This window comes from Podarcis raffonei, chromosome 1, assembly GCF_027172205.1.
Source record: "Podarcis raffonei isolate rPodRaf1 chromosome 1, rPodRaf1.pri, whole genome shotgun sequence".
In the NCBI taxonomy this organism is placed as follows: Eukaryota; Metazoa; Chordata; class Lepidosauria; order Squamata; family Lacertidae; genus Podarcis; species Podarcis raffonei.
This window is the reverse complement of record NC_070602.1, coordinates 42,568,443-42,625,417: the sequence shown is the minus strand read 5'-3', so window position 1 is coordinate 42,625,417 and position 56,975 is coordinate 42,568,443. Positions and strand designations below refer to the sequence as shown.

General features: G+C 44.3%; 3 protein-coding genes across 6 annotated transcripts; 1 reads left to right on the top strand and 2 right to left on the bottom strand.

Moving 5' to 3' along the window:
• Positions 1-3,699: 3,699 nt before the first annotated feature.
• On the bottom strand, positions 3,700-8,475 carry RPUSD2 (RNA pseudouridine synthase domain containing 2). The gene is made up of 3 exons (XM_053382492.1): positions 7,920-8,475; positions 5,565-5,861; positions 3,700-4,827 (listed from the first exon to the last, which is right to left on the bottom strand). The coding sequence occupies exons 1-3, from the start codon at positions 8,436-8,438 to the stop codon at positions 4,078-4,080; spliced, it is 1,566 nt and encodes a 521-aa protein (XP_053238467.1). The 5' UTR covers positions 8,439-8,475; the 3' UTR covers positions 3,700-4,077.
• A 1,492-nt stretch (positions 8,476-9,967) lies between these two features.
• On the bottom strand, positions 9,968-22,173 carry LOC128410882 (protein-L-isoaspartate(D-aspartate) O-methyltransferase-like). 4 transcript variants are annotated; one of them, XM_053382678.1, is made up of 10 exons: positions 22,149-22,163; positions 21,725-21,926; positions 19,904-20,045; positions 17,040-17,144; positions 15,977-16,008; positions 15,020-15,124; positions 14,214-14,334; positions 12,722-12,807; positions 12,079-12,248; positions 9,968-10,483 (listed from the first exon to the last, which is right to left on the bottom strand). In XM_053382678.1, the coding sequence occupies exons 3-10, from the start codon at positions 20,013-20,015 to the stop codon at positions 10,471-10,473; spliced, it is 744 nt and encodes a 247-aa protein (XP_053238653.1). In that variant the 5' UTR covers positions 20,016-20,045; positions 21,725-21,926; positions 22,149-22,163; the 3' UTR covers positions 9,968-10,470. The 4 variants fall into 4 exon arrangements, with proteins under 4 accessions (XP_053238653.1, XP_053238643.1, XP_053238663.1 ...); XM_053382668.1 differs by having other exon boundaries at positions 21,725-22,173; XM_053382688.1 differs by lacking the exons at positions 21,725-21,926; positions 22,149-22,163 and adding an exon at positions 21,290-21,689.
• Positions 22,174-22,272: 99 nt separating this feature from the next.
• Positions 22,273-31,615, top strand: CCDC32 (coiled-coil domain containing 32). The gene is made up of 4 exons (XM_053382725.1): positions 22,273-22,418; positions 26,057-26,312; positions 28,174-28,330; positions 29,459-31,615. Exons 2-4 carry the CDS (start codon positions 26,069-26,071, stop codon positions 29,598-29,600), a joined length of 543 nt encoding a protein of 180 aa, XP_053238700.1. The 5' UTR covers positions 22,273-22,418; positions 26,057-26,068; the 3' UTR covers positions 29,601-31,615.
• The last annotated feature ends 25,360 nt before the right edge of the window (positions 31,616-56,975 follow it).

Genomic DNA, 56,975 nt, shown 5'->3' with positions numbered 1-56,975 from the left:
TTAATGCTGTATTGTTTTTAACACTCGATTGGGAGCCGCCCAGAGTGGCTGGGGAAACTCAGCCAGATGGGCGAGGTATAAATTATTGTTATTATTATTAATAATCCCACCATAGGAACCAGCCAGGGGCTGAGGTCCCTTCTGCCCCACAATAAAACATTTGAGGGGGCTGGACTCCCCCCCAAGTTGAGGGAAATTCCCAAATGGTGGGCAGAGCTCCCCCCCCCAATATTTTATTCAAGTTGGCACCCCTGAATCCCAGGAAACCTGGAATGCACTGTGTTGGATGTCCCAGATTTAATCACTCAGCATTCCCTAATATACAGTTCCTGCCCCTGCTATGCCCATAAACTTTCTCTCAAACCTTGTAAAGGGGTGATGGTGCATTTCTCCAATAGGTAGGTAGTCCAGTCTACTCTAACTTCCTCATCACCATACACCAATGACCACACTGTGCACTTTGATGGATGAGAGTGTCTTGCACAGAATTCAGGAAAATACAGAAGGTAGGGTTGGGGGCAGTGGAAATTGTAGAAGCACATCCAAGCAGAACGCTTCTGTAGTCCTATACAGTGGTACCTCTGGTTGCGAACCGGATCCGTTCCGGAGCCCCGTTCACATGAGCAGAACGCAATCTGCATCTGCGCATCGCTATTCGCCGCTTCTGTGCATGACGTCTTTTTGTGCATCTGCGAAAGTACCCTTTCCAGTACTTCTGGGTCGCCACGGGACGCAACCTGAAAATGCACAACCTGAAGCAAACATAACAAGAGGTATGACTGTAATCTGAATTTAGGGGCAGAGCACATGCTTTGTTTGCAAAAGGTCTCAAGGTTCAGCCCCTGGCATTTCAATTAGGGCTGGGAAAGACTTCCCTGAAACAGTGGTGTCACTCACAGTCAGATATAAAATAAATCTAAAAAATCAAGATAGTTCATTTACCTTTTACCTACCTAGTTCTAAAATACAGGCCAATGTTTGCCTCAGATAAAGGCAGCTTCCTAGGTTCCTGCTGTAGAATGCTTAAACATGCAATCACCTTGGGCCAAATCTTCCTGAGGAAAGATTTCCTAATGTAGAAATTCACACCCATTTTTCTTCAGCCATGTTTGTCCTCGTGTTCACATCATTATGTTTGCTTTCACTCTTAAACTAGGGTTTTGGGACTGTGTCTAGACCCTTGAACTCCCTCCTAAGGAAGGCACAATGCAACCTCTTTTGTTAATGGTCTTCCAGAAATTAATCTAAACTTTCCTGCTTTTAAGATTTCCACATTGTAGTCTGTGGTTTTACTGTATTTATTTTAATTTGCCAAATTGCTGGTGTGGGTGAACTAGTGCTTTTTAAAAAAATGTTGGAATATTTCTGCAATAACAGGTCTATTAAATTGCTAAATTCTGTTACCCGTTGAGCCTTTTCTTTTTTTAAGGTGGGGCAAAATAAAGGTTTTAAATAAAAAAATACCTCCCTAACAATATAGCCTCTATGTGACCTTTGACAGTACCATAGGACTCAACTCCTAGGGGCTGAGGTCTCTTCAGTCCCCCAAATAAATATTTGAGGGGTTCCCCCCCCCAACTTGATGGGCACTGCCATTCAAATGGTGTGTGTGCTGCATCTTGTGTGGCTTACCTGCTCCCCCAAAATACTTTGGCACCTCTGGACAGTGCTGTTTCTTGAGGTGAGAAAATCCAAATTCAACAAGCATAGGCAGGGGCTATAATGCAGGCACTTTCAAGCATACTGACCTTGTCCCAAAAATTACAAAGAGAAGTTTAATGTGTGTATTTTATTAGAAATGGTTCGCTTCCTCCTGATTTTATAACCACAGATGAATGCTTTGAAGAGGCCAGAATGAGCTCTAATCATTACAGAGATTTTTTCAAGCAATGCAGTAGGTGGTGAAGGGCTCCCTCAAGGCAATTCTGCTCCTCAGGTTAACTATCTTTGTAACTGTTTAATGAGCCTCCTTGTACAGTTAATTTATTGGAATGGTTAACACAGAACCATTAAGGAACAGATTAGCTGAATGGCAGCCAGCCACAGGAAAACTGAGCATGGAGTATAGAAACATGCATCGTGGAAAAACTGCCAAACCGTGACAGCCAGACCTTACAATCTGTACTTACCTCAATGGTGCAAGTCCACTGCATGCTTGAATGAATCAATTTTAAAGACTACCATGGGCAAATAAAATGTGGCTTATTACAATATATAGTGGCTGCCTTAAGTACAGGGTTGGGCTCGTCAATATTTAAATGAGTTGCTCTGCAGTAATAGCAATTTTAAACTTTTTTTTTTAAAAAAATGGGTAAGCAAAATTTACAAAGAATTGTGCTTTCTTGCAGTCACTGCACTCCCAGTGAACTACAAATTATAACGTATTTACTATTTATAGTGTTTCATATTCCAGACCCCGCAGAATGGTAACAGGGCTGACACCTGGACCTTAGAGGTGTACCATAGCAGGTGCAAAACTCCTGCTCAACCCAGCAGTAAGCTAGAAAAACTGATGACAGGATCACCAAAGGGAAGGGGATGGGTGGGCAGAGTTCTGAGTGCACTGGAAGCTGTGACTGTACACATGCAGTTCAATGGTAAAACTATTTTCTTGTAATCTCTACAATTAAGCTTTGTATAGGAAAGAAGCCACCTAGATAGGACCCTCCTTTATTTTTGTCATATTGGTTGCTCCGAAATCTTAAAATAGGGCCACTAGATATTAAAATATATTACTACTGTCTTAGGTAGATAATCATGACTGCAGTTCATGAGCAAGAACCAGACAGTGTTTAGGAAAATGTGAGTAAAAGTCCTCTATTCTCAGAGAGGGAGGGGAACACTTGGTCCTAGACAAGGCGAAGCATTCCCACCTCCCACGCAATGAATACATTTCCATTGTCTCTCAAGCCCAAGGGTAAGAAGGCTCAAAAGTTTCGTAGACAGGAATATAATAAACTGTTCTCATATAAATACCCTGCTTCAACCCTACACAGATGTACATCTGATTAGTAGTTGCAACCATCTGAAAGGCTCTGTCATCACATTCCTTCTTATAAAACAGAGCTGAACCTTTTTTTCTGCAGGATGCATTCCATCAGGGGCAACATTTACAGAGCTGTATGCCAGGGGCTACTGTTGGTCAATTCACCCCATTCACACACACCCCTCACCCGCATCCATTTAGAAACCCAAAACCAAGCTGCTGCTTCAAAGCACTCTCTCTGCAACTTTTCACAGACCTAATGATGCTTGATAAGGTTTCAGCAATTATAAGGTGCAGCTGTGTCTGCAAGAAAGCTGAAGTGCTAGTTGCTGATGCAAACCTAAGCACTACGCGGCCCAACTGACCACACACAGAGAGATAGACAATCTGAGCTATTCCTCCTTAGACAACCTGCTTGGCTTCTGTGCTGGGCAAGGAGAACATGGAAATGTGGCAGAGGCAGCCATGGACTGAATACACTATGGGTCATATTTGGCCTCTTGATATAAAGGCAGTTGCTTCAAGCACTGCAGTGTACTCTCATTCAAACCCATTGGCTCATTCATGGAAAAGGAACCAGGATTAGCAATGAAGTCACTGGCCACAGAGAAGAGATCTTAAAAAGGAAGCCTATTTAAAAGCATCTTCACACATTCCACCCCCCATATACTTAGGACAGAATGGATAAACATGGACACAGCTTTTTCTTTTCCTTTTTAAGTGGGACTGTTCTCTCCTCTTCCAATACTGTTTGGCACTTTCAGCATGGTTTCTTACAGTTGCCTGTTATAGCTGAAGCAGAAAACATGTTCAAGGTTGGATTACTAACCATGATTTCAGGTCCTGGGTAGTAAACCCACAGTTCCCTACTTCAGATGTAATGGGAAACTGGTTTAAAGAAACCACAAGGGAACAGGGAGCATGTAGGTCTGACCCTTGTTCCCAGCTTAATAAATCATCTACTAAGCCAGGATTATTACATATGAACTGACCAATTCAGTGTGCATCTAAATATGTAAAATGTGAATGCAAGTTTCCATTTCTTTCTCTCACACACTAACAAACAGTCTTTACAGAGTATTTTAAAAGTCTCAGGTCTCTTCCCAGTCATCATGTGCCCAGGCTGGCATCTTAGAGCAATATTCAAATTCTGCTCCCTTGTAGCGCAAAGCATGGAGATACATCACTAGATCTTTGGGTGATGGGTCCGGCCTCACTATCTTGCATTCTCCACAGAGAGGGTCCTTTTCGTCCCAGGACTCATTTGAGCAAGTTTCTCCACTTTCCGTCTTGTGCAGCTCTGCCTGAGGAACAGAATTCCGAGAACATGCCAATATCCTGCTCTTTTCTCCACCTGCAGATTCCCCACGAGTGCCAGAACTGACATTTACAGCGGTGTCCAACACAGCCTCCTGCACTCTGTCTCCTACAATGGGTTTCAAATCTTCCTCAGCAACGTCCAGGATACCCAAGCTCTGTTTTGAAAGATGCTCCTCCACCAAAGCCCGAAGCAGCTCATCATCCGTCTTATTAATATGGCCACCTTTGCCCTTTTTGGGACCCCAGGCATCGGTGTTGTAGATGGGGTCATTAACAATAGGGTGTCCCAAAAACTGGAGATGGACACGGATCTGATGGGTGCGGCCAGTGTAAGGAAAACACTTCACCACACTAGTCTTGCCATTGTAGCTGAGTCTCTGGAAGACCGTTTTACAGACTTTACCCTTGGGGTCCACTCGACACACCCCAACTTTGTAAGAGACAACCAGGATGGGTTCTTCACACGTCACCTCATTTTCTGGGAATTCTCCAAGTACACGGCACACATACTCCTTCTCCAGCTATTGCGAGGTATGGGGAAGTGGGGTGAAGGAAACAAAAATAAGAATCTGTTTAAGTTCTAGAATGCAGAAGCCCCACAAAGACCACTGCATGGTATCTGGCAAGGGTCTGAACCAGTACCTATGCCTATCTGAGTGCTTTATGCAAGGGTAATGTCCACCAAATCCCTTCATTTCACTGTGAATTTTTCTATAGACAACAATAATGTGTCATAGTGGTTGGAGTGTTGGGCCTGCTTCTACCATGAAGCCAGTTTTAGAAACTCAAATATATAAGCTAGGTGCCAAATGACTCCTTAAACCAGGGCTACAGTTGCCAATGCCTAGTTGTCATTTTGAGGCCAGATGGCTTGAAAGTCAATATAACTTTTGGGTTCCTGAAATTCATTCTGATTGTGCTGATAAAATATAACAGATAGAATTCTACAGGATGTGTTGCTAGTGTGTGAAAACAGTCAAAATCCAAGGATCCCCAGGCATGCACCTCCAGATGGAGGAGAGACATCAGGTGCCATCCTGGCACCCGGGCATCTTCATTTGGTTGCAAGTGGCCGATAGCCAGGTGCAAATGCGCCTGGTGAATTTCAAACGCTGCATGAACTCTATGGGTGTCACTCTAGCCTACTTTACAGGGTTGCTGTGAGGACAACAGGAGAGTATAACTCCACCTTTGTATGTCTCCCTGAGTTGGAGGAAGGGTGGGTTATAAATGTGAACAAAAACCTTTGGGGCTTCACCTGTCGCTGTCGCACTTGCTCATCGATCCTCTTGGACACTTCTGCAGACTTTGCGAACATGAGGACACCTGACGTCAGGCGATCCAACCGATGAATAGTGTGCAACTCCTTCAGGTTGTGCTCTTTACCCAAAATAAAAATGACAGTGTTGTGCCGAAATCTGCCACATGGATGGACAGGCAAGGATGAAGGTTTGTCTACAACCACAACCTCATCATTTTCTTCCAGGAACTCAATAGCCTGTGCTGTGACTGGAGGTTCATGGCGGTGTACGGTGTTCTGGATGAAGTCATTATTCTGAAAGCAAAACAATTACTGTACGTTAGCAGGAGCAGGAAACTTCCTAGAATAGCCTGTTTGTGAAGAATTATGGTTATTAGCTCCATTTACTAAAAAATAAATAAAAATGGGAAAAATAATAAAAGGGAATATTATTATTGTCAGAGGCTCAGGAGCAGAAGCACAGGGGAGAGAGCAAATAGAGAGCGGAGGAGAGGAATCCGAGGGGAGTGTAGGGGAATATGACAGTGACCCGAGAGATTCCATGAGCTTCTCCAGCGAATCAGAAGATTCCCAGAAGGGGACGTCTATGGTAAGGGCAAGGGGGGTCCCAGGGGGGACGCACCAGAAGCAAGGGGCCAGCGGGGACTCCCAAGGGAGCAGCGGAGGATCAGGACCAGCTCCCCCACCAGAGCGCAGTGGGGGGGAAGAGTCGCATGAGTCAGGACCAGCCTCTCCTCCAGCGGGGAGAGAAGATGAGTCAGGGATGACCACGCCCCCATCGGAAAGTGGGGAAACGGAGGGAAGGTCAGGTCCAGCTAGCCTCCCCGAAGGAGGGAGCAGTGACACAAGTGTAACGGTCAGAAGGAAAGTGGGAGGCTGCGCGCGCGCGCCAAGTTCAAATGTGCAGGAGCGCGGGACAGCAGAAAACCCGGATTGGGAGCCAGGTCCTAAAGCCCGAAGGAGGGAGGGGGAAGAGTCAGGGGACTCAGCGTCAGAGGAGTCTAGGAAGGGTGAGACCCCGACTAGCAGGCGGACCCAGAGAAGGAAGGAACAGAGGAAGAGGTGGAGTAAGGCTAGAATCTTAAACTGGTGTCAGGGGGGAGGAGATTCAGATGGAGCTTTGGCGGTCTAAGGTTACAGACGTAGCGTTGCACGCTGCGCGTGTGGAAGTGAAACTGAACTTCAATAAAGACTTTTATACTAAAGAACGAAGCAGCGTTGGTCTTGTGTGAGCTGGGACCTTGGGCAGCGCTGACAATTATCTATTGGTTATATATCCCCCAAGGATGCGCAAGGTGGGTAACATTATATATAGCAGTGTAATTTATATATAAAACTCTAGCACTTAGCTAAGACTGCAATCCTAGCCTTACTTCCTGGGAATAGGCCACTATGAATGCAATATGATTTACTTCTTAGTAGAGATGGTTAGGCTTGCATCCTAACTAAAACATTGAAAATATTTTGTTGTATCTAAAATACATTATCCTATGTCAGGTAAAGGCCTTCATATTATGTCAATTTCTATGATGTCTTGTTCCAACAACAACAGGGAGCAAAGTGAATTCTAATTTACATCTTTACAAACTAAAACAAAAATGCTTTCTGCCATTAATGTACATAATGACATGCTCCCATGAAATAGTAAGAATATTAGCAAAAACAATGAAGAGTCTTAGGGCACCTTACAGACTAACACATTTATTATGGTATAAACTTTTGCATGTAGACTACAGTCTACTTTGTCAGATGCAGGAAATGATGGTCCAGACTTGCAGGCAAATATATTCATGACTTTGAAGTGTGTGTGTTTGGGGGTGGGGGGAGAGAATTGAATATAGTGAGATCAGATGGAAATGATAAGCAGGTAAGTACAGAGAGTGGTAATTAGCTTATTAACAGTGACAATTCACAGATATGTTTTCATCACTTTAAACAGGAAAATTTTCACTGTCTACTTGCATGCCATTTCCTCCTGACCATACTATTTATAACTCCCCTCCCTCCGGGCATCAACCATGTATGTAGGTTTCTGCAACTTGTTCGACAGGCAAGGAGGTAAAACTGTTCCTGGATGGGGAAACCCAGCCAGGTGGGCAGGATATAAATAATAAAATTATTATTACCACTTAGGTGTGCATGTCAACTCCAAAACAGAAAGCAAGGTCACTGATCCACCTATACTACTTTCCTGTGGGTGGTTCCCCACTTCCCCATCGCCTGTTTTGGGGGGATACGAACATGCCATCTCCACGCCTGCAAACTGCCAAGCAGGAGGGTCGCGCCGTCGTTTCCCCGAATCGCCCGCCACTCGGACCCCGGCGCCACATCCTCCCTCCGTCCCGGCCTCACCTTGAGGATGACGCCCAGGTCCCGCACGGGCTGCTCGTTGAGCCGGAGGCGGCCCGCTTGGGCCGCGGCCCGGTAGTACTCGAGGGGCTGGGCGCGGAACTCGGTGCTGAAGACGTGCAGGAGGCTCTCGCCCACCCAGCGGCCCTTGCAGTAGGTCTGGAAGTCGAAGTAGTAGGGCCGCACTTTGCGGAGGCCGCCCTCGAAGTAGTAGCTGGTCTCGGCGAAGTGGCTCTGGCCGAAGCTGACGCCGGGGTTGCGCTTCTTGGGAGGCGGCACGTAGCGCTTCTCGCCTTCCTCGGCCAGCCCGGGCCGCTTCCCTTTCGCCTTCCCCTTCCCGGTCCACAGCCGGAGCCTCTTCACAGGCGGAGGAGAGCTCCCCTGCTCGCCGCCCGCCTGGCTCTCCTCCATGCTTCTGCCGGGCAAGAGCGAGGCCGCGGCGGCTGCCAACCCGCGCCGGGCACCAGGCTCGGCTAAGAGCGACCGCGAGCACCGCTCCCAGCGCAGCACAGTCAGCCGCATGATCCGCGCGTCGCAGCGACACGGCTCCTCGGCGCTGCCCGGTGACGCCTCGTCGCTTAAACCAATCGCTCGCTCGCTCGCTCTCGGTGACGGATAAGTCGCCCGACAAGACAGACCTGACAAGCGACTGCTCAGTCTGCCAGAAGTTCGCTTATATGTAAAGCAAGCCCTTCAGGGGAAACGGCTCCGATAAGCTTACGCGGACATTATAGCCAGCTAGCTCTATTTTTTTTTTGAATTAAATTTTATTAAATATAAAATAAATAAAAGAATATCAAATAAGAAAAGAAATAAAGAAACAAATTTCATACATATACACATGAACATAATTATTTATACATCTGTAAAGCAATATTCAAAAAGAAGGGGAAAAAAGAGAATAAAAGAAGAAAGAAAAGTTAAAAATAGAAATTTAGAGAATAGAAAAGTGTTCACCATAAACAACAATTTCAGATCTATACTTCCATACAATTTTATGCTCCATTTTATTTTGCGCATCCACACCGCGACATTCGCAGGGAAACCAAAATGCTGGTTTGCAAAGCTATTGTACTACCAACTTTATTGTACGCTTGTGAAACATGGACCACTTATAAACGCCATCAGAATAACCGGGGACTACAATTTTTTTTACACATCACGTGGGAAGACAGGCGAACTAATGCCAGTGTACTGGAAGCAGCAAAGATCGCCCGTAGCGAAGCAATGATTTTTACACATCAACTTCGCTGGACTGGTCATGTTGTGCAGATGCCTGATTATCTTCCAAAGCAACTACTTGATTGCAAACTTAAAAATGGAAAGTGTAATGCAGGTAGTCAACAAGCGAGGTTTAAAGACTCTCTCTCGAGGCAAATATAAAAAGATGTAGTATAAACACTGACAACTGGGAAACACTGGCCTGCAAGCGCTCCAATTGGAGAACAGCCTTTATCAAAGGTGTCATGGACTCTGAAGAAGCACAAACTCAGGGCGAAAAGGAGAAACGAGCTAAGAGGAAGGCACGCTTGGCAAACACGCACCGTGATCAACTCCCGCCTGGAAACCTATGTCCGACACTGTGGAAGGACTTGTGGATCCAGAATTGGTCTCCAAAGTCATTTATGGACTCACTGTTCATGGAAGACAATCTTACTCGGCTATGAGTGATTGCCAAAGAAGAAGAAGAAATACACACACACCCCATTCTGTATTGAGTCATACATTTCTGGCACAGCACAAGATGCCGAAATGCTGCCCACTGCTATCCAGTATTAAATAGCAAGAAGATTCAACCTTACAGATGACAATATGTACAAGCTGCAGGGTGACAGTATTAGCTTGGTGGGTAGCAGTATTCCCTCCCCCATGAGTAGAGACAGTAAACCTTCAGATACCAAATGGTAAGAACAAACAGGTATCCTGACTTACATTTGAGATTTTAAACAGATGGGTGGCTACTGATGAAAACAGATGCTTGAGGAGAGTCCTCATCCAGCAGGACAAATTGTATTATGAGTGTAACAGTAAAAACAAAGAAGAAAAGCAAGTTCCAAGTTCATTAGTTTATTAGACTGAAATGTTACAATTGCGGTCTATTTTCAGTTATGTCCCTTTTCAGAAGTAGAAGACCAATTAAATTATTCTCCCAACAGCAGACGGCCACATAAGCATTGCTTCCTTGCATAATAAAAAGGCATATTGTGCACAAACACCCACCTCAACTTTTTCTTTTGCTTCTGCATGCAGGATTTTTTTTGTATCCTATGAAACAGCTGGACTGATGCTAGTTATCAGTCTTGAGCCTATCACTCTGCTTTGCCTTCCAATTCCAAGAGTCCTTGGAGTTAACAGAAAATGAATCTGTTAGCCTGGTGGAAGGACTGATCCTAGCTTCCCTCACATTACAAGAGTTGTTATCTTTAATAGTATTAAAGAAGTCCATTTAAGAAGCAGTGCCTTATGCATTTATCTGCACAGCATAAGAATGCCTATTATTTCCAAACATAGTTCACAGGTTTTCCAAAGATCCTTTAAAGGTGATTTAAGATCTTTAAAGTTCACCCCTAAAGAAAGAGAGACAATTGACAATTAATATAAACATACATGAATATATTTTCGCAAAAATCAAGTGTTCGCACTTAGCTGGAAAGATGAAAATATTGCCCAAAGTGAAATGGTATTCCTTGCCTTGAGTTTTCTCAAAGATAATATATACAGCTAAGTGCTAGAGACCGTAATATAAGCAGTTAATGAAATCACAGATAAAAAGGGAAATGCCATTAGGTTAACATGCAAATATCTATGATGACTTGATCACTCCAGGAAAATGATGGCTCTGCAATTCATTTGATTCAGGAGTTTTACTCTTCATTTAGAAAATGTTGGGAAGTGACATGAATATTGGAAAAGGGCAATGTAGATTTTCTAAACTTCAGATATAAAAACATTTTTTTACATATAGAAGCGGGAATAAATAGCCATTTGTGGGTGTTGTCTCTGCATGCAAGCAAAGCATCCACAGAGGGAAGGATCATGCCAATAGCATCATTTGTATTAAATGCCCCCAGCAGATGCTGGATCTTCTTGGGCCAAATATTATGGACCTGTTTCAAGGTTTTGACCTTCAAAATTGATGTTTGTGGGCCTTTTAAATATACATTCTGACTGATTTTTTAAACATAGATTCTACCTATTCATCTGTGTTTACAAGAGGCAATAGAGTTTTCCTTATCCCATGTATCATGAGGCACAGTACAATCACTACTTGGTCTTATATTTTCCCTGTGAACAAGGGCTAATGGAAACACTGGCTTTCTCTTGCCCAATAACAGTTTAACTATAATAACCTGGTTTGGAAACTCAGCTCTTGGCTTGCCATTGTTCAGTGTCCCGTCCTTCCCACTTCACTGACATTTACATCCTGCTTTAATTAAACCACAATTAGCCATTATGTCTGACTGCAGTTGAATATCATTTTTTAAACGCTCAGTCTAACCTGCCTCACAGGGTTGCTATGGAGATTAAAGACCACCTTGAGCTCCTTGAAGAAAAAGGTGGGTGGTAAATGCAATAAACAAACAAACAAATCCACTTAAAAAGAGCCTGCTGAATCAGGTCAGTGGCCCATCTAGTCTGGAATCATGTTCTCACAACCAGATGTCTGTGAGAAGCCTACAAACTTACTGAAAAATAAGCTTACTTTGTTCAATTGGGCTTTCTTGCAAAAGTGCCTGGAATCCCAGCGTTACATAGCCTTAAAAAGAACATTAAGTTACCTCTGTATTGGGGTGGGGAAACTTTTTGGTTTGACTGATGGTTCTGATCTGGAAAAAATGGACTTATGAGACAAACGGACCCAGGCCAGGCCACATTTGGTCCATGGGACAAAGGTTCCCACTTCCTGTATGTTTCCCAAGACATTTACTCTCTGTTTTAAGAGAATACACAGTTTTTAAAAAAATGGTTTCACTACGAAGTTGCTCACAGCATGTTAAGTATCTTTGCCTAATAAAACACACCCTGTGATAGGGATTCTCTTTTTAGTAGTGTTGTAACTGTGGGGATTCTCTTTTTAGTAGTGCTGTAACTGTGGGGAAAGTGAACTTTTATCCAGCAATGCGTTGGAACACAAGGGGGTAGGATCTTATTAATAATTTACCGAGGCCACTGTTTCTCTTTGTCTGTCAGAGGGACATATATCACACCCATCAGCTGCTTTTCCACAATCTGCCCGTCTTTGGTTTTGTCATACTGCATCAAAACCTGGTTTCCACCCTCTGGCCCTACGGGCAGAATTAGTCGTCCTCCAGGTTTCAGCTCATTCAGCAACTAGTAGTAAGAATCAATGAGAGCAAAGGCAAAACAGAAACAAAACGGAGAAATTCAGTTTCCACGTACACACAAAAGGGAAGAAAGACAAACTGAACACTGTTCTCTGGCTCTTGAAGTAGTCCATGAAAAGCAGCCATTTCCAAAATAAAAATTAAAAATGGCAACACATTTGCTACTCATTTATACCTAAACACTCTCTGTGTGATGTGCTGAGAAATGCCAAGAGTGAACCATTTTTCTTACACCTCATGTCAATAGAAACGTGGTCAAATCTCCAGGCCATCAGAGATTTCAGAATGTAAAATATTGTCTCTGTTCTATTCAATTTTAGTTCTCTTTCCTTATGATAACAGCTGAAACATATTGCGACACTTTTTTCACAACAGTCTTTTAAACTTAGTAAATTAACCGCTTCAAAAAGGTTCCAAGCCAGAGCTGAGAGGAAAGAGACAGGCAACTTTCTCTCTTACCTCCTTTGGCACTGTGGGTGCAGCTGCTCCAACATGGATGGCATCGTAAGGGGCTTCTTCAGGGTACCCCTTTCTGCCATCCCCAACTGTGGAGAGAGAAAGAGAATGTGCAGTGAAGGTTCTTGTTCAGATGGCAGCTTCTCCTATACACTTCTCCTTTGCCTTTCCTTTCACTTGGCATCTGCGTGCAAGGAAGACTTGTATGCAGATTATGTTGGCACTGGGGGTATCAAAATGAAGTATAATAACCATAGTGAGAGACCTAAAAAAGAGAACTGTGCTCTTTGATATTACCAAGGTTAGGTGGAATTGGGAAAGCAGAGCTAAAGAGACGTGGGTGGCGCTGTGGTCTAAACCACTGAGCCTCTTGGGCTTGCCAATCAGAAGGTTGGTGGTTCGAATCCATGTGACGTTGGTGAGGTTCCATTGCTCTGTCCCAGCTTCTGCCAACCTAGCAGTTCAAAAGCACACCAGTGCAAGTAGATAAATAGGTACCACTAAGGCAAGAAGGTAAATGGCATTTCCATGCACTCTGGCACCCGTCACGGTTTCCCATTGTGCCAGAAGTGGTTTAGTCATGCTGACCACATGACCCGGAAAAGCTAGCTATGGACAAATACTGGCTCCTGCACCGCAACCCCATAGTAGCCTTTGACTGGACTTAACCGTCCAGGAGTCCTTTACCATTACTTTTTAGATGCTCAGAAATCATTACTCTCGCTTCCCCCAACCTGTTGCTCTCCAGATGTTTCAGACCATAATCCTCGTTATCCCTGACCAATGGTCGTGTGACCGGGACCAATGGGAGTTGTAGTCTTGAGGGCTTCAGGCTGGGAAGACTGCATTACAAAAATATACTTCTACATTGCAATCCTGTGTGTGGTTACTTGGAAGTAAGAATTGCGCTCAATAGTGCTTATTCCCATGTAAGTGTGCTTAAGACTGCAGGCTCGGAAAACTAGCTCTAAATGTGCAATCCTCTGCAGTAGCTTGTTCATTTATTTTCATGAAACAAATCTTAGGGTTATTGCTAGGCTGAAACCGTTCCTGCTAAGTAAATTTTTCACAAGTGTGAAGGGGTTCTAGCTTTGTTGTTGTTGTTGTTGTTGTTTAGTCATGTCCGACTCTTCGTGACCCCATGGACCAGAGCACGCCAGGCACTCCTGTCTTCCACTGCCTCCCGCAGTTTGGTCAGACTCATGCTGGTAGCTTCGAGAACACTGTCCAGCCATCTCGTCCTCTGTCGCCCCCTTCTCCTTTTGCCCTCCATCTTTCCCAGCATCAGGGTCTTTTCCAGGGAGTCTTCTCTTCTCATGAGGTGGCCAAAGTATTGGAGCCTCAGCTTCACGATCTGTCCTTCCAGTGAGCACTCAGGGCTGATTTCCTTAAGAATGGAGAGGTTTGATCTTCTTGCAGTCCATGGGACTCTCAAGAGTCTCCTCCAGCACCATAATTCAAAAGCATCAAATTTGCAAAGGATACCGATGCTCACCTAGAAGTTTCACTCGGCCAGAACTCAACAAAGAGGGATCATCTTCTCTGAGGTTTTTGATGGACTCATGAACCAGCTGTTCAATGTGTTCGATTCCCACTGCCTTCCCTGTGGGACCCACCTGTCAAGAGATGCCACATGTGCTTCAAATCTGTGTTACTACTACAAACAAAATTATCTGAGAGAGCAGAGAGGTTCCCTTTTTTGCAATGCCTGATAATTTTTATCCAATTATTTCTCCATCCAGTTTTAGAATGACAGAAGGATAGTTCCAATGACTGGTTACCTTGAAAATGAACAGTCCCTTTGCAGTTATTCCTACAATTTTACCTGTCCCGCATTCCACATGATCATTTAATATACTAATTGGCCAATTCCAATGGAAGAAAATCTTATAGTACAATTCTATACATTCTTGCTCAGAACTACCGTAAGTCCTGTTGAATTAATGAGACATACTCCCAAGTAGCTGTGTATAGGACTGCAGCCTCATTCTATTCCCCCCCCCAGTGCTAGGCAATTTACTTGGCAGGACAGTGGAGGAATAGTTTCAGAATTCTTTATGTAGAGAGGCGTTTCTTGTTGCTTTTTTAAAAATTGTGTTAAAACTAAAATTCACTTCAGCAGACCCCTTGCAATTTATCCAAATTCAATAATTTTCAGCTATCAAATGCTTCTCTAAAGAGAAGCAACACCAAACATATGCATAAGATCATCTGTTCTTTAAGAAGGTAAGCTTTACAAGTAGACGTTTTTAGCCAAACAGGGGGAAAAAAGGATTTCCTCTCAATTTCCATTCTGCTTACCATCCTTGCAAAGCAAGCTGTGAGGTATCCACTTCCTGATCCGACATCTAACGCCTTTGCTCCTTCCACTAGCTGGTCCTTCAGTAACTCAAGGGCATGAGCATGCTGTGGGAGAAAGCAACTATATTTCACTCTTCCCACACCGGCATCTTTCACGATCCCCTTGCCAAAAGGCAACAAGAAGCAGGATGGTTAAGATACACAGTCTTACTAAAGATTTTGAGGTTGCTTCTGCTAAGTTGACGCCCACAGATATTTCAGCTGAGGAATTTCTCCGAGGCATGTTAAAGTTTGCAATAGGGGCACACACAAGGTGTGGAGAAGAAACGACTAGACTGCCTGCTCCCAAGGAGCCTCAATGATATGCAAGGGGTGGGGTGAGACTGAGAGGGCCTGCAAGTTTTCCAGCTCCTCCTGGTGGCTTCAAAGTCTCAGTAGCAGTCATGGAAAGGGAGGGGAAGGGCCTGTGACTGAAGAAGGCAGATGCTGTCTCTTGAGACAGGATAAAGGAGGTGATGTCAAGCAGTAGGCCAAGATACCTACTTCTGCCCCATGATGAGCAGGACATTTCTGACCTGGTAGCCAGCCAGCAGCGAGTGCAACCTGTATTCCTGAATGAAGCAAGGAACAGCTGTCCTAAGCTCTGAGGGGTTTGGGACCACCCCAAAACCAGTGGGCTTGTTTACATGCATTTCCAGCACACAGGATTGTTCAGCCAATGCCTAGCAGAAAGAATTCGCCATCGTCACCAATTCAGGGGATCTCAGGCAACAGGACCACAGATTGCCTAAAACCAGCACCATTGCTAGCCAGAGAAAGCAGCGCTCGGCCAAATGAACCAATGAATTGACTCTGCATAAGGCAGCTGCGATGGTTCATGGCCTTTGTGCTTCCTCAACCACTGAATGCTATTAATGCATATACTGTATATTATTGGATGTATAAGTTATGTCTTACCATGTGAGGAGCACTGATGGTTGCCTTGTACCCTGAAAGAAAGCTGTGGATAAGTTTGTTTTCATGTTATAACTACAACAATTGGAGTATTTTCTAGCGATTTGTACGTTTCTCACCACAAATCCGCCCTTTCGGTTTTCCTAGACAACTCAAAGACCTAAGGATTTCCAGCTTTCAGTTTGACATACTATCTGTAGAATATTTTGTCCACTTTGCTAGTTTTCAGAGCTTACTATTGCAGCCCATGCACAAAGGACAACTCTCAGTCTTACAGAATTAAGACGTCAAACGATCTTGGGCTGCTAGAACACTGGGCTGAAACTAACACGATGGAATTTGACAGAGATAAAGGCGAAGTCCTGCATTTAGGTTCAAAACACACAAATGAAGGTGCAAGGATAGAGCGGAGGAGACCTGGCTTGGCACAAGCTGAATGAGTTAGTAGTGTGGTGCAGCTGCTAAAAAGCCAATGCCTGAACAGAAGCCATAGTGTCCTGATGAGAAGAAATAATGGTTTCACTTGCTTTCTAAACTGGCCAGGCTGCATCTGAGGTAGAGTCCTGTTCTGGATGCCACATTTTAAGGAAGACATTGAGAAACTAGGGGGGTGTCCAGAGCAGGGTGACCAGGATCATTAAGAGATCTGGAAACTATGCCCTATGAAGAATGCTTGAAAGAGCCGAGTACGTTTAGCCTAGAGAAGAATAAGTGGAGACCTGACAGCCACCTTCAGATATCTGAAGGGCCGTCATGTAGAAGAAGGAGTAGATTTGTTCACAGGGATTTGCTCCAGAGAACAGGACTAGAATCAGCAGGGAAGCAGATGCTGGAAAAGGGTTAGGAAAGCTGCTTAATGGCTCAAGGGTGGAACAGTCCTGCCTTGGGAGGTAGCGAGCTGGAGATATCTAAGCAGAAGCTGGGCTAGATGCCTTCTGAGATCCCTCCCAACTTTAGATTCTAGGATTTGGAGAGTTCTCAAAAGACAATGCTATGGGCAATATGGTCTCTAAAATATGCAGTATTTCCTTTAAGTGACATTGCAATCTATAGCAACATTTCTTACCGATTGACTGAGGAGAGTCCATATATGGAAAATACTTGATATAGTGGGATCTGTCTGTTGCCAACAACACTTTAAGGACTTGCTGAGACTTAATCACACCATTTTCTACAGAAAAACACGAGAGAGGATAATAAGGCTGACAGCAGAATACTTTTTATTACTATTTATATTTAGTATCACTTTTAGGTTGTTCAGTACTGAATTTTACTGCACTGTGATCCAAAGACAGGTACTCAATTTACACTGTTGTTTTTTTAAAAATAATTATTTATTGCATTTCTATCCCACTTTTTCCTCCAAGGAGCTCAAGGTGGCATACATGGGTTTCTCCCTCCTCATTTAATCCCCACAACAGCCCTGTGAGGTAGGTTAGGCTGAGACAGTGACCAGCCTAAGGTCACCCAGTGAGCTTCATGGCCAAGTGGGGATTTGAACCCTGGTCTCCCAGGTCCAAGGGACGCAGGTGGAACTGTGGGTTAAACCACAGAGCCTAGGACTTGCCGATCAGAAGGTTGGCAGTTCGAATCCCTGTGACGGGGTGAGCTCCCATTGCTCGGTCCCTGCTCCTGCCAACCTAGCAGTTCAAAAGCACGTCAAAGTGCAAGTAGATAAATAGGAACCGCTCCTGCGGGAAGGTAAACGGCGTTTCCATGCGCTGCTCTGGTTCGCCAGAAGCGGCTTAGTCATGCTGGCCACATGACCCAGAAGCTGTACGCCGGCTCCCTCAGCCAATAAAGCGAGATGAGCGCCGCAACCCCAGAGTCGGTCACGACTGGACCTAATAGTCAGGGGTCCCTTTACCTTTACTCCCAGGTCCTAGTCCAACACTTTAACCACCACACCACACAGGCTCTCATTGTATCCACTATCTATCCAAACACATGCATGCAACACACCAGGGAGAGGGAAAGGGGGTTATTGCTCTAGACTCCAAATTCAGCAAATAAACCTTTGATGCCACATTGCTCAGCTCCAGTTCATGCAAATAAGTCCACATATGCAGACCACCCTGCTACTGCCTGTGAAAAGCTGGTACAGGTTTGCAATCCTAACCCTCTGGTGTTAAGTGGTGGGCAGTTTAGGATGCATCACGTCTTTGCTTGCGGTGTGGCTCCATTACATAACAAGCCCAAGCTCCACCCGAGATGGTGGGACACTATTGCCAGTGGGTCTCCTGCCAGAGGCAGCCAGTAGAAACGCCCCCCCCCCCAAATAAGGGCATTATAGGAGTAAGGCAACAGAGGTTTCAGACCCAAAGCCCACAAATTCCCCAGGGGGCCCAAGGAACTGGCGCAGCAAAAATGGACCACCCTCCCTACCTTCCATCCTAAGCAGCAATAGCAAGCTGGGATTTGGATGCAGGGGAGGTTCTGCTCGTCCTTGGCCCCGAATATAATTGGTCCCTCTGTTCCCATGAGCCGCAAAATAGAAATCAGCTCATTTGGACAATTTGGGAACAGGCTCACATTCAGGTCTCTGGCTACACTTCATGTAAAATAAGAGAAAAAGCAATTGCTCTCAATAGCTTTGTGTAAAAGTAAACCCTGATCAGTCCTGTTCCATATGAAGGCTTTACAGAAAAATACCAAACACAAAGAGATCTGTTCTCAGAGACAGTGCTTTAAGCTGGGTTTGACGTTCAATAAAACAGCTTGGGAAAGTGTGACTGGGGAAATGAACTTGACTTAAGATTTCACCTGTAGAACTGGACAGATTATGCTGTGCTCTCTTAGGATGTCATTTACACATTATCATCCATTCCACAGAAAAGATCCACACAATTGGCCTAACATTGCAGTTGTGCCCTGGGTGGGCCCAAGGAAAAGCAGGTGCAATGGCAGGGCTGTAACTTGCAAAATATACCGTATTTCTTGCCCTATAGGGCGCACCGGCCCATAGGACGCACCTAGTTTTTTTTAATAAAGAAAAAAAAATATTTCCCCCCCAGCCGCGGGGCTGGGGCGGGGGAAGCCCAAGCTTCCCCCGACCCCAGCCCCCAGAACAGGCTGCTTTCCGCAAGCCTTGGGAGCCCGGTGGGAAGTCGCGCCAGGCTCCCAAGGTTTGCGGAGAGCTGCCCAAAGCCCGGGGTGCGCTCCGTTGTGCTCCCCGGGTTTCGGGCTGCAGGCTGCTGTCCGCAAGCCTTGGGAGCCCGGTGGGAAGTCGCGCCGGGCTCCCAAGGCTTGGGGAGAGCTGCCCGAAGCCTGCATTTGCCCCATAGGACACACACACATTTCCCCTTCATTTTTGGAGGGGGAAAAGTGTGTCCTATAGGGTGAAAAATACGGTACTCATTTTCTTTAAAATAAAAAATAAAAAATCGTTGGATGGACAAATACAGAAAGGTTCCCAGTTAATTGTTTTGCTTTTTTCTGGCCATCCTAGCCACTGGCAGATTGACTCTCCTGGTTTCTGTACTGTTTGAGTAAGCTCCCATCTAAGACAGGCAGCCTGAGGAGGATGACAATTATGGATTATTGCATTCCCAAAGAAACTCATTAGAAGAAATGGCTACCTGCCTCAGCTGTAGGGGAGCTGAGCCTCTGCATGCTCTGAATAACCTTTCTTAAATTAGATGCTTAGAATGGATTTCTCTATTGTATCACTTGTGGCTGCTTGTATAGCTGAATACACAGGCAGAGCAGACAGGCACGAGCCCAGAATCTTAAAGCTCATATGCAGGTAGAATTTTAAAACAGGTTTCCACACTGACATCCACTCCATGAAATAGGTGTCAAGTCAACAATGCTAAAAATAAGTGAGGATTTTGGACAGTATCCAAACATTTCATCAGCTGTTTTAGAGGCGAGCCCTGAACGTCAGGCTGCTGCCGGTCCTTGGTTCTGTTTGCTCTGTATTGTACTTACTGTAAAGATTGTTGATCAGTTCCGCATGTGTCTTTCCTGTCGAGGTCCAGGCCATGGTTCTTGTCAGCAGGAGTCCCATGAGCAAGGTAGCAAAAGGCAGCGTACAGCTCATCCCATAAAAATGTGCAGGGGATTCCCAAGCCTGACCAGCCAGTCACAATGAACCAAAGAGAGAAAGTTTTTTTATATTTAGAGCAAGATCATGTAACGCCTCATAGAAACCAAATCCTCCATACGCAGAAGGAGCCAAGATTAAGAACAGATGATGCACAGACGCAATACAGGGAAATCTGGAGAACACATTTGCCGTCTAAGTCAAATAATAACAGACTGTTGGATGTCAATAAAAGTACTGCTAATAAGTTTTTTTTAAAATAAAATAAAAAACCAAACACCAGTCCAAGAAGTTAGAAGAGAGATAGAGTATTAGACTAGGTTCTGGGAAAGTCAGGTTCAAATCCCCACTGTGTTATGAAACTCACTGAGTATGTAGATAAAGAAGGGTCTACACCACCTTGAGCTCCTTGGAAAGAAAGGTGGAATACAAATGTATTAATAAATAAATAAAATTTGTCATCACAATGACAAAAATAAATATAAACTAAGGACATTGATAAACGTAAGGAGTTGGCCAAGATATTTTACTGTCTGAGGCCAAGTGGCACATAGCAGTGCATGGCATGTCCTCCTCGCTACAATCAGAGCGTATTGCAGCCAATGGCAATCAAAGCTATTTTGGCATGTGAGGCAGAAAATCCTACAAACACCTCCTTCCTGGCAGTAAGACTACAATAATAATTGTAACATTATAAAATAAAAGTATAAAATATAACAACAGCCACTTTGCTGCCTATTAATGGGACTCAAGATGTGTTGTCCAAGGCAGCCGCCTCACACGGCCAAGACTGTAGGTGTGGGCAGGGGGGCCCAGTAAAGGGGAGCGGGCAGGTTAAGCTAACAAGTGAAATAATTTGCAATAGTGCTCATCTATTCTTTTTTGTAGAGACTGGGCTGTGACCGTAATTGTCTGCAAAGCTATATCACTGACTTACAGTACACCAACTTGTAGAACAAATGGGAAAACTGATTTTTAAAATACTACGTGTATAAAATATTACATGCATTACCAACCCGTTTGTATGGGTTGCCAACCTTCTTGTGTGCGTGGTCACACAAATAACATAAATAACAATTATCTCACTTGGCGTTTTTTGTTTTTTGCATTGCATTTCCCTCTGACCACACTGATTGCAATTTCCACCCACATAAATATCTACCTGTAACTTAGGACAACACTTCATGTATATGAGGGAAATGGACTGCCGCCCACAAAACCCGATGCCATAATAAATGGGCCAGCCTTTAATGGTATCACAGTGTTATTACCACCGTCAAACATACATATTTGTTCCTCAAAGCATGTGTGTCTCAGAGCAAAAACAAGGCATTGGATGAGGGGCAGTATACGAATTTGATAAATAATAATAAAAGGAAAGGTCCGCCCCACTAAAAGATGAGCATAGAAAGAGGCACTTCAACTGAAGAGTCAACGCCCTCCCCTCTTGGTGTCTTATGATGGGGAAGGGAAGAGCCCACATGCAAGGCTCCTTAGTGGGAAGAAGAGGTTGTCTGGGCTGGGCTCCGACTCCTCTTCTGAGGGTCTTCTGACGCCTCCCTCCCAAGCGCCAGAAGAAGAGAGAGCAGACTGCTGTCCCCCAAAAGGCAGCTCAGTCTCGAGCAGCCCTCCCGCTCCCCAGAGAGAACCAAGACCCAGGACCCCGTCCCCAGGATCCCACCCCTCCCACAAAAAGGCGGACTCACCTGCGCAGCCGCACTAAGTCCTCCGCACTCGCATTCTCGCCCTCCTAGCTCCTCCTCTTTCAGCAGCAGCTGCTTATTACGGCATTTGAGAGTAACTGGGGGAGTTGAGGCCTGCTGTTGTTTACGCTGTTACGTAAGTGGGAGAGAGAAGCCGCCGATCAGAAACTTCCGCCCGGCTTTAAGATGTCGCGCGCGACGGTTCCTAAAGAGATCGGATAAAATGAAGATATTATCACTTCCGGTTTTTTCTTAGGCACTTCCATGCTCAGGGGCCTGAGGGGTGGGGGGGCATGTCCGTGCAAAATTGTCAGTGACGTAGCGATAAAGCTGACAGGTCCTCCTGGTTCCTCTGCTGTGAAATAATCACGCCCGCCGCGCCCTGCCTCCAGAGGTTATTTCTCCTTGATTTCTCCACCGTTCTTACCCCGCACCTCCCGAGTTTGTCAAGGGGAACCGGAAGTCTTGTTTGCGAACCATTCAGCCTTCTCCTTTGCTACTTGCCAAACTTCGGTGGTGATTGGTATCCCTCCGCAGCCTATGGGAGCGGGAAAGCTGTGTTCTGTTCCCTGATTGGCCAGTTTGGGACAACAGTGGGTTCCTCGCTCCCCGCCCCGCCCTTCCTGGCTCCCGAGACTTCTGCCCTTTGTGGACTCTGAAAGCGACGGAGGGGGCAGAGCAGCTTCAGCCGCCTCAGGTAGGCGATCAGGAGGGGCGCAGGAGGGGACGCCGGCACTGGGGGGGGGGGGATACGGGTGCATGGGAGCCCATAGGCCCCGGGGGAGGCAGGGGACCACCTGGAAAAGCCACCGTGAGAGGCCTCTCCCGCCAGGCGCGCTTGGTCTCCTGACCTTAATGCCAAGAGCTGCTCTCAGGATTGCTCCGAATGTCATCGCCGCCACAAACACACATAATAAATAATAATTTTTTTAAAATTTATATCCCGCCCTCCCCAGCCGAAGCCGGACTCAGAGCGGCTAACAGCAGTAAAAAAATAACACATTTAACATAAAATCATAATCATTTAATTGAAATACTGTGCATTCTAAAATCAATTCATTCTAGAATCAATTCAGACTCAGGAGGTGTGTCCTGGCGCCCAATTTATGGTTGCAAAAGCGCTCACTTTTTCTTGATGGTGGGGAAATACGATTTTATCCCCTTGCCTTATTGTCCCTGGTGTCCTATTGCTTTTATCTCGTGCGCAGCCAGATCCCAGGTCTGTGGACTTGGACGGTCGTGTGTCTGAAGTCCAGTGGCAGAAGCCTGGCCTGGTCCCAGCGACCAGGGGAGGTGGCTGCTGTGGCTTTTCTCCGAGCCCCCCTCCCCCCGACGCCTTACTCCCAACCTACTACTTCATATCATTGGAAAGAGCCGGTCGCTTAGCAGTTGACTATTTTGACTGTAGCTGTAAGATGTACATGTGAAACGCAAGTAGTGAAAGCATTCACACACACGAATGATACACCACACGTAGACGGGCTCGATCGTCCTTTAGAAATACCGGCAGCAGATGTCCTGTTCTGCGTTAATTCTGGTTTCCCAGTACATGCTGCGATACAAGAGCAAAACTCTGAAGACTGCAGCAGTGTGTGGAATACCAATCAGGGTGCTTGCCACCCTCCTTTTCAGGATAATCCATTCTGCTAGTTTTCTATTTGTCCTTCCCACTCCTGTGGTATTAAGTGTGCCTACTGAGCATGATCAGTCTTCGTTGGGCTTTCTTTGGTTTCCCTGTTGCAAGAAGTACAAGCAGCGACTTCAAGACATTTCTGCTTTGCACATACCTAGTTTGCCCCTTCTGCATATGTGTAGACTTATCACTTCTGCTAACTGCCCAGAATGTGGCAGTTACACTTGCTGAGGGCTATGCTTGAAATATACTCGAAGTCGAGAGTGGATTTCATGCACTTTATTCAGCTCATAGTGATGAGGAGGAATGGAAGTTCCCCCAGAATGTCTGCTTTATATACATTATTTACACAATGGGCCCCATATGATTGGCTAATTCCAGGATTCTCCTGTAGGCCAATCAGGTTGCGGATTCACTTCCACCTGGAGCTGGATTGGGTGGCTCTTGTGGACCAATCAGACTGCTGTATTCTGGATCCTATTGTTTTAGGACCAATCAGACTGCTGCATTCTGGATCCTATTGTTCTAGGACCAATCAGACTGCTGCATTCTGAATCCTATTGTTCTAGGACCAATCGGACTGCTGCATTTTGGATCTTATTCAACTCAGTACATAACAATGCTAAATAAAGCCTCTTCTGTTATTCCCACCCTTTAGATTTTTTTCCTACATATTTTTGGTATGGCTGCACACCTTGAAGTTTCCTCCAAGCCTGCTGATACCTTCCTTCTTTTGCCTACCTAAAGATTCATACTTGGGAGAGTGATTTTTCTATTGATATGTAGGATGGATTGGTTTGCCAAATCGGATGGCCTGCCTATGGAATACCCCCTATTTCCTAGATGCTTATGTGAACTGGCCCTGAACCTTGTGGTTGGTTGGTTGGCCGGCCAGACATTTAAACCATGTGGTTAATTTAGAAGGGTCCGAGTTTTTATGCTCCCTTATTGTAGTCCTTTTTCTAGCAATCATGGGCTCTAATGATAGAATTGTCCTGGATATTTTTTACACGTCCGTGCCGGTTTTATGTTTCAATATGGTGAAACAGACACTGGCAATTTTCTCAGTGACTTCCCACCTTGCTGACACCCCCACCCCAATCCTGTGCTTTCACCACCATCACTCTTGCTGTAACTTCCTACATTAAAGAACAAACAGCTTCCTGTCATCTTGTTGGTAGGTAGCTATAAGACAATAAAGGTTAGCAAACTGGGTTTCTTCACAACCCCCACTACACAATATTAAAATACAAATCACTAATAAAATCTATCACAGCAACATGAACCGTGGGATTCAAACGCATAAAAATACATGGTGAAATACGTGTACTTTTCTCTGTACAAACTATTCCTCTGTCTAAATGTTGGGAGAGTTTGAATGATCGTATCTTGGCTTGATAAACCAATATATAAACAAGCCTTATGCCCTTCCACTCAGCTCTTCCATTGCTTCCTATGTTCCTTCATGGTATGAAGTTGGTTTAATATCCTGGCTTGACAACCATCTAGGCTGTTACATTAAGTGTTCTTTAGCATAACCCCATTCTTTTCCTATACCCCAGCTTTAATCTTGTTTTTTACTTCCTCCCTCCCCTACAAACTGATGCTTCTCAACTGATATCCAAACCCACCCCAAGTCTCTAAACGCTTTTATTTATTTATTTAAACCATTTATATGCCTCTTAAGACATTTCCAACACTGTGTGCAAGACTGTTGTGGTGCTTTTGAGATTCAGGTGAAAGATTCTAAGTTATTTCCTAATCACTTAACTTACAGCCTTAACTGAGAGAATTAGAATCATAGTACTGTTGAGTTGGAAGGGACCCCAATCTAGCCAACCCCCTGCAGTGCGTTAGAATATTCATTATATCTCAACAATTTAAGCAACCACAGCAGTTCATTAATACATATTTTAAAGCATCCCACAGTTTATTTTGTTTCAGTCTGTGACACATACCAGATCAGCTATGTCTGCTCAGATCCACCCTCCAAATTCGTAACATTTTCCCTAGACATGGCATATTTGGAACTGATGAAGATTGGACCTGAAGAGGCTATTACCTGGGACACAGGTCTTGTTTTAGATTTTTAAAAGTTTTAAAGATTTTAAAAGGAAAGGTGAACAGGGACAACCTCTGTGCAGGACATTGCGGCATAGCAATAGTAATTTTACTAAACCGAGGCAAGTTCACTTATAGTGCAATCCTACACATGTCTACCCATAGCTATGTATCATTGACTTTCTTGAGCCTAACTCCCAAGTAAGTGGGTATGGGATTGCAGCTTCAGAAAAGTACTTCAAGCTGTAACTTTAAGTGTGAGATTTAAAATATAAGCATGATGCCTTAACAGTTCCCCAAAAAAATCCACTCTGTACGGCCTAATCCTTTACATGGAAACAGGAATGTGTAAAATATGCAAAAATTTAGTCACCAGCTGGGCACTCTAGGAGCTAGAGGAGATGAAGCTGACCTCTGTAGAGGGTGCCACTGGTTAGCCCAAAATGTTTAGGTGCCTGGATTTTTACAAGCACTCAGTAGTCTTTCAGCAGTTTGACTTCTGGTTTTTGTTTGCTTTGTTTTAAATGAGAACTGAAAATCCCTAGGCTTCTCATCTTTATAGAATAGAAGAGGGAGGAAATATATAGATGTATGTAATGTATTATGCAGTTCATAAAGTACATATTTCCCCCCCCCCCCAGGATTTCCTCATCATGATAATGATTGAAAGTATTGATTCCATAGTCACGATTTCCAGCCAGGACCTCTGGGCTGAAATCTGTTCATCCCTGCCACATCCAGACAAGAGTGATGAGTCAAGCAATGCATTTGCAGATTCGTTCACAGACGCTCACGTTCATGTGGAAAGTCAGAACGAAGTCATGAACACCACTTTCCAAGAAAGCATGAAGCCCTGGGCACCACTGAAGGATTCAGATGCCTATTTGGCATCTTTAGGTCAGTATATTGGGAGCTGCTGAGTTGGAGAATTTGTTGCAGTCAATACCTAACCTTTGAGAGTAGTAATTATTAATTGTAATTATTATTACTGTAACATGGCCGGCGGGGGGTTTCATCTGTATGCATTTAATCCCAAACAGCAAGTATTAGTGTTTTGATCAGCTGAAAATCAAGGCTTTTGGACTAAAAATCCATTCAGTCCAAAATTATATGTTAAAGACCAGGCATAGGCAAACTCGGCCCTCCAGATGTTTTGGGACTACAACTCCCATGATCCCTAGCTAACAGGACCAGTGGTCAGGGATGGTGGGAATTGTAGTCCCAAAACATCTGGAGGGCCGAGTTTGCCTATGCCTGTTAAAGACAATGGCGCTGTTCCACAATAGGTGGACATGGCCTGAAAATCTGTGACCATTGTTACTTTTTGTGTAAATCATTGATTTCAGTCTCTCCTGTACATTTCTGGATCTTCTCGGGACTTCAGAAAGGTTCTACAATTTATTTTTAAGAGCACTGGAATGACAAGATAATTGTCACTACAGAAGTAGGCAATGTGTGAGAGAAAACCTTTGACCAATTTCGTCTAATTTATTCCTGCATAAAACTCTGAAGAGTATATTAGATTGTTCTTTCCAATAACTTTTGTGCAGCGAGAGAGGAATATAATCCATCTAGCGTTCTGCTGGGAGAAGAAAAGAATTTGCTGCAGCTAAATTTCCAGAACAAGAAGTTGAAGACTTCCATTAAACTTCTTGCTTGTGTGCTCTGCACACAATAATTTCAATTGAGTCTCTCCTTTCAAATATTTCTAGGCAGATGGGTGAGCAGTGATCCTTAACCTAGAATGAAATGTACTTCCATTGTTTATTTTAGTGTAGATACAGATTTAAGGCAGAACCATTTCTGATTTCCATTTTTATTATGGGTTTGGGAATGAGAACATGAGTGGGCAGTGGAGGAAAAAGTAGTTTAGCGAGGCATTGCATGCTAGTTCTTTTTTACCGAATCTCTGACAAAATTAAAATGAGCAAAAGTCAGGACATGGAAGAGAAATATCTAATATAGTGCTGCGGTAAAGTGGATACTTTCAATCAGAGGTGCCCAACCTCGGGCTGGGCAATACCTGGTTTTCAACATTGTGCTATATCACCAGCGAAACATCGCAATATACCAATATATCACGATGTCTGAAATAAAGATGGAAGTATGTAGAGGCAATGGCTGGCTTCTTCCCTCATCATGCTTTTTGCATAGTGCACGCGCACACCCACCCACCATGATTTGCGATATATATTGCCAGGTCAAAAATTATGAAACCGATAATAGGGTTGCCATATCTTGAAGAGCAAAAAAGAGAACAGCCTGAGCCTTAGAAAGAGGCATGCAGGCATGGGGCCGCCGCCACCCTCTCACGCCCGAGCCTGGGCTGCCCAAGCCAAAGCCCAGAAAAACAAAAAAAACCCTTGACATTTCCTTTAAAATGTAAAAATCTGCCCAGATGGGCATGTTGGCCCCCGAAAGAGGACATGTCCAGGTTTTCCTGGACATATGGCAACTCTAGATATCACGATATGGACTTCAAACCAGTTTTGGATGATATATCACCCAGCCCTAGCTCAACCTGTGCTCATCCACCCCAGATGTTGTTGGATTCCAACTCCCATTAGTCCCACACAACGCAGCCAATAGTCAGGGATGATGGGAGCTGGTGGTCCAGCAACAACAGACAGCCACAGGTTAGTCACCCCACCTTAAATGGCGGTTTACAATTCATATGAAAACCCATGAAATGGTTTGGATTGAAAATTCCTGACTATACCTTGGCCACACTTGTGTGATTTCCCCTCCCCGCCTCTAGAGAGAAGATTGATGAGGATAAAGGGTTTGTCACAGGAGGTGACCTCCAAAGACATGCTGCATACTCTGTCTCAGGCGAAGAAAGAATGTTGGGACAGGTTTCTGCAGGAGAAGTCTGAGTCTGAATTTTACACGGAGGGAACTGAATCGGACGAGAGGTAATTCAATGAGGCTTTTATTCATGCAGTGGCTTTTGAAGTGTGCATCTTATCGAAGTGCCCACCACTTATGGAGTAAGGGCTGTTCTTAATTCAAGCCACGGTTTGCCCTCAGCCCTGTTTTCAGTGCCAGGGCTCGGATCAAAACACACTAGGGTGTTTTTCTGATCGTGTGCAGACTGCATCATGCGCAGACTGGAAAAACCCCTTTGTGCTGTGGGGAAGCAGGGCTGGATTAGGCAGAGTCATCCCTCTGCTCAGGACCCCCCTAGACCTCCCCCATAAAGTGATACCAGCATCACTCTGCTGGCGTGGAACTCCATTCCACTCACCAAATGTGCAGGTGTGGTGCATTTACTGCCTGCAGTAGCCCCAAAAGCCCCCAAATGGGGCACGCCAGAAGATGGGCTGATCTGAACCAAGATCCACTGGATCCTGAGCCAGCCCCGTTGCCATCCCTTGTTGGCCAATGGCCTGGTGCAGCAATTTGCCTGCCTCCCGCACTGCCTTCTGCCCCAACTGATTTGAGTGACAGGGCTGCAGATCTAGTGGTGTCTCTTCCACTCCTGTTACTGCCTGGTCTGGGTTTGGATTGCCCTGTTAGTCTGACCCTAGAGGAGACTTTTCCCCAATTCCTATTATCTGTGTATTCTTCTGTTTCTGCTCTAGGTCGAAAACTCATTTCATGTAGAAAACTAGTCCACTGGAAAACTGTTCTAGCTGAGCCATTTCTCTCTGTGCTAGTTTTCTGTGTGTTTCTTCATAGGGGAACAAGGGACTCGCCTATCTGCAGTGTGCCCTCTCTGGAGAGGACCTGTGCTGAACTGATAGGTGTTCCTCAATAGCTGCTTGTCACAGGATTCCGTAAACCGTTGGAGTTTAGCCCAAACCCGAACCTTTTCTAAGATGTGGGGTAGCTTGGACTGAGAGAATGAATGGCCCAGGGTCACCCAACTTGAGGGCTGAGTGGGATTTGAATTTGGGCCTCTCTAATCTGACAGTCAAAAGTTCCTTCCATTACATTTAGGTAGAAAATAGTTGAAATGATTAGTGGGGATGGGGTGGGGGCTGGTCCTGGCCTTTTGCCTTCTTTCTTTACTGTTCCCTGCCCTTTCTGCTTTCTCTCAGCACTCTGGAACACTTGAAGCGTTGGCTACAGCCTGAGAAAGTGGCCGTCAGCACCGAGGAAGTGCAGTATTTGATTCCGCTCAAGGCTCGTATAGAGAAGCAAGAGACAGAAGAAGAACTGATGATGGCTGTAGAACAGTGAAATGTTGACCTTTGCCTCCAGTCCGGGGGCTGGTGCAGTTTCTTTTGAAGCAGCAAGAGGAGGGAAGTGCCAGTGCTTGGTGATAGTAGACCACACTTTCCACTGTACTTCTTAAATTTCAGTGGCTTTGAAGTTGCAGATTTAAATCTAGTCATATGTAAGAATCTACTAAGATGACTGAACATAAAAGGCAGTGGATATAATCTTTGGATAATGAGATGGACTGGAGTCAGGCATGGGAGTGAAGAGTTCATCCATTTGCTTCGCTCTTCTCCTTTATGGTCTCTTTTCTTTGGGTCTGCATCATTCCCAGAGGTTTTTGTTGTGTTCTTTTTGGAGGACTTGCATGCACATGGATCCTGTAAACTGCATTATCTCAGACAATTCGTCAGCTCACACTTCAATGGACTGTGCAGAAACATTGTACTCTCAAATTTCAGGACGTGAAAACATTCCTTTCCTCACAGCATATAATCCCCAAATGTATGACTTCTAAGACTGAAACTCGTGTGTATCTCTTTTCCCAACTTTTTTTTTTAAGCCCAAACATGCCTGTATCTTTTCCTCTGTGAAGTGAAAAGCAACCGCGGGTGCAGTTTTGAGTGATCTTGGCAACCTTTGCTTTTGGTTTTAGGAAGAAAAAAAACTTGGGGGGATAAAATACACACCACTACATTTTACATTCAGTTTCAGTCTTAAAGAGATGAAGCGTCTTCTAGAAAAAACCCACACAGCCCTCTTTTTGTTAAAATTGTTGTCTTTGTCCTTGCAAGCAAGCAAGCAGGTCTTGAATTGAAAAGTGTAGCACTTCATGTAGTTATTTTCTTAAAACTCTGAATTTAAAACTGTTCTGGAATGCAGCTACTTTGCTTTGCCATTCATGAGATCTGATTTCCCCAAGCATCTTTTCCAGCTAATGGAATATCCATGCTTTCTTCTTCACTCTCAGTTTCCCTTGCTGCAAGAAGAAAAGAAAAATGTATTCCGAAACAATATGGAATTAAAACTGTAGGAATTTAGTTGGCATAAATAAGACCAAGTATGAAATCAGTGGTGAACTGGATAAGGAGGATGTAGTTCATTAACCTTTTTACTCCCTGTGGCATATTCACTTATGTGTGTGTGTTTCGTGTGTGTCAGTGCATGCAAAAGGAGGTGAAAATGTTTGTGCTGCAGCCACATGTCATGCCCTGACTTCATTTTCATTACGTTCCCTCACTCCGTGGCCATTCATAGCCCTTCACTGCTCCCTTCCCTGATACCTTTCAACATATGTAGCAGCCCAGGCCAGTTGCTGCTTTTGTGCCATTTCCCCCTCACTGACTTTCTGCTTCTTGCAGACAGTGGAGTTGCAATAATGCAAACAACTGGATCTGATTGCATGGTGATATCATTGAAAGCAAACTTGGTTTGAATAATTTTTTTCCCATTGGTGATATGTTATGTCTGAATGGCCATATAGTGACTTCACTGGTCTCAGAGTGCTTTTTTTGAAAAAGGTAACAAAGCAATAGCTGAATTGGGTTTGGCACTGCTGGCAAGCCAAGATGGCAAAATAGGAAATACTGAACCTGGGAAAAAATTAGCATAGCACTGTTAAACCATGCAAGTAGGTATATGTGTTTCTGAAGCATTTGGAAATGTGTGCTGTGGTTGCCTGCTCTCCAAAATTGCAGTTTTGCTGAAATTATCCGGAAATTTGTTAGACAAAACATCTCAAAATTGGGGAAGTTTACATTTTATTATTTCCCATCATTTTATGTTTCACTTCCCTCTGAGTTTTTCTGCTCTGGTAATATGTTATGGATGATGAACTGCATATATTGCTGTCACATTGGTGGGATAGTCTCTAGGTTGTCTATTTGCGTAGTTAATATGCCTTTTCAAAATTGAGTTTCACTGACTTCTGTCTTGATCCATCAAAACATATTTGCCTGTTGTATAAATGATGTACCTTTGTGGCTCTTCACATGGTTTTGTGTTGTGATAGAAGAACATGCGATTTCAGAACTGAGGCTTTTAAAGTTTGCTGTTTTTATTTAGTGTCGTCAGTGCATTAGGCTTTACACAGAGTATGGAGGAGTTAGGAACACACACACACCCTTTCCCGGTGAATTAAAAGGATAGGGCCCTCCTTCCTTGGAGGTTGGTTTTCCATCTGTCATGGATGCTTTAGTTGAAATTCCTGCATTGCAAAGAGTCAGACTAGATAATAATAATAATAATAATAATAAATAATAAATTTTATTTATATCCCGCCCTCCCCAGCCGAAGCTGGGCTCAGGGCGGCTAACAACAATAAACAATACAAAAGTACAACACAAACAACACTCTAAAATCATTCATTATAAAATTAATTAAATTCAAGCCACTGGCCACTATTGGGCCAGAGCTCCGCGAAGATTGCCGAGGGAGGGAGTCAGGCTGTGCCCTGGCCAAAGGCCTGGCGGAACAGCTCTGTCTTGCAGGCCCTGCGGAAAGATGTCAAGTCCCGCAGGGCCCTAGTCTCTTGTGACAGAGTGTTCCACCAGGTCGGAGCCACAGCCGAAAAAGCCCTGGCTCTAGTTGAGGCCAGCCTAACTTCTCTATGGCCTGGGACCTTCAAGATATTTTTATTTGAAGACCGTAAGTTTCTCTGTGGGGCATACCAGGAGAGGCGGTCCCGTAGGTACGAGGGTCCAAGGCCGTATAGGGCTTTAAAGGTTAAAACCAGCACCTTAAACCTGATCCTGTACTCCACCGGGAGCCAGTGCAGTTGATATAGCACCGGATGAATGTGATCTCGCAGCGAAGACCCCGTAAGGAGTCTCGCTGCAGCATTCTGCACCCGCTGGAGTTTCTGGGTCAGTCTTAAGGGCAGCCCCACGTAGAGCGAGTTACAATAATCCAGTCTGGAGGTGACCGTCGCGTGGATCACAGTGGCTAGGTCAGGGCGAGAGAGGTAAGGAGCCAACTGCTTAGCTTGGCGGAGATGGAAAAATGCCGCCTTTGTTATAGCTGCAATCTGCGCCTCCATGGAAAGGGAGGTGTCGAAGATTACACCCAAACTCTTAACGGACGGTGCTGGCACTAACTGCGCCCCCGCAAGAGATGGGAGTTGCCCCCCCAATCCCATATCGTCCCGTCCCAGCCACAGGACCTCTGTCTTCGAAGGATTTAGCTTCAACCGGCTCCCACGTAACCATCCAGCCACAGCTTCCAGACATCTGGTCAGTGTGTCTGGGGCCGAGTCAGGATGGCCATCCATCAACAGATAGAGTTGGGTGTCATCGGCATACTGATGGCAACCCAGCCCAAAACTCCGGACAAGCTGGGCGAGGGGGCGCATAAAGATGTTGAAAAGCATTGGGGAGAGTATCGCACCCTGAGGTACTCCACACACCAAGGAGTGGCGCGATGACAATTCCCCCCCAAGCGCCACCCTCTGTCCCCGACCAGAGAGAAACGAGCGCAGCCATTGAAGGACTGTGCCCTGGATCCCCACGTCGGCAAGGCGGTGGTCCAGAAGTTCATGATCGACCATGTCGAAAGCTGCTGACAGATCTAGAAGAATCAGCAGCCCCGACCCGCCTCGATCCAGCTGTCTACGAAGATCATCTGTTAGGGCAACCAGAGCTGTCTCGGTCCCATGACCAGCGCGGAAGCCAGACTGGAATGGATCCAGAGCCGATGTTTCATCCAGAAACCCACCAAGCTGTTCAGCAACCGCTCTCTCAATCACCTTACCCAGGAACGGAAGATTCGAAACCGGGCGGTAATTGGATAGATCTAAAGGATCTAATGATGTTTTCTTTAAGAGCGGGCGCACCACTGCCTCCTTCAGTTCCCCTGGGAATGTCCCCGTGCCAAGGGACAAATTGATGATATCCCCCAGGAGGGCCCGCACCTCGTCTGGACACGCTCTAATCAGCCAAGACGGGCACGGGTCGAGAGGACAGGTGGTGGGCTTTCCAGCTCGGAGGAGTCTGTCCACATCGGCTGGGGATATCCGGTCAAAGTGGTCCAATACTGGACCCGAGGACAGTCGAGGGGCCTCCAGTTCCTTTATTGTATCCAAATTGGCAGGGAGGTCATGGCGGAGCAACAAGACCTTCTCCGCAAAAAAGCTCGCAAATGCCTCACAGCCGAGTGTCAAATTGTTATTTAAATTTGGCTGTCCTTCAAGGGACGTTAAAGACCTGATTATACTAAATAATTGCGCCGGGCGAGAGCTAGCGGATGCAATGGAGGCCGAGAAGTAAGACTTCTTAGCAGCCTTCACCGCCATCTCGTAGGTTTTCATAAAAGCCCTATAAGATGTTCTTGAGGCTCCGTCACGGGCACCCCGCCATACTCGCTCTAGCCGTCTGAGGTCCCGCTTCATTTTCCGGAGCTCCTCGGTAAACCAGGGAGCCCGGTTTCTGCGGGGTCGCAGAGGGCGCTTCGGTGCGATCTCATCGATGGCTGCCAGGAGCTGGATATTCCAGCCCTCAACAAGCTCAGTCAATGAGTCGCCAGGGGGAGCAAGGTCCCGCAAGGCTTGGCGGAATCTATCAGGGTCCATCAGCCTCTGCGGGCGAGCCCAAATCGGCTCGGCACCTAAGCAGGGTGGGGGTGGAAAGTCAATCCTGGCTTTCAGAGCGTAGTGATCAGACCATGGCACCTTCATCGAAGGAGACATGATCACATCTATACCTACACCAAAGATCAAATCCAGCGTGTGGCCTGCTTGATGTGTGGGGCCCGAAACAAACTGGGAGAGCCCTAGTGTCGCCATGGAAGACACCAGGTCCAGAGCCTGTGAGGAGGGAGTGGCATCAGCATGGATGTTGAAGTCCCCCAATACCAATAGGTTAGGGAACTCCAAGGCCCAGCCGGCCACCGCCTCCAGCAGGCCTGACAGGGTGGCTGCTGGTGCGCTAGGTGGCCGGTACACCAGCCAGACAGCCAAGCTCTCCTCGGAGCCCCACACTAGGCCAACACATTCAATGCCGGGGATCGATGGTGATGGTAGAGCCCTGAAAGAACAATCTTCCCGGATTAATAATGCCACCCCTCCCCCCCGGCCCACAGTCCGTGACTGGTGGAGGACGGAGAAACCCGGGGGCGCCATCTCTCTTAAGGTAACTGTTGCCCCTTCGCGCACCCAGGTCTCCGTCACACAAGCCAGGTCGACCCCCTGCGAGATAAAGAAATCTCGCAGGGTGGCGGTTTTGTTGCCTATAGACCTGGCATTGCACAGCACCAGTGACGGAGGTGAGTAGTCCTTGCTCGCCCTACCCTCGTCCCTCGGGATGAGGCGCAGATTGGAAGGGGTACGAGCATATCCATATCTCGATCCCCTTCGCCTATAACATCTGCCCCCACCGCCATACCTCCCTCGCCCCTCCACGGTAGCAATCCCAAGCCTCATAGTAGCCTCCATTGATGGCAATTAATGTTATTCTTTCGCAGCCTAAAACAATAAAACCTTAAAACAATAAAAACAAAAAACAAAACAACCCAGAAAACAATAAAACAATACAAATGAAAACTGCAAAAATTACAAATTCATCAAAATCTAACGCATTCCCAAGCCCACCCAAACATCCATCCCACCCCCATATATAAAATCTAAAGGGAAAGGAACATTTTAAAACATGTTAAAAATCCTCAGGGTCCCTTGCAACTTTACAGTCCTATAATTCTATGAAAAGGAGACACCGGGACCTGAGAAAGAAGTAGCAAGAGGGAACGGTTAAGTGGGTAGGATTAGGAACAGGCAAATTGAAACTAGGGAACAGCAAGAACCAGTGGAGGCTGATCCATTAGGGAAAATGTGGTGCTGCCCCACCAACCTCAGATTCCTCCAAGTCTACCTGCCTTCCTTCTTATTTATACTCAGTTATGCTGATTAGAGGAGAGAACTTAACCAGGAGTCCTGCTTAGGATAACATGCTAAGCCAAACGTCAGCTAAGCTCAGCATGGGAGTAAGAAGAATTGGGGCAGAGCACCTGCAAGCCCATCTCTGGAAGCCTGGACGATTGTATGGTCTCCATAAGGCACAATTTGGTTGACCATGTCATGTGAACCAGGCCTGTGTTCCCTGTTTAGCAGGAGACAAGAGAAGCAGAACTAGGTCCCTGTGCATGATGCAGTATATGGGCACAAACCCTGGGTTCATCACACAGTTAATATTATTTCCTGCTAAAGGACAAATCCATGGAGCAATTGCTATCCTGGCAGGTCAAACTACTCCTGGATGTGTGGGTGTGACATCATATTGTTTCTATTTTAAAATGTACTGTTAGTGCTAATCACAGCAATTGCCCTAGACTCTGAAGAAGCATCAATTAAAACACTTTTCCATTTCCTCTGTGGCCTCTCTGTTGATTTTGCCAATATTTTTTATTGATTTTCCATAATTTTTCACAAATTGCCACCAAATTAAAACAAATTCAATACAAATTTAAAAGCTGACTTCCCACCCACCCACAGATGTCCCCTCTTTGCTGCTCCCAGTAAAATAACTTTTCCAACTATCATTTCAAAATACTTTCATCCCTTCTCCCTACACATCGCCTGTTCAATTACCAATTTCTGCTATGGCTTTTATACATTGTTATAACCTGTCCTCAAAATAGTTGTGTGGAGTAAATCCTCTTTATCTATAGTGGTCGTTCATCAATTTTCAAACATTTCCTTCTGATACCTCTTGAGGAACACTTTGAAAATGACACCTCTTGAAAATGAAACCCCTAGATTTTTTTGCATAAATATATAATATACATGATTTTGTACCTTTTGATGTCACCTGGATTCAGCCAGATGTTTCAAGGAGGGCCAGAAGCGGAACACAAAGGCAGCATGCCTCCTTGTATTTCATTATGCCTGCCCAATTTCAAAAGCATGTGATCAGCTTAGATATCTTCCATGAGCGATCTATCCGTCCCACAGCAGGCCAGTGAGCAGGGAGAAAGAGATTGGTAGAATATTAAAAGAAAAGTCTGCAAGTAAGAGCTGCTTGACAATGGAGCCAGGATGGTGGGCTTTTCCCCATGCTGGAGGAGGTCTTCGAGGCTGGACAGACATACTGAGGATGCTCCGATTTCCTGCCCACACACTACTCAGTGGAGGAAGTCAAGAGCTACAGGAATTCCTTAACATCTGGCCATCCAAATGTCTGCTTGAAGTGGAGATGGGATCTATTGTTGGCAACATGCTACTCCAATGATATTTTGTTGCTCTGTTTTTGTTAATATTCCTATATGCGCGCGCACACATACATCACATAACATTATTACTGGATATGATACGATATGATTATTGTCATTGTGCCATACAGAACAACGAAATTGAAAAAATCTACATCAGACATTCAAAAACCAACAAGCCTGCTATCCCAGCCTGGTTAGCCCCCTAAAAACTCTGATACCCCATAATTAAATACAATATACTCCAATAGAGACTACCTTACACTGCGTTTAAAACCAAAATTGCATTTGGATAGAAACTGTTTCTCAGGATACAATTTACCACGAGATCTTGTCAAAATATCCTTATTGTGGCTGGAAAGGTAAAGTGCACACGTGATTTAGAATCTTTCATATATTATTTATTATATGTACAGTGGTACCTTGGTTCTCAAACACCTTGGTTCCCAAACACCGAAAACTTGGACGTTAGCATTCCAGCTTTCGAACATTTTTTTGGAAGGTGAACGATGTGGTTGTCGGCTATTGTTTCTGGGGCACCGGCACCAATCAGAAGCCACACCTTGGTTTTCGAACATTTCAGAAGTCAAACGGACTTCCAGAAGGGATTAAGTTTGAGACCGAAGGTACCACTGTACATGGAAACCCAGATGCTGCTAACTGGAAGAGTGTGATGGCACCATCCTATTTGTCTAAAAAGAACTTGGCATAATGTGGAAATGAAGAAACCAGCCAGTTTTGTTTGAGGAGAGGCAGCCAGCCAGCCAATGAATGCTTTTATTGGAACATAGCCTTATTTTGTGAAATATTGGGATGGTAAATGGAGTACTACCTTATTGTTTGTTTTATCTTCTGGGCCAGAGGTTACCAATTAGCTAAGTAATAATAATAATATAATAATAATAATTTATTATTTGTACCCCGCCCATCTGTCTGGGTTTCCCCAGCCACTCTGAGCGGCTTCCAACAAAGATGAAAGATACACTAAAATGTCACATATTAAAAACTTCCCTGAACAGGGCTGCCTTCAGATGTCTTCTGAATGTCAGGTAGATGTTTATCGCTTTGACATCTGATGGGAGGGCGTTCCACAGGGCGGGCGCCACTACCGAGAAGGCCCTCTGCCTGGTTCCCTGTAACTTGGCCTCTCGCAGTGAGGGAACCACCAGAAGGCCCTTGGAGCTGGACCTCAGTGTCCAGGCAGAACGATGGGGGAGGAGACGCTCCTTCAGATATACTGGACCGAGGCCGTTTAGGGCTTTAAAGGTCAGCACCAACACTTTGAATTGTGCTCGGAAAAGTACTTACTGCAGACCCCCTGTTTTTCAAAAGCCAAGCAATGGACTACTTTTGAAAATATTGATATCTCTATGGTAGTTTTTGTTATGTAAATGGGGCCACGTACCCCCTGGTTACGTGGAGCTGGGGGGTCCATGGACCACCAATTGGGAACCACTGTTCTAGGTTATGAAGACCCTATCCAATCCTATAATTCGAATACTAGAACAAAATAGAACGAGGAATTTTTACTGAAATCTAAAGGCAAATTATATCCATTAATAACTGTGTGTGTGTGCACGCACGCGTTTGTGTATGCACACACATGCATAGATACAAAAACACAGCCACACAGTTTTATTGGAGACTCCAGCAATGGATTCCTTCAGGTTCCCTTCTTGGAGGCACTGGAGGATGAGGGAGATGGGCCTTTCCCTTCCTTGTTATGGCGTGCTACATATTTCATACTGCAGTGACATAGCAAACAACTGGATCTACTGAGACTTGGAACTGAAGGCTTCTGGGTCTCTCTGCTGGTACACCTGGTGGTAAGCTACTCAAGGCTGCACAGCAGAGAAACGCCAACATTGTAATGCCTACTCAGAAGTAAATTCCATTAAGTTTAATGGGGCCAACTCCCAGATAAGGTAGGAATAGGTCTTTTCAGCCTTGCCATGTCTTCACCATCCTGGAAGACCCATTTCTTTATTTAGAGCAGGTATTCATCTATGTCCCAGATGTTCATCTGAAACTGTATTCATTTGGTGGGTGAACCTGGGTAAATGCTTAAAGATGGAGGTGAGTAGGCTACCTCAAGATGAATGTCCAAATTCAGTATCCTAACAAGAGGTCCTACACTGGTCCAAACATGTTGTTGTTGTTTAGTCGTTTAGTCGTGTCCGACTCTTCGTGACCCCATGGACCAGAGCACGCCAGGCACTCCTGTCTTCCACTGCCCCCTGCAGTTTGGTCAAACTCATGTTCGTAGCTTCAAGACACTGTCCAACCATCTCTTCCTCTGTCGTCCCCTTCTCCTTGTGCCCTCCATCTTTCCCAACATCAGGGTCTTTTCCAGGGAGTCTTCTCTTCTCATGAGGTGGCCAAAGTATTGGAGCCTCAGCTTCAGGATCTGTCCTTCCAGTGAGCACTCAGGGCTGAATTCCTTAAGAATGGATATGTTTGATCTTCTAGCAGTCCATGGGACTCTCAAGAGTCTCCCCCAGCACCATAATTCAAAAGCATCAAAAGGGTCAAACATATTGTTACTCAATTCCCCCCTGCACCTCCTCAAGGAAAAGTATGCATCAGTGAGAAAGAGAAATTTAGATAGGATCTTCTAAAAATGGGTAAGAATGTAATTACAGCATTGCCTGGCACTGGTAATGTAGAATGCTGTATTTAAATATTATCTCCTGTCTGATCATATTGGCACTCCCTCTTGTAGATTTAAGAATTTCCACTGAGGTCAATGAGCATAAATGCCACTTTATGGTATCCTATGTTTATGTATCAGAAACCTGCTTTTTCCATTGCATTTTTCATAAAGTGTTCCTGTGAATCTTTCCCGAATACAAAGGGGCCATGTGATGAATTCATCTATTTATTTGCATTTTCTGTCAGCTTTCCCCCTGAAGGCTCAGGGGGAGAATTATGTGTAGCAACCAGAAATATATAACTAAAAAACTTAGAGCAGATTGTTGCTAAACTCTAGTACATTTAGTTCTCATTTTTTTCAATGACAGAGATGTAATAGCACAATCCTATACATGTCTACTGAGATGTAAGGCACAATGAGTTCAATGGAGCTTACTCACGGGTAAGTGGGTACAGGACTGTAATCTAAAGCTTTTGTCTAAGACCTTTCCTAGTATCCATTTGGTCCCCCCCTCTTTTGAAGATGGGGACAACATTTGCCTATCTCCAGTCTTCAGGGACCTCATATTTCTATTTAATACCTATTGTCACCTCATTGGTGATGATGGAGACATGTTTTGCCTACAAATGAAATCTGCAGAAAAACAGAATCTGTTCCTTTTCTTTTCCCTATTCAATGAAATTATAGCTTCTTTGTGAAATAACAGTGTTTATCTTTTGCATTTTCTTTCACTACTATAAAAATTGGCATTTCCAAAGCAGCGTAGACTTATAAAGCCTCAGTTTCCTTCCACAACATTACTGTATGAAGGAGGAGATTTGCAGTGCTGAGTGCTTTTAAAGGATATGGATTGCCATGGTAACCACTGACTTCTAAAGACCACACAAATTACATATTTAATTGAAAGGCATGTTTTGATTTTGACTCTGTTTTATTTTTGTATAGTTTATCTGCCATCTCTTTGTATGTTAATTTGGTGTGGAGGTAGGGAGATGAAAGAACATTGAGAATGTTCCTGGAATAATTTGAGGAATCTGTTATATTATTTTTAGAAAAGATTGTTCAACTTCCTCTTCTTGGTCTTCTGTTTTGGACATTAATGTATTGTACTCAAGGAACATGACTGAAAAAAATAAATTCAAATGCAGATTGGACACTATTAGACTCCACCAAATTCTCTCTCTCTATATATACATATATAAATATAATTTTAATTAAATTTTCTATTTTACAATTTAGAATATTCATTTCTACAACCTTAACATATCAATGACTTCCTTTCTTCTCTTTCAATGGTTCATTTTGCATAGCATAAATCCCGGCATATTTTATATCAACTAAACCATTCAATAGTCGATTATTACTTCCATCAAAACTTATTTACACTGTTGAATTTATCTTAATGCTGCCAACGTTTTCAAGTGTACACAACCCCTCCCCCATATATTCAATAAACATTTTCCAATCTTCTTTAAAGGAATGTTCTTGTTCTCTTATTCTATACGTTAGATCCACAAGCTGCTCATACTCCACCAAATTCAACTGGAGAGCTGGGATGCAATTCTATACATACTGTCCTGGGAGTTGGTCCCACTGAACTCAATGTGACTTACTTCTGAGTAAACATGTTTAAAAAGTTGGACGCCATCCTCACTCTCTGCCCAGTGGTAGCAAGATTCCAGGGGTTTCAAGGCGCTCATCCAGGGCTTGTGCTCCTTTAGAGAATTGAAGGCGTGACAGTGACTGTTGGAGCTTTAAGAAGTATGATTTATTCACATATTGACACCATAGAGGGAATCCGAATCTTACAGCATGGTCATTTTAAGCAGGGCTTGGAAAGGATGATCCTGGAGGGGGAGGAGGACCCCAGGATGGTTAACTCCAGTCAAAGGCGACTATAGGGTTGCGGCGCTCATCTCGCTTTGCAGGCCAAGGGAGCCAGGATTTGTCCATAGACAGCTTTCTGGGTCATGTGACCATCATGACTAAACTGCTTCTGGCCCAACAGAACACCGTGACAGAGGCCAGAGTGCATGGAAACGCCATTTACCTTCCCACTGAAACGGTACCTATTTATCTGCTTGCACTAGTGTGCTTTCGAATTGCTAGGTTGGCAGGAGCTGGGACAGAGCAACAGGAACTCACTCCATCATGGGGATTTGAACCACCCACCTTCTGATCAGCAAGCCCAAGAAGCTTAATGGTTTAGACCACAGGGCCACCTTCATCTGATTGTCTTAGAAGGCAAACATCACATGTGCACCTTAATGTCACAGCATTAATACAAGTATTCAGCTGCAACCCCAAAATGACTCATGTTTAAGTTATGCCATAGAAAACTGCTTTAGAAATGGAATTTGCACTGGTACATGCAAGAAGCAAAGCAGAAGGGGAAGGTGCTAATGGACTATCTGTTGCACCACAGGTATGGAGATAAGCCCTAACTCAGGCATAGGCAAACTTGGCCCTCCAGGTGTTTTGGGACTACAACTCCCATCATCCCTGACCACTGGTCCTGTTAGCTAGGGATGATGGGAGTTGTAGTCCCAAAACATCTGGAGGGCCGAGTTTGCCTATGCCTGCCCTAACTCTTTGTGCCTTTGAATTGTACAAACTTCACAAATAATTACAGAATTTTTTGAATAACAGACTGCAGTTCTAATGGAAGCTGTAGACTTGAAATACTAGCTGTGCCTGCAGTCCCCACGGAGAACAACCCAGTTAATAGCTGAAGGGTTGGTATTGTTATAAATTGAGGGGGATCCCCTAAACCTAAGAAATTAACAAATGGTAGGATTTTTATTATTTGGGATATGAATGTAAAATACAAGCTGCATAACTGTACCAGACAAGGAATCCCTGAGCTGCCTTATGCAAACCATATTGGCAGGGCTAGTTAAGAGCAAAGCCACTAACAGACAAAAGTGCTAATTACTGGTCATTAGGACATCTAAGGAAGGGTCTCAGGGCTGTGGGATTACCAAGGTGATGGGGAGCAGGCAGGCTGCGTTCACAGGAAAAATGTGCTTCTACAAAACTAGGCTTGGGAAAGGAAATGGAAGGGGAGGAGTTGTTTGGGTGAGAGGAAGAAGGAGGAGAACTAAGACAGAACAGATCTTGGCAGGCTGGCTGAGGGGAGACTGGGAGAGATGTCTTGGACTTCAGTGCTGCATTGCTGTGAAGAACAAGCCCCTCTTGAGATGACCATGTCGTAAGATGGTCACTCACTCCATCTTAATTCAGGTGTAGATATGTGAATAAATCTCTGTTATTTGATTATTGATGTAAACCTCCAAAATGTATTTTGTATAGTTAAGTTTTTACCTCTACCTTCAATACATTTTATTTTATTTTATTGCTATGGGTAGTGGCTGATGCAAATAAAGATTCTTCTGATCTGTGAAATCATATTTCTTAAAGCTACCTCTTGATTCTCAAAGGAACACAGACCCCAGGTGAGTGCTTGGAACCTCCTGGAATCTTGCTACCAGTCAGCAGAGATTGGCTGGTGTCCAACCTTTGTAACGTATGTTTGTAGTAGGAAAGACAAAGAGGGAGAGAGAAGCAGGTGCAGCGGTTAAAAATGAAAAAAGCAAAATGAATAAAAAAGCATACAAAATAGAAATGTATTTTAAAACTGCATTCTTAAGCACACCTATTAGGGTGTAAGCCCAAGTGAAGACAGTGGGACTTCTCAGTGGACATAGTGCAGAAAGAGAGACACATAGGTAAAGGAATATATATATATAAAATAATAAAAATTGTCCAGTAGCACCTTAGAGACCAACTCAGTTTGTTCTTGGTATGAGCTTTCGTGTGCATGCACACTTCTTCAGATACACTGAAACAGAAGTTGCCAGACCCTTATATATAGTGAGAGGGTGGGGAGGGGTATTACTCAGAAGGGTGGTGGGAATGGGTGATTGGCTGATAGGTGTGGTAAACCTGTTGACGATAAGTAAAGGGACATTCTTTATCTCAGTGAGGCCTTCCACTCTGGCATGCAGCTGCCCCTGGTACTGATTTTTTTTTTTTGCAAGAGTTGAAGATGTACATGAAGATGTAATTTAGAGCCCAGCCAGCTCTAAATTAATACTAACACTGCTGTTCTGTTAACAAGTGAGATGCATGTATGTTTTAGTTCAGGGGCTGCCAACCTTCTTCAGGTCTATGGGTCATTTGGATGTTTGAGTAGGCAGAGAGAAAACACCCACACCCCTTCACTTTTCCAGAGACCTGTGTAAAACTCAGAGCCTCTAGAATTATCTGAACTTTGAAAAGCACCTAGGACTGAAAGAAGAAGTGGGAAAGTGGGCTATTCTTCCAACTTCTTCCTTCAGCTCTGCATAGTTTTCAAGGGAGAAAAAGGTTATTCTCACTACCCCTAGATCATGAACTGATGAAGGGAAGGATAGGAGTGAGACAAACAAAGGAAAAGTTACAAATTTTCCTAATACTGTTGTGCATTTTAAAAGGGATGTAGTCGGACAGCCTCAAGAGGGTGAGGCTGTAACGGTGGTTTGCTTTCTGTTGACAATCTTGATATTCTTGCTTGCCTGCAATTAACATAGCTAGGCTCAGAGATGGTCTGGGATGTGACTTGCCGCAACAGAGCTCCCACTTCCTAGTGTCAAGCTCCAGGTTCAAAACACTGTGTGTTCATTTGAATCTGAGCCACTATAAGAAGCCTACCTGCTTTCAGCTGCCATTTCCAAAATGAATCCATGCCAACACTTCAGGTTGTCTTTAAATTCTAATTCTACACGCACATACCTAGTCTTAATGTTTGGCTGTTTGATTGTTAACTTTGAATCTCTCCTTTCCATCAAAAGGTGCTCAAAATTACCTAGCAGCAATAAAACACAAATTAACAATCCAAACTGTACAAATGGGGCAGGTAAAATACATAAATAAAATCAACAACACTGATCACCAGAGGGTAGGAAATGTGGTATATTAGTAGCACCAGGAAAAGCTTGGTCCATAGCAATTTTTAATGCATGGGGATAGCAACTTGGCGGCTTGCTATCATCCTGGAGTACAGTTTATTGGGTGAAAGCTATTCAGTATTTCACAGAAACAATATTATCTGTTATCAATCCACATGCACAAAATACAAAATCCAGGGCTTCCCAAATAAATACATGGCAGCTGAAACAGTAGGCTTTTGCTCAAGTTCTCAGTATTATTGCCATTGCATAATCTGTGTACCAACTCACTGCAGAGTCTAACCTCAGGAAATAATTAATACATCTCAGCATGGTGCATTGAAAGCATATTGATCTTTCTGGAAATTTTTTTTCCTCTGACAGCTTCAGGCTGCCTTGATTCTTATTATTTTTTAAGAGAGCCCCCACCCCCACATTAAGAATCGAACAGTTGCATTTCCCTGCATTTGGCTCTGGGAATGTCCTGAAGCCAGTCAAAGTAAGTCTGTGCTCCTTAGCAACATGTTCCTTAGGAAATAATCATCAAATCACCTGAGGAAGCGAAAAATGGAAGTGGCACAAAGCACCAGGTATTGTCAGACACTGACATCATTTCTGATTTTTTTAAAAAAATAACAGGAAGCTGAGATAGCATATATTCTGACTGGGGACTCCATCTGAAGTAATGGTGCCACACACCTCTGTGGTCAGAAACACTCTAGTGTGAGCAGATGCTTTTAGCGTTGTGGCAACAGTTCTCTGGAATTCTCTTCCCTTTGAAGCAAGCCCCATATCTATCAACAGGGGCATCCACCTGTTGCCCCTTGTTTCCACTGCTCTTTGACTTCTCCCTGGAGCCATTAGCTATCACTTTCTGTTCTAACCCCAATATAAAGGAGTCCTGGAGAGAGGCGGAAGAGCATCTTTTAAACTTCTAGACAACATGATCTGCATGGTAAGTAACCCACAAGAGGCTCTGCCTGGTTCAAGGGAGCTACTTCAAGCTGAACAGATGGCAGGTTTTCCTTTTTTTAAAAAAAAAATTAATTTTTATTAACAGGCCAATCACATCACATTATTCAAATCACATTGGTTCCGAATTATACAGCCAAATTTTAAATTTTTTTGAGGGTACCCATACATCAAGCTCCGCACGAGTCCAAAATTCCGGATAAGTCCAGACATCACTCATTTTACTGCATTAATTAATCAGTTCTATCCAGTTTGATCCGGATAGTCCTTTATTACTTTCTTTCTCATCTTGTTGTAGTCATATATTCCTTTCTTTGCGATCTCTGATGATTCTCACAAGCAGACTGAAAGCTGGCGTCTGTGTGGGTTTTGTACTCTTCAAAAGCTATATCACTCCGGGACAGCCTCTGTTCAACGCTTCCATAAACAAAGTTAATCTTCAGTCTGTCCTTTATTTTTCCAGGCTAGCCAAATAAATCAAATAGATCAGGGGGCTCTGTCAAACTTTCAATTCCAACACTCCTTCTCTTTCCAACAATCCTGATTCTCCTTCCCCGTCCTTCTTTCTCCGGCAAGCCTGTCTTGGCGAGACGCCATTTTTTAACTGCGTCATAAAATTTTTCCACTTTCTCACCGTTCACCAATCTTCTCTCCTGTTGTAATCCATCCCCACACAGTTCTTAAAATCCTGCTTATGATTCTTAAAAACGCGACAATCTTGTTTCTTTCTGGGGTGGAGGGTTATTAGATGGCAGGTCTTCCTATTAGCCTTCACAAATCCCGAATCATGTATTTTAATGTAGCCCCAGGTATGCAATCAAAGCTAAAAGAAGCAGCCAATATTCCAAACGGCAATAAATTTTACAAGTTCAAATTCCACAAAATATAAACAACTTGTATACCGTAAATTATATTCCCAACGGCTGTTCTTGTTGTGGTTGTTTTAAATGATACTGGTCAATGGGACAGTCCCCAATTGTCTTTGTTAGGCCAAATTGTAATAATACAATTTTTTTTTGTATTTCTTTCAGATTCTCTCCATACCCTCCATCCTGGCATTCTTAAAAATTGACAAAATCTAATTTATAATTTTTTATTCCAAAAAGAACCCTGGATTAGCATTGAAAAACTATTGTTATAGGCCAGATGGAAGGGGATGAAGCTTTCACATCTGTTGTGATATTAAGACACATTTCAAATAGGACAGCTTTGCTTTATTATTAGGAAGGTCAATAAGAAATGAATTTCATTAGAATAGGGTAGGTCACAAGAAAAAGATGTATGGGTCTTGCCATTTCTTAATCTAACTCCTTCTGCATTACAATCTATACACTGAGGATATGGGGGGAAATGGCAGCACCGTCTTTCTCCAGTTTGTTCAGCACTCATGCCACAAACTACCACCCACAGATCGGGGATATGAGCTTGCAGTATCATTTTATATTGGGAGAACGTATTCAGGTTATGAAACTTTTATAACAATGATGCTTCAATTTCTACTGAACAAGTCAGACTAGTTGTAGGAGACCCAGGGCTAAATTGGCTGCATATCTGTCAGTTTCAACATTTATTGGCTAATTCTGTCTTTAAGGCATACACTGCTGGACTCCTTACTAAATTTGAAGGATTTTAAAAAAATTAAATCTGGGTCATTGGGGCAGAGTATTTGTATTTGTGCTTTATTTTTTTTAAAAACAACAACAACAACTTTTTGTTATGTTTCATTAGAAGGTCTTAAACTTACCTGGGAGAAGAACTCACAACTGAAAAGAGATGAATATAAGTGGAAAGACTTTTGGGGGTCTAAGCCCTATAAATCACCTCATTTTATGGAATGGAATATTCCTTAAAAGTTATGTACAGGTAGTACCACACAGCTTTGCAGCTTTCTAATAAGCTATTAAATAACCCATACTATAGGATTGTTAGCATAGTTGTGGTAGCAGGGGGCAATTTTCCCACATAATGGTGGGAATGCTCTTTGGCATCCACATTTTGGGCTGATGATTCTGAAATTATTATTATTTTAATTAAATGCCCCATTTAAACCTCCCCACAACTTGGTCCTTTGAACTTGTGGGGTGATTGAAAAAAATGTTTTCCACTGTAAGGAACATCTTACATGGATGCAGACTGCAGCAAGAACTTATTTGGCTCAGAAGTCAAAGATTCTTCAAGACTCTCGTTGTGGTATAAGAATATGTGGACTCTGACTATTGCTGAGAAAATAACTCACATATTACGTGTTTCTAAGAGTAGGGAAGACCCAGAACGTTCCTATACCATTTGGTGAGACTGCATTTCTTACGTGTCAAATACAGATATACAAAGCTCTCTTCCCCCACCAAATTGCAAAATTTGGCTTTCACCGTGTGTTTTGCAGCTCGCATCTTTCCACAATATCTGCTCTCTACTTATTTGGAAAACATGGCTTCTGTACTGCTCTGCTCCTACGTTTTGCAATTTTGGTTGTGCTTTGGTTGTTTTTCATAAATAAAAACTTTTTTTTTTTAAGAAAGAAACCAGTGGGGTTTAAAATCTCGGTGCTTTAGGCGTGAAAGAGCTTTCAGGCTTCGTTTGGAATTTCTGCATAGATGGAAAGCCACCGAGGTCATTTAAAGTGAATGCTGGTGGATCAGGAGGAAGAGGTCATCACAGCAGGCGACCTCTCTTTGCCGCCGCAAGCACCCTTCTTCTCCGGTAAGGGCGGAATAAAATTTGATGCAAAGGGGATGATGTGGGAGGAGAAGAGGAGCTCGCTGATTTGAATAAAAGACGGCGGTCGGAGGGGGGCGAGGGTCTGCTTCTGCGGCTCGCTTTGCAAGTCAGAGCCAGTGCGCGCGTTGCTTCAGCACCACCAGGCGCGGACAGCTCCCCGTGGGGCTCTCTTGATCCAGCCTGGACGATGCTGCGGAGCAAAGGGACGAGCCCAGAGCCCAGGAAGGCTATTGAATCTTCTCTGAAACATCTAGCGGAAAGACAAGGGGGGCAGAGAGAGGAGCAGCCAACACACTGTTAAGAAACCGCGTCTTCGCAGCAGCTCCAGACTGATCTACAGAAGACACTTAACCGCCTGCCGAAAAGCCACTTGTGGCTCTCCTTCTACTTCAAGGGGATTTAAAGTGTTCCTTCGCGGAGAAGCAAGAGCCAGCAGCCTAAAGGCAGGAGGAAAAGGTTTGGGAAATTTACTTTTTTATTTTTATAACTAATTTTCCCCTAGCGTGACTCTGTGCGCAAAAATCTCAGCCCTGAGCTTAGACTGAGGATCGAGATAAGTGTCCGGGATTCATTAAAGCGGCAAGTGAGTAGTGAGCAACGCGGCAGGGTTGGGTGTGTGTGAGACTATCGCTGAAGACCACAGAAGTTCAGAGAGCCAACAAATGTGAGTGCCCCGAATTCTCCCGGGGCTCTCTGGGGCATTTAGCTATTCTCTCTTCATTCTTTCAAGTTGCCTGTTTCAAGTTCCTTGGAGTCACCTATTTGGGAGCAGGGGAGAGGGGTTCAAACACCTCTCTCTCTCCCAAAATCCCTCAATAGTAACAATAACAATAATAGATGATAATTATTAATTGTGCTTAGGTCACATGCCTTATCTAGTTGTAATCCCCTATAGGGTAGGTCAGTATTCTCCATATTGCAGACTGAGACGTTACTGGGTTAAAGAGTAGGTTGCCTAAGACCACCTGGTGAGTTCATGGCAGAGGTGAGATCTGAATCATGGACTGTCAGATCTGTAGTAAAATAATGGATTCTGTGGGTGGGAATTGCCAAGCATCTTATTAGAACAGAAGCAAATTGCCCTGTTCTCACCACTGGTTTGTCAATATTATTATTCCCCATACTGTAGTTGTTTTTGTGGGGGGTTGATGAGGCTGGTGAGTGTGTGGCTTGACTACAGCCGCCTAGTGAGTTCACGGAAGAGGAATGATTAGAGTCTGGCACCTCTTGAATGTAGCTAAAGACACACACCACCCTTTTAAATGAGGTGCCAGAATTCACCATGAACACCTTCCTTGTTCTCTTAAGAGTGTCAATGGAAGCCACCTGAGAGGTGCCAGAACTGAGTTCCAGTGAGTTCTGGCTGAAAAAAGCCCTGCATATATGTGTGCTTTAAAGGTATGGCATGTATATGCAGCCTCAGCCTCTGAGCCACTGCCCCACTTGTTTTTGTACAAGCTACTATGCTACACCAGCATGAAGTATTCTGAATCCTCCAAGCAGTGGCATAGTGGGGGGGCAGGGGGGCTGTTGCCCCAGGCGCACAGAACCAGGCACCCCCTGTGGAGATCCCTATTGCATGCCCTCTGTGCCAAGTGCACAAGTACCCACCCGTTGGTGGCGAGGGCTGGGGAGTGAAGGGTGAAGAGCTGTACCACACCTTACACTTTCCCTCCACAGAAAACGCTACCATGCAGAAGGAAAGTGCCTATTGTCATGTTGTGTCTTGCCACTAAGCAGCTGTGTCTTGCATGCTAAGCAGCTGGAATTGGCCAAACCTCATGTGGGTTACCTGCTTTCTCTTATAGCTGAAGTGCTTTCTCTATAGAAAAAGTGCACTGGGAAAAGTCGTGATGTTAATTAACATCCTCCAGATCCTGATAGGTTTTGTGCCCTCTTTTGTCATGCTGCTGGCACACTACCTTTTGAAATGAGAAGGGCAATTACCCAGCAGCTTTCTACCGTCAGGTGACAAAGTGTGTGTGTGTGAATGACATGAGGCTGCCTTGGGTCTCCCCAGCAGTGAATCAGAAGGGAAAGAGATATGCTCCAATCCAGGATCTATTAACAGACAGCAGAATCTTTATTGCAAGTGCCCTTGAAATGGTCAAGCAACGTGGTAAGAATACAAAGTTGGTTTTACTGATGGAAGGCTGAGTGAACTCTGCCTTGGTCATATGTAAGTAAAATGTTTGCAGGTTGCTGTGCACACCACCTGGAAGAGAATCCTGATGAACCAGGCTGGGAAGCAGAAACAAGGTGGCCCATCTTCTTGTTGGCAAATCATCTTTTTTCTTTTTCTTTTCTGCAATCACACCCACCTGCAATCTGAGGGGGATTAAAATCAGGGCAAAACACTATTTTATCACATTTATGTTTATTTTATCTATTACGTTTATAACCAACCTTTCCTGACAAAGGAGCTCAAGGCAACATTGGTGTCATGTTTGAAGCATTCATCTTAGTCAGTACCTTAAGAGGATTTGTGTAGTTTGGTTAGATTCCCGCAGACGCAAGAGTAATCCTTGCATTTATGTCCATGCAAGCAACTTCAACTGTGAGCAAATAATTAATGGAACTCAGGGCCACTCTGATAGTCACACAATTCCTGCACAGAAAGTACTTCCAAGTAGGAATAACTATGAAACATATCTGTAGATATTAGCATGTGATAGTCCTATCTTGGTATATAGATATAGATTGTTTGTCTGCTACGCAGCTATGGCTTCCAATACATACATATTTTTAAAGCCCTCACATGTCGGATTATAGTGCATGTGCAGTTTGGGTGTTAGTTCCTATGTACAGTATCTTCCATGCAGTGCTAGAATTATGTATAAGCTAAACAAGCTATAGCTTAGGGTCCCATTCTCTTGGGGGCCCCCAAAAAGTATTAAAGGAAAAAACACCTGGATGTACATTTCCAAAATATAAGATAAAAAACAAATAAAATAAAACCTACATACAGCAATAGTGTTTTGTGTTGTGTAGGCTCCTGTGATGTAAGTAATGGGCCCCGCCTGCTAGCCTGCTCCCTAAAATATCACTGGTTTGCTCATTTCTATATATAGGGTGCCTACATAAAATATGTATTTTATGATAATATATATATATTGTTATGTGCAAATGGCTTTAGAGACCTATTAAGTTCATAAATTACCATAAAAAACAGTGACAATTTGTTGTTGACAAAGAACAGCTGGACATATAAAGGGCCCCATTACCTTCAGTAGCTTAGGGCCTCATCAAACCTAAATCCGGCCTTGCTTCCATGCATAATTTGAATATAACACATGAAGCAAATCTGCTTTGGCAGCTTCTTTGATTCCTTGTACATTTTGCAGCACACAGAAGGAGCAGGACAACAGAAGTAATAGCAACACACATTTTATTGATCCTACGTAAGCAGATACCAGGAGAACTCCCTGCAAAAACCCTTTCCCATTCAAACACAGGAATGTTTCTGCTTGACTGAGGGAAGGAAAAGAAATGAGCTAAACTGCTTACAAGAGGAGGCATGCTCCTTATAGTGTTTCCACACCAGATATCCAAAAGCATCTCACATTGATGTACTGATTGTTGCTGATGTGGAATGTGAGAACATCACCGATGCCGGATGGAACATGGAAGTAAAACTGCACATTTAAGCCAGTAGAGATGTTAGATTGGGTTTTGCTTACATTAGCATGTGGTCAACACAAATGTAGGACTTACCCATGGAAAATACAGTCCCAAGCATTCTTTCTAGAAAGTAAGTCCTATTGAACTCAGCAGGAGCTTCTTCTGAGTGAACATGCTTAGGATTGCACTGTAAACTCTTGTCATCCTCATCCAGTCAATCTGCTCAGAATTCACTACTGAACAGGACCAGTCTGGATGTAGGAAACAGCAAAGAATGTTAAGAAAATGTATTGTAGTGAAGAAAACAAAGGTTTGGTTTCTTGCTCACATGCATGGAAAATCTCTTCCTCCCACAACATGTGTGCTTATTGGCCATGCTCATGCTCTTCCCTCATAGAAGTCCTCCCCACATTTCACCAATCCCTCACCCTTTATTGGAACTGTTTCCACGTGGAATTCCTTCCATAAGCCCCTCTTACAATCAGACCCTCTTCTGCTTCACTTTGCAGAATTGGTCTGATCCCCTTCCAGTGTTGCACTCACCACCCCCAGGAGCAGAGTGCTGACATCAGGAGTGGGATGGGGGGAAGATTCGGAAGGAGCCGTGTCGGAGCCAGCCGTCACAAATGGCGCTGTTTAGCATAAAATAAAGACACAGAGAGCCAGCAATATTTTCATGGATGGAGGGCAGCTCATTCGAACTCCTTCTCTCCTCTCTCCTGTCGCATGGCCATTTGCCAGTGTCTCACGTTACCTACATCCGGTCCTGGCTTTTACCCACCCATCGCCATATAGGGTCATCACTGCCCAGAGGAAACACAACTCCATTTAAAGTCAATACATTCCAATACATTGTAAAGCTTGGAGTGCTGGTCACGAGGTCAGGGGGCCCCTGCAATATTACAAGCCTCTGCTATGGCTTTATGACTCCCACAGAGCCGGCAAGCAGATCTATTATGGGATTCATGCTATCCCTGGCTATGTAAAGAAGCCACTGCTTATTAGAGTGCCTATTAAAAACCATTCACACATTTCCAATTTCCCCCCAGATGGAAAACATCAGCATAATGCATAATTCATTGGCATAGGCTGGGAGTTTTCTTCCTCTGCAAAGCTTTGGATAGTGAATACAACTCACTATTCCCTGTGAAAAGAATCAGTTCCCCAGTGCTTTTCTTTCAGTGGACATTTTGCTCCTCCTTGTGGCAAGATATGGAATACTCCAAATTATCCATTGGCAGATCCTCAGCTTTATTTCATATTGTACCTTCTTGGCAGAGAGCTACTAATCCGAGTTGTAGTCAGTCCCTGGAGTCCAGTCACACCCAGAGAAATGATGCAAATGGATTTAGGATGACAACCTCACTGCTGTTTTCTGAGGCAATTTGTTTTTTCCTGTTTTGCTTACACCTACCTGTTGCTCGGTCCTAGCTCCTGCCAACCTAGCAATTCGAAAGCATGTCAAAGTGCAAGTAGATAAATAGGTACTGCTCCGGCGGGAAGGTAAACGGCATTTCCATGCGCTGCTCTGGTTCACCAGAAGCAGCTTAGTCATGCTGGCCACATGACCCGGAAGCTGTCTGCAGACAAATGCCGGCTCCCTTGGCCTATAGAGCGAGATGAGCACACAACGCCAGAGTTGTCCACGACTGGACCTAACGGTCAGGGGTACCTTTACCTTTACCCACCAAGAAAGGACATAGGTGGCACTGTGGTCCAAACCACAGAGCCTAGGGCTTGCCGATCAGAAGGTCGGCAGTTTGAATCCCCGCAACGGGGTGAGCTCCCGTTGTTTGATCCTAGCTCCTACCAACCTAGCAGTTTGAAAGCACATCAAAGTGCAAGTAGATAAATAGGTACCGCTCCAGCGGGAAGGTAAACGGCGTTTCCGTGCACTGCTCTGGTTTGCCAGAAGCGGCTTAGTCATGTTGGCCACATGACCTGGAAGCTGTCTGCGGACAAACGCTGGCTCCCTCGGCCTATAGAGTGAGATGAACGCCGCAACCCCAGAGTCATCCACGACTGGACCTAATGGTCAGGGGCACCTTTACCTTTACCCACCAAAAAAGCATTCTGGCATTTATCATGTGGAATCTAAAACCTTAATTTTACAAGCTATTATTCAAAGAGTAACTAGTCACACAGGGATGGGTGTGTGTGTGGTTGCTTTATTGATGGCTTTATTTACGCAATAATTCTCTTCCCCACCCCCATAAACATACATGGTGGTTCTTCATTTGTGGTGTTAGACCCTTATTTTGGCTCTATACAGGTTTCCGCTGTGAGGATTCTCATTCAGGTCACAATATTTTGTAGGTGGGAAATGTTATTCTTGAATCAACTGCTGTTGGGATTGCTGTGTCCCCTCCTTCTTTAATCCATTGGTTATGCTGAAGGCTGTGCTTTCCAAATTCTCAGTGTGACACAGTAATAATAATAATAATAATTTATTATTTATACCCCACCCATGTGGCTGGGTTCCCCAGCCACTCCGGGAGGCTTCCAACCGAATATTAAAAACAATACAGCATCAAACATTAAAAACTTCCCTAAACAGGACTGCCTCCCAGTAGCCTCCCAGATGGCTTGGAAGACAGTTTTGCTCAAGAAGATATTGGTAAAACCTATTTGGTGTTTCACAACTTTCTGACTAGTTGCAGGACCTTAGCCAGACCTAGTAGAGTAAACGCAGAATCCACGGAAGCAATTGGCAACTTGGCTGCAGACAGGATAGACGAAGCAGGAACCAGGAACTTGCAGTTAGGTGTTTATTATATACAGTGGACTATTTACAGGAACAGAACACGGATCTTTAGCTAGCTCTCTGATACACGACTCACAACTCCTACACTGACACAGAACAACTGAACTACTGAACTCTGAACTAACACATTCCAGTCAGTAGGCCATTAATTATCACTCCTTTGAAAGAGCTTGACCAATCAGGGAGATGTCTCCATGCCTTTGTTATCACCAGGCAGACTTACTCCTTCAGATTGCCTTCTGGTTGTCTGCTAAACCTTAATTGAGACTGTGTGAGTAGCTGCACGTACACAGTTTCCCAACAGACGGGGGGAAATGCCGCTGTCTGAGAGGAAAAGAACAAGATACCTTCCACCCATCCCCATTCCCCAAACAGGCGCCAACCACAGTGGCCGTCAGATCTTTCTTCAAAACTGGTAATGGGATAGTGTCCTTCACAAAACCTGAAGGCAGTAGAGTAGTTTAGGGGTGTTGGGAAAGAACTGGTGAATACCAATAAATTCTGAAGTCCTTTGTGTGTGAGAAACTACTAAACAAAACAGCAGACTGCCTGAATTCCAAAAGTGTGGGGTTGACTCACTCTCTAGCCAAAAGAACCTCCAGCAGAGTTTAAAACTGAAATACATGTAGCATTTGCAAAGCATGGGAAATATAGGTTGCTAGACCTTTAAATATCCCAGTGTTAAGCACTCACAATGTGTTCCCCCACCTTTACCCTCTGGTATTGAATAGACTATGCATTGTTCAATCTGGATAACCCTCTTGTGTCATGCATTGCTTGACAGATTTGGAGACTAAGCTCATCATCTGACTATGCCCTATTCAGGCATATCCAACTCCCAACAGACTGTGATCTTCTCCCAGTATAAAAAAACTGGCAGTGATCTACCCATTGTCATTGGAGGGGGGAGGAGCGTGCGTGGGGTGGGTGTCTGTGAAAAAAATTACACATCACTTGGGAAGACAGGTGAACTAATGCCAGTGTACTGGAAGAAGCAAAGATCACCAGTGTTGAAGCAATGATTCTTCAACATCAACTTCGTTGGACTGGTCATGTTGCTCGGATGCCTGATTATTGTCTTCCAAAGCAACTACTCTATTCTGAACTTAAAAATGAAATGCGTAATGCTGGTGGTCAACAAAAGAGGCTTAAAGACTCTCTCAAGGCAAATCCCAAAAATTGTAGTATAAAGACTGACAATTGGGAACACTGGCCTGCGAGTTCTCCAATTGGAGAACAGCCTTTACCAAAGGTATCACGGACTTTGAAGATGCTCAGACTCAGGACGAAAGGGAGAGACATGCTAAAAGGAAGGCAGGTTTGGCAAACCTTCACCAAGATCAACTCCTGCCTGGAAACCTATGTCTTCACTGTGGAAGGACGTGTGGATCCAGAATTGGCCTCCACAGTCACTTATCAACTCACTGTTAAGACCATGTTCATGGAAGACAATCTTACTCAGCTACAAGTGATCATCAAGGAGGAGGAAGCAATCCATATTCCTAGTGGTGGTGGTTGTACTATACATAGAAACTGGATCTAAACTTAATTTACCCTCCAATTTCCATACAACAGCCATTCTATAAGTATAGGTTTACTCTCAAACCTACCAACAGCTTGCCGATAAATCTTCAATTTCAGCAGCTCATCTTAAGAGTATGGGCATTTTGCCAATTTCATAGGGATGATAACTGCAAATTTTCTTGCAATCTCTGGTGAATGGAAGACAAAGAACACAATTTTTCATAGAAATGAAAAATGCTAGAAGATTTTCAGTGTCAAAACAACAACTTCCTTTTTTTTCCAGAGAAGGGAAATAAAATCTAAACCACTCCGAAAAAGCACCAAGAGGTTTGAGAAAGAAAGAGAAGAGAGGAGTTGCCATCAATCAGAGTGTAATTGGATCTGAGGTTCAGCATAAGCCGTTTTCAATGTAACTTCTGTAAAATGAGGCAATTATAAAGCTGACAATTATAAAGTGGAGGATCTTACCTACACCATATGCTCATGTCTGGTCTCCGGTACATCAGTGAAGCTGGCAGGGGAACATTGTAAAACCAGAGTGAGCTAGACCATGTGCACAGCTGGGTAACTTCACTGAATGAAGGGCCCAGGTGTCACTGGAGATAGGAGTGTCTACCTTTTCCAAGGATATTCCATCAGAGATGTTGTGGAAGCAGGAGGTGAAATATCCATGTTATGTCTGAAAGCAACTGCCAGCTATAGAATGCAGCAGCGATGATAGAACTGCACAGGACTGTTGGCGAGCAGCCCCCCCAGGAAAGGCTGGCTCCTCTGAGGCCTCCCTCGGGTGGTCTGCCCCTGGCTGGTCTTGGCTCAGTCCAGGAAGACCGGTAATAAGCGACACCTCCCTCTTGAGAGATGCACACTCACTTCCCCCTTGCATCTCAGCAGAAGAAAGAAACAGTCTGAAAGTAGCCTAGTATTGTACTTTATTCACAGACTGTACACTGTACATAGAGCTAGCACAAATCATGTCTGCTCTCTCAGCAGCCTCCGTACAACTCACTCCTTCCTCCTTTGCA

Coding starts and splice junctions, on each gene's coding strand:
- CCDC32 (XM_053382725.1), top strand. CDS start 26,069: ATGATAATGATTGAAAGTATTGATTCCATAGTCACGATTTCCAGCCAG. Junction 26,313..28,173: donor TGCCTATTTGGCATCTTTAG/GTCAGTATATTG, acceptor CCCCGCCTCTAG/AGAGAAGATTGATGAGGATA. Junction 28,331..29,458: donor GGAACTGAATCGGACGAGAG/GTAATTCAATGA, acceptor GCTTTCTCTCAG/CACTCTGGAACACTTGAAGC.
- RPUSD2 (XM_053382492.1), bottom strand. CDS start 8,438: ATGCGGCTGACTGTGCTGCGCTGGGAGCGGTGCTCGCGGTCGCTCTTA. Junction 5,862..7,919: donor ACCTGGGCGTCATCCTCAAG/GTGAGGCCGGGA, acceptor TTTTGCTTTCAG/AATAATGACTTCATCCAGAA. Junction 4,828..5,564: donor AGCAAGTGCGACAGCGACAG/GTGAAGCCCCAA, acceptor ACCTCGCAATAG/CTGGAGAAGGAGTATGTGTG.
- LOC128410882 (XM_053382668.1), bottom strand. CDS start 20,015: ATGAGCTGTACGCTGCCTTTTGCTACCTTGCTCATGGGACTCCTGCTG. Junction 12,808..14,213: donor TGGCCGAGTGAAACTTCTAG/GTGAGCATCGGT, acceptor CTCTCTCCACAG/TTGGGGATGGCAGAAAGGGG. Junction 12,249..12,721: donor CACCCACAGTGCCAAAGGAG/GTAAGAGAGAAA, acceptor TCTTACTACTAG/TTGCTGAATGAGCTGAAACC.